The 60299-nt window shown below is 56.0% G+C and overlaps 3 protein-coding genes across 3 annotated transcripts; all 3 read left to right on the forward strand.

Moving 5' to 3' along the window:
* The first annotated feature begins 18542 nt into the window (after positions 1–18542).
* On the forward strand, positions 18543–36529 carry CSK (C-terminal Src kinase). The gene is made up of 13 exons (XM_068555720.1): positions 18543–19191; positions 31524–31603; positions 31957–32070; positions 32174–32286; positions 32636–32855; positions 33667–33760; positions 33954–34019; positions 34103–34202; positions 34292–34382; positions 34873–34946; positions 35033–35228; positions 35337–35423; positions 35673–36529. Exons 2-13 carry the CDS (start codon positions 31589–31591, stop codon positions 35853–35855), a joined length of 1353 nt encoding a protein of 450 aa, XP_068411821.1. The 5' UTR covers positions 18543–19191; positions 31524–31588; the 3' UTR covers positions 35856–36529.
* A 5136-nt stretch (positions 36530–41665) lies between these two features.
* Positions 41666–52762, forward strand: LMAN1L (lectin, mannose binding 1 like). The gene is made up of 14 exons (XM_068541952.1): positions 41666–41798; positions 44129–44283; positions 44397–44504; positions 44596–44654; positions 46118–46217; positions 46579–46699; positions 47274–47329; positions 47959–48091; positions 48397–48548; positions 49229–49287; positions 49640–49723; positions 50640–50763; positions 51422–51549; positions 52615–52762. Exons 2-14 carry the CDS (start codon positions 44170–44172, stop codon positions 52760–52762), a joined length of 1386 nt encoding a protein of 461 aa, XP_068398053.1. The 5' UTR covers positions 41666–41798; positions 44129–44169.
* A 1072-nt stretch (positions 52763–53834) lies between these two features.
* Positions 53835–57199, forward strand: CPLX3 (complexin 3). The gene is made up of 3 exons (XM_068537096.1): positions 53835–53998; positions 55169–55256; positions 56975–57199. Exons 1-3 carry the CDS (start codon positions 53835–53837, stop codon positions 57197–57199), a joined length of 477 nt encoding a protein of 158 aa, XP_068393197.1.
* Positions 57200–60299: the final 3100 nt, after the last annotated feature.

Here is a 60299-nt window from a genome sequence, read left to right on the forward strand (position 1 = left end):
GGTCATCACACCCTGAGCCAAGTTCCCCATCCCTTAATGATCCCCTCTCTCAAAATTTGCCCCCCAAGATCCTGCACTCTGGTTACCCCTGTACCACGACATAACACCAGGTTCGCAGGATGCCCCTGGAATTGGGGCCGTGATTCAAGGTTGTGCAACTGTAGCAGCAGCTCTCAGGTTGTGCAGGGGAGGGGGCATTTTTGGATAGGGAGCCTACCCAACAGCCCTCAACCTGCACTGATGAGGGAGGCAGCCTCTGGTCTCCACTGAGGCCACTTGTGCTCTCCCTGCCAGCCCTGCATGCCAGCAGATGTTTCTAGTATTAGAAGGACGACATGGTGATACTTGATATGCTTCCCCAAGCCACCCCCTCACCTGTGCACCCTCTATGCTATCCTGGGCCAGTAATTAATGATAAGAGTCTAATCCCCAGCAGGGCCTGGGAAAGGGAAAGGGGATAAGGTAGGAGGCTGGCTCGCAAAGAGAGGTCTAAATCCCAGCTCGCCCACTGATGCTGGGCCAGTTGCATAACCTTCCTGAGTCTAGATTTTCTCAGCTTGCAACTGGGGATGATAATCCTACCCTGCAGGGTTGGGGAGGGCCTAATGAGATGGAGTGTGTAAAGTGTCAGGTATTAAATCAGTGCTACACACACACACACACACACACGCACACCGGGAATGCTGGGAAAGGTGGTCTCGGGGCAGGACTGAACCCGGGACATGGGCATGGCACGTACAGCTGTGCATATACCAGGTCCATGTGTGTGAGCCGGCATTCCCGGGACCCCACACCCTCTCACTGGGGTCCTGCCAGGGCCTGGGCTCAGCCTACTTCCTTCCACTGCTCCCCCCACCCAGCAGCTGGGGAGGGCTGGGGGTGCTGGCGTGCCAGGGAACAATGGGCCCCCAACCCCTTCCGGCCCATTGCGTGAGAAGGAGCTGCCGGAAGGAAACTCACCTCCCAGTGGGACAGGCCACCGCCCCCCTGATGACTGCCCCAGGGAAGACTGGAGACCCCCCATGCTGCTCAAGGGGAGGGCTTGTGCACTCTAGGCCTCTCATTCTTGGTACATTCTGTCCTTGAACCTGGACTGGCCTCCCCCACTTCCTTTCAGAGGCATCCCTGACCCCCTCCCCAGGGGCTGGGCTGGGTCCTCCTGCAAGAGTCCAGGGCCCTGTTCTCATTCATCTCTGTGGCCCCAGAGTGGCCTGGCTAGAGCAGTCCCAATTGATGAGTATTGACCAACTGAGTAAGTAACTGAGTGCAAGAAGCCAGTCCAGGGATGGTCAGGGCCCAGGGGCTGAGCCAGGAAAGATGAGAGACAGAAGGATCCATCTCAGGGCTCAGCCAAAACTCCTACACTGCAGATAGGGATGAGGTCACAGCCCCAGAAATCCCTCCAGAGAGCACAGGGCACACTGCTGGCGGACCAAGGATGTTCTCCCCCCAGAAGTCCTTCCGGTACGCAGGGTTTCACTTAGGTAGCAGCATCTTCACCTACCCCCCCAACTTCCTCTCTCATGCACAATCACCCTCACCCCAGGTGGGTCCAGCGCCTCCACCCTCAGATGGGGAGCCCCCTGATGTGGGGGGAGGGGGCTCTTCCACTGTGCCTGTCCACACCCAGCAGGACGTCTCAGAGGGTTCACCTCTGGTGGGCTGCTGACCAGAGGCTCTGGACAAGATGCACCCTGTCTGGGCCTCAGTTTCCCCACGTGGCAGCCTGTGTGGGGAGTGGACTGGGTGGGACCATCCGCGTAGCTGGGCCCTCCTGGCCTGGCTGCCCAGCGCACAGCTCTGTCTGATCTGCATCTCTCTCCGCTACTCCTTTTCAACACCACAACCCCCCAAAGCTCTGGGCAGGGTCTCGGCTCGCCCTGTCCAGGCAGATGGCGTCACCAGATCCAGGTCTCCAGGCTCTCAGGCGTGACCATAGTCAGCGAGCGGGAGGAGCAGAAACACGCTTCGCAAACCTGACTGGTTACCCCACCGGCCGCCTCCCCACCTCCACCCCCACCTCGGAGGACGTGCTAACCTGGGGCCTGAGAGATTCCTCAATTCCCACGGCAAGAAGGACTCTCAGGCACGCGAGCAAGCAGCTCCCGTGGCCCTGAGGGCGCAGGAGACAGCAGGCACACCTGCAAACACACGCCTGGCTGCAAGCACGCACATACCTGGCTGGCATGCTGATCCACCTGAACGCACACCTGGCAGACTCACGCACAGGTATACCCCTGACCACGCCAGGCTCGTGCTTGCCCATGTGCACGCACGCACAGAGAGAGGGTGCCCCACATCTGTGGGCTTATCCACCCCCCCAGGACTAGCCTTGACATGCATGCCCACCCCCACCCCAACTCCCCACCACTGGTACTTGGCTGGGCCACCCTGCAGGAACGCCACCTTCTTTTTTTTTGTTTTATTTATTTATTTATTTATTTATTTATGGCTGCGTTTGGGTCTTCGTTGCTGCATGCGGGCTTTCTCTAGTTGCGGCGAGTGGGAGCTACTCTTCGATGCGGTGCGCGGGCTTCTCATTGCGGTGGCTTCTCTTATTGCAGAGCATGGGCTCTAGGTGCGCAGGCTTCAGTAGTTGTGGCGTGCAGTCTCAGTAGTTGTGGCGCACGGGCTCAGTTGCTCCGCAGCATGGGCTCTAGGCGCGCAGGCTTCAGTAGTTGTGGCGTGCAGGCTCAGTAGTTGTGGCGCACGGGCTCAGTTGCTCCGCAGCATGTGGGATCTTCCCAGACCAGGGCTCGAACCCGTGTCCCCTGCATTGGCCGGTGGATTCTTAACCACTGTGCCACCAGGGAAGCCCTCCACCTTCTTATGGACCCACACCATGTCCACTTTGGCAGCTCAGAGGATACTAGGGGTATGGCAGGGCTTTGGACATGAACCCCAGGCAGGGCCCAGGGGTAACCATGGGGTCTAGTGCTATGTAACAAATGATACAGCAGTGAGTTTTTGTGCCCAGAAATGCTACCGATTCATTCATTCATGCATGTAAGTTTTTACTAAAAGGTAACATTTCAAATCAATGGGGCAAAGATATGTTACTGAATAAATCATGTTGAAAATAATTGGAAAGATCGATCTTACTACATAAAAATAAATCATTTCTACATTTAAAAGAATCATAAAGTCAAAAGACATACAACAAATGTGTGCTGGATTTCTTCCATTTTGCCCCTCCAGATCCCCTCTCTACCCTTGTCTACCCTGCTCTCTGTCTTGTGAAGCTGGTCTGCAGGGGCCTCAGCCACAGGCTCCCTTGCCCTCTGGTTTCTAGTTGGTTTCCTGGAACCAAATCTCTAATGGGAGATGGGAAAGGTGACCTCTCAGGCATCCCTCCGCGTGCAGCTCTTTCCCTGAGGGTCTAGTAACAGCTCCCTCTAGTGGCATCCTTCGGGCAACTGAACTACCCCGAGAGCCCCCACTACTCCCTGCCTATATACCCTTGTAAATAATCCCTTATTAACCCTTCCCCAAATTAACCTGAATTGAGAATTCCATCTGTTTCCTGCTGGAACGCTGCATGATACACAGATAAAAGAATAATGTCCTTAATATGCAAAGAGGTCCAACCAAAAAACAACAATCCAATAAAAAACGGACAAAAAACATGATTAACAGAAGAGGAAAATACAAATAAATTTTAAACTATAAAGAGATACTTATACAATATTGTACATCAACTATATCTTAATAAAAAACAAAAGAGAGAGACGCTTGACCTCGCTTATAATAAAAGAAATATAAACGACATACAATTTTTCACCAATCAGATCAGCAAAGATGAAATGTCTGCTAACGCACTGTGCTGGAAAGGGTGTTGAAAACAGACCCTCATATTCATTTTGGTGAAGGTGCATTTAAGTTAAAAGTAAACCTCTAAAAAATAAATCTGGGGCTTCCCTGGTGGCGCAGTGGTTGAGAATCTGCCTGCCAACGCAGGGGACACGGGTTCGAGCCCTGGTCTGGGAAGATCCCACATGCCGCGGAGCGACTAGGCCCGTGAGCCACAACTACTGAGCCTGCGCGTCTGGAGCCTGTGCTCCGCAACAAGAGAGGCCGCGATAGTGAGAGGCCCGCGCACCGCGATGAAGAGTGGCCCCCGCTTGCCACAACTAGAGAAAGCCCTCGCACAGAAACGAAGACCCAACACAGCCATAAATAAATAAATAAAAATTTTAAAAAATAAATAAATAAATAAATAAATAAATCTGACAGTATTCATCAAAATTTTCGAAGTACATACTCTTTGACCCAGCAATTCCACTTCTAGAAATTGATCCTTCAGTTAAGCTTACACAAATGACAATAATATGTTCAAGGATCTTTGCTGCAGCATTCCATTATTTCCAATAATCTGGAAATGACCAAGTAAATTATGATAGATCCATACAAAATAATATGCATGATATGGACGATTCTCCAGAACAAAGTATCTAGTTTTGTTACCATTTATGTTTTTGTGGTTTTTTTTTAACATCTTTATTGGAGTATAATTGCTTTACAATGGTGTGTTAGCTTCTGCTTTATAACAAAGTGAATCAGTTATACATATACATATGTTCCCATATCTCTTCCCTCTTGCATCTCCCTCCCTCCCACCCTCCCTATCCCACCCCTCTAGGTGGTCACAAACCACCGAGCTGAACCATTTATGTTTTTAAACACACTATACTAATACATGCAGAGAAGATCCTGCAAGGATGTATAAGAAAAAGTAAGTCTCTTCTCTAAAGAGAGTAACGGATGTCCAGAGGACATGTGTTTGAGAGAGATTTTATCCTTTTGTAACTTTTGAATTTTGTATCATGTGTATAGATTTCCTATTCCAAAAAAAGGAATTTACATCATATTGATTGAATATCTACTATGTACTAGGTTCTGTGCTGGCTGGTGGAGACACAGCTGTGAACAAGATTAGCATATGGTTATTTCTGCTCTCATAGAGCTTAAAGTCTAGTGAAGAAACAGACTAAAAAAAGTAAACATACAAGTAAATACCCAATTACAAATTGTAATGAGATTTCTGAAGAAGAAGCAAAAGTGCAATAAAGATACAAACAAGGATGATGGCTTTAGATGGGTGGATCAAGGCAGGCTTCTCCCAGGAGGTAGAATTAAATAGGAAGGGAAGAGGAAAAAAGAGTTCGGGACAGAGGGAGCAATATGCACAAAGGTCCTGAGGCAGGAAGGGGCTTACTGTGTGCCCAAGGCAAATCACCACCCTTCTCAGGGAAGGCACAGCCTCACAAGTGAAATAACTCCATTGAAGAGATGGAGAGACAGAGCCTCAGACAGGGAAGACGGCTTCCCCAGGAAAGTTGGCGTGGCAGGACCGACACCTGTATCTTTTGAGTCCGTGAACTCAGTGCTATTCTCAGTTCATTTGGGGACGTTTTTTGCAGGATCACAGAGACCTGGAGCAGAGGTAAAGAGGGGAAAAGTTGGCCATTCCCCTGGCTCTTTCCACGATCTCAGGGCCTGAGGGAGGGGGAAATCAGGGACTTCGTGCACGTGCAAGCGTGTACACACACACCATGAGCACCAGCCACACCCCATACAGCTGAGCTGCTAACCTACCGTGGTCATCTCAGGCCTGAAGTCAGATACTCCCTCTACTGTGCCCCAGACTTTGAAATGTGCCTCTTTTAAAACAATTTTTTTTTTAATATTTATTTATTTATTTGGCTATGCTGGGTCTTAGTTGCAGCACATGGGATCTTTTTTAGTTGCGGCATGCAGGATCTTTAGCTGCAGCATGCAAACTCTTAGTTGCAGCATGTGGGATCTAGTTTCCTGACCAGGGATCGAACCTGGGCCCCCTGCATTGGGAGCACGGAGTCTTAGCCACTGGACCACCAGGGAAGTCTCAAAAGGTGCCTCTTTTAGAATGCTGCTTCTTTTGTGTACAAACCTCAGGGCATGCAAGTATGTGTGTCCTTGTGTATCTGCAAGCTTATGTGTGAGTATTCTCAGTGTGTTTATACTGAGCGTTCCCCAAGAACAGCATCCAGTTCCCATTTTCCTCATTGCGTAATAATAATTTAATCAACAATCCTATGGGGCACACACTACTATTCACCCCTTTTTACAGATGAGGAAACTGAGGCCCAGATCATCACATAAATTGTCCAGCAAGTAAGTGGCAAAGACTCAGACCCAGGGGTGTGGGATGGCAAAGCCCCTGCCCTTAGCTCAACACTAGATAAACATGCAATGAATAAATGAATAAGTGAGCCTCATGGCATAGATGGGGAAACTGAGATCTAGATAGGCACCTAGCAAGCTGATGTAGGCAAGGCTAAAACCCTAGCCTTCATTCTTCCCAGGCGGGCCCCCTCCCAGGAGCCACCCTCCTCAGGACTGCAAGATCCTGTCCTCCTGCCAGGCTCCCACACAGCTGGGCAGGCAGGCAGTAGATGGGAACGGGCAGGATATCCTCTTTGCCATCCTGGCATGTGGCTGAACTCTCTGGCCCCTGTCCTGTACCCCCAGCTTGCAGCCCAAGGGAGTCCTGGCCTTCTCTGCCCTGCACCCCCAGGGATGCACCAGATGATGAGTGTGACAAGGGGCTGCCTTCTCCCTAGGCTACTCCTTCACCCTATCTCCTCACCCAGAGAGGGCCCCAGGCCCCACTCTGAGGGCAGGTGGAAGTCCTTTGCTTACCCACAGCTGTGCCTGTGCTAAGCCCATGCAGAGCCCAGGGGAGCAGCTGACCTGGGAGGAGGCCAGGAGCTCTGAAATGAGCATACTCATTACACACAGGCCTGCTCCCTCCCACACCAGAGCCCCCCTTTAGCCTCCTTTCCCTGCGAGGTCTGTTTCCCTGGAGGGATGTGCAAGCCCAGGATACTGGAAAGCCTGCACCACGGTCTTCCCTCCCAGGGGATGATGAGAGGTACTCCAGGAAGGGCTATAGCCCACAGCTCACCACCCCCCATGCCTCCCACCTGGGGTCAGCACTGCCCTCCAGGCTCCTCTCCTCCTGTGCTCTAGGCCCCCTCTTCCCTCCTCCCAGCAGCCATATGCTTACATTCTCCTTGCTCCAGAGGAGGGGGAATCTGTCCCTAGAGTGCCCCACCCCTGCAGCTGTTCGATTCTGTGCCCCTCTTCCTGCCCCCAGATCTCAGATCAGGATCTGCCTCCATCCTCCTGCTTGGAGCTGGAGCAGCGATAATGCAGTCTGGGCTGCCCCCTCGTGACCACTCAGAGAAGCACATGCTTCCCAAAGCCACTGACCCATCACCTGCAGCCCTGGGAACCCCATGCCAAATAAATAGACAATCGAAGGAAAAGTGAGTTTATTTCGCAACTGCAGCTTCAAGACAACTCTCAAGTCCTTCCTTCCCAGAAACTGTGGATGGGGAAGCCACTAAGAATGGCCAGAGGACTCTCCTCCCAAGCCCTTCCCTCTCATTCCCCGGCCTGGTCTTCAGAGACACACCTAAAGTAGAAATTCCCTGTCCAGCTTCCTGATAGGCGTTCACTTCCATTCTCTTACTTCCGGAGACAGGGAACTCGCCCAAGGCTGACCCATCATCTTTTCTGTTCTGGGGCACCAGGAACACTGACAGTGTAGACCCACCCCTGATGTCCTAGGACTCACACTGCTCAGGTAAGCAAACAAGGGCCTCAGGTGCACTGACCGGCACAGAGATGGGCGTGGCCAGTGCTACAAGGACCTACACATTCACCTACCTCTTCTCGGGGGTCTTTTGGGGTTTTTTTTGGCTGCGTTGGGTCTTCTTTGCTGCGCACGGGCTTTCTCTAGTTGCAGCGAGCGGGGGCTACTCTTCGTTGTGGTGCTCGGGCTTCTCATTGCAGTGGCTTCTTTTGCAGCGTAGCACGGGCTCCAGGTGTGCAGGCTTCAGCAGTTGTGGCGCGTGGGCGCAATAGTTGTGGCGCACGGGGGCCTAGCCGCTCCGCGGCATGTGGGATCCTCCCGGACCAGGGCTCGAACCCGTGTCCCCTGCTATTGGCAGGCGGATTCTTAACCACTGCGCCACCAGGGAAGCCCTTCTCAGGGGTCTTGTAGTCAAAGGAATTTAGCCCTGGAATCTTGAAGATATCTGGAGGCTGACTGCCCCCTTAATTCTGCTTGAGAATCAGCCAGAGTCCCGTGAGCACTTGCTCTCTGCCAGGTCCCTCCTGGTACTTTGCCCCACTTAGTCCTCACAACACTGTGAGGGCAGTGCACTCGTGTCTGCTGGGCAGATGGGGATGGGGTGCAGAGCGGGAGGTCAGCCACCCAGGATGTCATGGCTAGTCATTTGCAGAGTTGGACTTGACCTCAGCCTTGCTGGTGGCTCCTGCGGCTCATGCAGAATACCCTGTCCCAACGCATGACGTCTGGGCCCAAGCCAGACCTGCTGAGAAGGTTCAAGGTGGACTCTGAAGCCAGAAGTTTGATCCCAGCCTGCCCCCTCATGCTCCTCCCTTCCAGCTCTGCCTCCACCAGTGCCCCCACCTTGAGGCCCAGGGCCATTCCAACCAGACCCTCCTGCCCTGCACCAGCAGCTCCTCTATACCTCGAGGGAGGACTGGCCGGCGGGATGTAAACATCCTCCCCACAGCTCACTGCCCCTTCACTGCCAAGCAAACCTATGGCCTGGGGACTCTGGAACTGCCATCTGAGACCAACCTCATGGGGCAGGAGAGAGAGCCCAGGCTTTGAGGTGGTTCTGCAAATCACCTTCTGTGGGTCTCCCTTGCCATACAGATAAGATCTAGACGCTACTGTTTTCCTTGAAGGATAGTGATCAAATGAAATCCAACGTACAAACAGCCAGCACACAGTAGGTGTTCAACAAAGCATGCCTTCCTTCTCGACCTTGCCTTGCTCTTGTTATTCGGAAGGATACCAGGAGCATCAGCAATGCTCAGGCCAGTCCAGGCACCTGGGACCAGTGTGGTAATGGCCTTGGAATCAGAGAACAGTCCAAGGTGGGGGACCCTGGGGAATTCTGGCAGCCAGGACAGATCTGGCTGTCCCCCACCAGCCTCCCGCGTGGAAAAGCCCTTCCAGAACCAGACAACAGCCACTGGGGGTGGTTTCTGGAACAGCTGGATTCTGCCCCTCTGTAAAGGGATGACCAACCCACCCATGCTTTCCAGAAGTGGCCTTATCTCCTCCCCTTCTAGCTGCCCTGGGTTCTCTGTCCTCATCTACCCTGGCCAGTACTGCTCAGAACCCGCCCTGCGGCACTCTCAGTTGGTGAGGGTCAGCTCTGGCTCTGGCCCTCGTTGAGCCCTGGACAGGGTCCTGCCCAGGCTTCTAGAAGCCAACTTTTTCAGAGCAGACACCTGCTCTTCAGGTGAGGCCCAGGGGCTGCTGGCCAGGACCTTGTGACTGCCTTGCCTCCAGCCCCATCACGTTCCCTTCCCCTTGGGATCTGCACTCTGGCCACCAGGAGGCGCTGTTCCCCCTCAGACCCGATGAGACCAGAGGCCTCATCGTTAAATGAGACCAAATTCTAAGAGACAGCAAAAGGCAAGTCATAGAGGAGACTGCAAGGGGAAGACAATGGCCTTTGTCTAATCGCTGCTATGAATCTGGCACTTCCCACGCAGGACCGTACCTCATCCTCCAGCCGCCACGATGGGGGCGGGGTCGGGGGCACGGGGTGGGGTTCTGAGTCACAAACAACAGAAACCGACCTCTGGCTAACAAGCAACGGAAAAGATAGTCACTCAAAGAAGACAGCCAACATCAGGCCTCCAGTGTGGTTTGAACAGGATGCTGCCCCCAGCCTCTTGGCTCCCAGCTGCAACTGAAAATAATCAAGGGTCCCTAGAGTTCGTGGCACTGCTTTCCTCTGTTACACACCCTCACCCTAGCTGACTTTGAAGCTTCATGTTCCCTTTGCACCACGAGCTCAGGGAAGCAACCAGCTCCTCCCAAGTTTTCGACCTATCACCCCAACCTTCATCCTTCACTCATATCAACATCAGGCACCTAGGACCCAGTCTCCCAGACTCAGGCAGGCCTGCCTTTCCTCTGAGGCTGCCACCCTCACTGCTGAGTGGCCACACGGTTGAGGGCCAGGGGGAGGGGGGGAAGGCTGGCTGCACTAGGTGTACCTGAAACTGGAGTTGCATGGCCCCAGGGATGGGAGGGGGGGGGGGCGGGTCTTTGGAGATAAGAGGACCACCTCTACAACCAGAACTGGCTTTGGCTGGAGAGAGATGTGACCTGGACCTCTATGTCAGGAGAGCACTCCTGGAGACCCAGTGGTTAAGAGCAGCGGTCTAAGAAGATGGGCTGGGGGGAAGGACAACAGGGAGGCAGGCAAGGCCCTTTTCCTTGGGATGGGAGCCCTGAGACCCATGGCAAGAATGGCAGCCAGAGACCCCAAGGAGAACTCGGTTGCTCACTTATTCACTCAATACACATTTACTGCTACAGGCTCTGTTTGCCCCATGGAGAGACAGTCCCTCTCCTCTCCACCCAGGCACCCACTCTTCAGAACTAAACTCTGAGGGCCTTAAAAACCAAAGGGAAGGGACATTTCCCTCCAGGTGCCCGTCCCTGTCTCAGGCAGCTTCTAAAACCTCCTCCGCTCAGGGAGGATCTCCTCCCTGCGCAGTTTCACCCCACTCTTCCAAAAGCTCCCCCGATCTCAGACACAGACACACAAGTTTATTCACAGGTACAACACCTGGGCAAGAGGATTTGCATGTGATTTGCAAAAGCTTGGCCTGAGGCTCACCAGCACCCAGCTGTTCTCCCTTTGCAGCCCAAGCCAGGCAAACTTCCTGCTCCTTCTCCTTGCCCACCCCCATCCTAGGCCAAGTTTCCAACTTTTGTACCGTGAAGAACCCAGAACCCCTTTTCGGCTTTCCCCCAAACAGTTCCCAAGAGAAAGGCAGAACAACACCAACTGGGTTTCCAATCTGTGCAGTTGAGCCTGGGGACTTCTGGGTGGAGGTTGGTCCAGCTCAAAGATGACACGTGGCAGGAGAAGGTCTCCAGGCAGCCTTGAGGGGGAAGCATCAAACTTTCAGAAGCTTTCCGAGCCCAGGACTCCAGGTACCAAGAACCAAGGAAGCTCTGGCCCTGCCTGACCCCAGGGGCTCTGGTGCCTGGGAAGTAGTACACATGCCCTCAATATTTGGGGCATGGATGGAGGAGGGTTACTGTTCACAAGCCATTGTGATACTGTAGGCTCAGGAACAGACAAAAGCCTCAGGAAGCTGGACTTAGAGGACAGCAGGGGAGAGCCAGTACTACACAGCCTGTTTCAGGAGTCAGAGAAAAAATATTCATCTTACTGCCAGTGAGTGAAAGTGTGCCTGGGGCCAAAGCACTGTGCTAAGTGATTAACTTTTCTTCTTCTCTGTTGAGCATCACAAGTGAGGTGAGCCTCTCATTTTAGAGATCAGGAAACTGAGGCTCAGAAAGGTTATATGACTTTTACTTAAGGTCACACAGCTGGGCAGGAGTGAGGCCAGGACTCTAATCCAGAAGCTGTTAAAATAAATCGGGTGAGAATGATACAATGGCATCCTGAATCCTTCCTCTCCTACGCAGGGTCTGGTGGCTGAGTTCCCTCATGGAATCCCCTTCAGTTCCTTTTCTGCAAAACGGAGAGAATAATGATACATACCTTGCAAATATATTACAAGGATTAAATGACACTTAAGACATGTAAAGTGCTTACGACAGTGTCTGGCATATGGTAAAGCCTATATCAGTGTTAACTATTGTTATTATTATTATTATTAATTAAAATTCACATCACTCAGTCATTCAACCAACCTCTGAGCACCGTGTTTCAGCCTCCAGTGGCAGACCAGGAAACTCACACAAAGCAGATAGTCAATGCTACAAAGCTGAGAAGAGGGCCCACTGAGGGGCACAGCAGAGGGGAGTGATCTAGCCTGGGGATTTGGGAAAGGCCATTGCAGCTTCCTGGAGGACAAAAAGCCAGTCAATTCTCCATCAACAGGAAGAAGTGATCTTTTAAAAATGCAAACACAGGGACTTCCCTGGTGGCGCAGTGGTTAAGAATCCGCCTGCCAACGCAAGGGACACAGGTTTGATCCCTGGTCCGGGAAAATCCCACATGCACAGAGCAACTAAGCCCATGCGCCACAACTACTGAGCCTGCGCTCTGGAGCCCGCAAGCCACAACTACTGAGCCTGTGCACCACAACTACTGATGCCCGTGCACCTTGAGCCTGTGCTCCACAGCAAGAGAAGCCACTGCAACACAAAGCCCGCGCGCCGCAACGAAGAGTAGCCCCTGCTCGCCGCAACTAGAGAAGGCCTGCATGCAGCAGCAAAGACCCAACGCAGCCAAAAAATAAATTAATTAATTTTTTAAAAATGCAAACACACAGCTGAGGCATTGGCGAAACCCTCAAAGAGCAGGGTCCCTCTGCCCTGAGGTGGACACAGGAGGCCCTGCAGGCTCTGGCCACTGACGTCTGCTCCCAAGACTGCCCCCCATGCCCTGCACCTCAGCCCATTCTGGCCTGTTTCTGCTTCTCCCAAAGCTCAACCCCTTCCAGCTCCAGGGCCTCTGCTCCTATTATCCCAGGCATCTCTCCTCCTGCAGGGTCTGAGCGCTCAGGTGAGGAGCGCTCCTCTGCTGTGCACCTGCATCACACCTGCACATCCCTCCCAGTAACTCTCATCACGCTGTTTAACATCTCTGCCCCACCAGACAGAACATTCCAAAACCAAGGACCAAGGAGGAAAGAAATATGTGCCATGAGGAAGGCACCAGATAGTTTGCAGGGATCCCAGGTTCCTTGACCAATTCATGTCATGAACTTGGCTCTGCGTCTGCCTGCTCCAGAGAGATTCTGAATTGGGAAGCCCAGACCCATGACCTTCAAGGTTAGGAGACCAGCCAATTAACCCCTGTGGTGTGGTCAAGGAAGCCCTATGTACCGGCTGCCTCAAGCCACAAGAGTGAGGTCCTCCAGCTCCCAATGGCCTCTCGGTTGGGTCACCACCACCGCTAACACCACAAAAGCCAAAAAGCCACCAAGCCATCAGCACCAAGACTTCTGCCACCATCATGGCGGAAACAAACAAACAATTTTCCTTAGAAATCCCCTTAGAGCAAACTGTTGCGGTAAAGAAAAGAGACCTTAATCTGACATTAAAAATGTTTGTGGGCTTCCCTGGTGGCGCAGTGGTTGAGAATCTGCCTGCCAATGCAGGGGACAAGGGTTCGAGCCCTTGTCCGGGAAGATCCCACATGCTGTGGAGCGACTAGGCCCGTGAGCCACAATTGCTGAGCCTGCGCGTCTGGAGCCTGTGCTCCGCAACAAGAGAGGCCGTGATAGTGAGAGGCCCGCGCACCGTGATGAAGAGTGGCCCCCACTTGCCGCAACTAGAGAAAGCCCTCGCACAGAAACGAAGACCCAACACAGCCATAAATAAGTTAATTAATTAATTAATTTAAAAAAAATGTTTGTGCATAGTAAGTGTCCAGTAAAAATCAGTATCATCATCAATAATAATAATAAAGTATCGGCACATAGCAGGTGCTCAGTAAATGGTAGTTCCCTGGTCCCAGGGGGACAGAAGTTGGAGTCCGTTGGCAGCTGCCCACCCTCCCCATGCCCAGGGCCTCCACTTGTGCACAAGGAGTCAGAGCTGCAGGAGATCACCAGATGCAACCCTTCGGTACACAGGAGGGGAAACTGAGGCCTGGATGGGGAGGACTTGCCCAAAATCAGAAGCCAGTCTGTCCCTAGAACCTGGGTCTCCCAGGCCAATGCCTTGTCCTCATGATAAACTCAGCCAGCCCAAGGAGGGAGGTTTTCAATGCGTGATGCCTCAGGATGCAGGTGGGCAATGCTTACTCCCAAGGATAGCTTTGTGAGGGTGGGGTCTCAGGCCCCTTGAGGAGAGCACAGGGCTTATCTGGAAGGTCAAGGCTTTGCCTCTGCATGAGGCAGGCGTAGCTTCTTGCCCTGACGGAGCCCACGGAAGCCAGCTCTCCTGCGGGTCGGGAAGGGAAAGAGGTCACAGGGGAGGCCCCTGGTTCCCTGAGCCTTTAGCAGCTGTGGATATCAGCTTGGCCAACCCGCCGAGCGGTCCCTGATGTTGAGATGGCCACTGTGGCCACTTGCTTTCTCCTGGTTCTGCCCTTCCCTAGGCCTCTCAGGCCCCAGCATTGGTCCAGTCTCCCTGGCTACCTTCCCTGAAGCCCCCCTTTGCATTGCTTCTACCCCTCGACCCACTCCCACAGGCAGTGAGACCCTACAGCAAGAAGTGGCATTCACACCAGGCCTGAGCGATCCCAAAGCCCATGCCCTCTCCGCCTGGTCTCACTGCCTCCTAGGTGTCCTCAGGTGCTGTTTCCTGTTGGTGCCACCACTAGGCCTCCTTCCACCTTCCACAGCCTCTTTCTGGAGGAGGCTCATTCCCCCAAGGGCCTGGCAGGAGCTTCCTGTGGGGATGGTGATGACGAGGTTGAAGAACAGCTCCTAAAGCAGGAGAGCCGGCCTCTGCAGAGCCACCCAGAGGTGCTGTCAGCAAGGGAAGCTGCTCACAGTCAGCTCAGCCTGAGCACCTGCTCTGCAGGAAGTAGAAGGGGACTTTGCTGGAAATCTGCCTTTAATCTTGGCTTCCTGTTTTCTGCCCTGAGGGACTGCCCAGACATCTGAGTTTCAAACTATTTCACACCAGTTTCTCTAAACTGTCATTTCAGAGCAAAGAGGCTCGGGGAGAGGAGGAGGCTGCTTGGCGGGAGGTCCTTCCCTTCCCAGGGGACCCTGGGATCAGAGCTCAGTCCACCCGTAAAGGTGCTTAAGCTCTGGACTTCTGGCGACCAACCCAACTTTGCATCGAGCTACTGCGGTGGCGTTGTGTCATCAAAGGCAGACAGAAGTCCTAAGCCCTGTTCCCACATCCAGGGGTCTCAAGCCTCCCCTCTTTTCTCCATTCCCCCAAGGTGGGGACAATAGCTCAGCCTGGGAAAGCTAGCACTTGAGCCTACCTGGCAGGGAGGGGCTCCTCTTAAATTTCCTCCCCTGTCCTAAAACCCGAAGACCCTTCTCTGATGAGTTCCTTTCCTAGGGTCTGCTGAGAGGGGAGGCTGTTTGGTGCCCCAGGCTTTGGAGGTCCTCAGGCTGGAACCCCAATTCTGGGAGGGGGACTCTGGGAAAGTTCTGAGTTCTTCGAGCCTCAGTGGCCTTGTCTGTAAAACGTGGCTCCAAACGCCGACTTGACATCGCCTTGTCTCACAGGTGTCTTAACTTCAGCTTGTCCAAAGTACAGCTCCTGAGCGCTACCCCCAGCCTGCCCCTCTCCCAGGTCCTCCCTACCTCAGCAAAAAGCACCAGCATTTCCCCATGTTCCAGCTGTACCGGAGGATCAGGCCCACTTTCTCCTGGGGCCTCACTCCCCCAAACAGCCCATCACCCAGAGCTGCCACGTGGCTCTCTTTTGTCCACTGGGGTCCATGCCCATCAACACTGGCCATAATATGCAAAGTCTCCTCACTGGTCTCTTGACCTCTGCTCAATCGTGTCACTCCCCTGCTTAAAAATCCTTCAGCGGCTCCCCATCGCTCATGTAATAAAATCCAAACTCATGTAATAAAACCCCCGCCCCATAACACCCTACCAGCTCCAGCCCCTTCCTCTCATACTACTCCCCCTCGCTTGCTGGTCTTGTCACCTTGGCCTTCTGGCTGTCCCTTAAGCTGCTGGGCCCTCTGTGTCTGTTTCCCCGCCCCGTGCTCTCCTCCATCAAGCATTCATTGCCCTCATGCCACAGTGTCTGATTGCCCTGCTTATTTATTTATCCCATGAGGCAACAACCATGGTGGTCTTTCTCGCCCCTTCAACTCCTGCATCCAGGATAGTGCCAGGCACTTAGTAGGTGCTCAGTAAGTATTTGAGTGAGGGAATGAATGAATAAATGAACGGTGGTGAGGTTGGAAATTCATTGGCTCTTCCACTCGAGGATAGCTCTGTGGGGCAGGACCCTTTATTGATTTGTCCCCTGTGCCTGGGGTTCAGGGAAGTTAACAAATTTATTTCATTCTTGAAGAGGTGGAACCAGGATGCAAATACAAGTCTATTTGACTCCAAAGTTCACACTTAGGCCACAGCAAACCCAGGGGAAAATGTCAAACGCGTTTGGGGGTAAAGGAAAACAGATTGGTGAAAAACTGGGGCAGGGATTAGAGCATTTTCCACATATCCCCACAGCCCTTTCCCATTTTGCCAGCTGATTCAGTCAGGGGAGGGGAGATATCAACTTGGCACTTCCAGAAGCCTTCGCAGAGCTGCTGAAGTGCTTTCCTTTAGGCTGAGAGGTGGCCCCATCCGGTCCCACTTTATCATTCCATCTTGACCTCAGAGGAAAGAAAGGGAAACCAGCTAAGCTGAGCACCCTCCCCACCTCCCCCACCCCTAGGCCATTATCTTGCTGAATCTGCACCATCTCTTGTGAGACAGTTGCATTTTGAGCTTGATCTTACAGAGGAGGAAACTGAGCTCAGACACGTTAAGTAACTAGCCCAAGATCACACAACTAGGAAGTGGCCCAGCTGAAATTTAACTTTACAGTTCGAACCCCAAATCCATGCTTTTTCCTGTTACACCATAGCTACCTCTGAGACTTACTGGATGTCTCCTCAAAGGGCAGTGGTGTGACTACCACTTCCCTCCTTGAAGGGCTGGCTCCTTTCTGGAAAACGGCCAAGGGGTGCATTGGGTCAGAGGGCCATCCTGCAGTTTGTCTGGGGAGGCACACCCAACTCCTGTTCTTTGCAATGTACAGCTACACTGTCTTCTCAACTCACTCTCCTCCAGGACCCTAGTCCCTCACTTATTTTGAATTTCAAGACTTTGCCAGGGGCTTCCCTGGTGGCGCAGTGGTTGACAGTCCACCTGCCAATGCAGGGGACACAGGTTCAAGCCCTGGTCTGGGAGGATCCCACATGCCGCGGAGCAACTAAGTCCGTGCGCCACAACTACCGAGCCTGTGCTCCAGAGCTCGCGAGCCACAACTACCGAGCCCACGTGCCACAACTACTGAAGCCCATGCGCCTAGAGCCCGTGCTCCACAAGAGAAGCCACTGCAGTGAGAAGCCTGTGCACCGCAACGAAGAGTAGCCCCCGCTCACTGCAACTAGAGAAAGCCCGCGCACCGCAACGAAGACCCAACGCAGCCAAAAATGAATAAATTAAATAAATAAATTTATTTTAAAAATAAATAAAGTGAGGCAGGCAGGGTCTTGAGACTGGCTGGGACCTACCCACAAAAATGTCCCAAATGGGGATCCTTGTTAACTGCCAAATGAAAATAAAAAGATAACATATAGAGAAAGGCCCCCTTCTTTAAAAAAAAAAAAAAAAAAAAGACTTTGCCTGTACACCTCATTTTCCCCACCACAGAATGCCCCTCCCCTCTGCCCCGCCAACCCTGACCCTTCCTTCAGGGCCCAGTCCCTAGGAAGTGCCCTGCCTCCTTGTACCCACACTGGAGTCTCTGGTCTCTCCTCCATCATTGCCCCCGCCCCCAACTCTATGCTCCCCCCTCACACACACGCGCGCACGCACACACACACACACACTGTCTGCTCCTGAGCTCAGAGCAGATCACGCCCTGCTCCTCGTTAACAGTAATATATAATAACAGGTGATACTTAGCTAAGGGCTGACCATGTGCCAGCCGCTGCACGCTAAGCACTTTAAGGGTATTAACTCATTTCCTCCCCACAAAACCTTAAGAAGTTGGTGCTATTACTTTCCCCATTTGGTAAACTAGAGCACAGAGAGGTTAAGTAACTTTCCCAAAATCACATAGCTATTGACAACTTCCTCACTGCTACCAGGCTGAAAACAAAGTCCAGGAAAGTTCCATAAGGGCCTTTGGATCTCTCTTGTCTCTGGGGCTTGCAGGGACCCCATCTCCCACTACTTTCCTGGACCCACACTGCAAACTGCAGCCGTACTGAGCTATTTACAGTTCCCAGAGCCATCAAGTGCTCTCACCTCTCCCTACCTTTGTCCATGCTGTTCCTTCTGCCTAAGGTCCCAGCTCTGTGAAGTCTCATTAGGCCTTCCCTCTTTTCTGCTTCCTGTGGACTTTGTACACCACTTCTTCACTTTTATCAGTTATTTCTTAGCGCTTGTCTGTTGGCCTGTCAGTACTGGGAACTCCTTGATGGTAACGAAGTGGTCCTACTAGTAGACTCCTGAATTGTCACATTGTCAGCGCCAGGAAATGCTCGTGAATCTATGAATGCTGCTGTGAGTGAGGCCCACTCTCCACAAACAGATCCGAGGAGAGGGGACCAGGCCTGGCCTCAATCGCTTCTACATCGAGGGAGCTGCGCCCGGGGAAGGCTTGCACGTTGCTCCAAGGCGGGCTGGTCGGCCCTCGGTGAGGGACCTTCAGGATCCTTCAGCGCCAGTGGGCAGGTGGGGGCAGGGCGTGGGCGCGGACACACCCCCCCGCAGTGCCCCCGGCGCCCGGCAGGGGGCGCCGCCCCGCCGGCCCACGCCCCGCGGCGCGCCGGGCCGGCTCCCTCGCGCAGGCGCGCTGCCGCGGGCGGAGGATCCGGGCCGCGCTTCCTCTCGCCAGGCCTGCGAGTTTCCTCCCAGCGGAGCCCAGGGCGAGCCGAGCTTGGCCGCCGCCACTGAGACCGCCGTCGCCCTCCCGCTCTCGCCCCACCCCGCACCCTGCCCGGAGGTCTTGCCGGGGTGGGGTCCGAGCGGGGCGATCGCCCGCCCGCGCCGCCGTCGGGGCCATCCCCCGGCCAGCGGTCTCTCCCGCTCCAGCCAGCCTGTGGCCGCCGGAGCCTCCGGGACGTGGAACGCGGAGACCCCCCTGCGGCCCCGATCCAGGGTCCGGGGCAGCCCCGGGCAGCCGGCGCGACGTCCCCAAATCGAACCTCTGTGGCGGCGTTCGGAAGCGGAACTCTACCGGGGCCGCGCCGGCTACATTGTTTCCTCCCCCCGACTCCCTCCCGCCCCCCTTCCCCCGCCTTTCTTCCCTCCCCGACCCGGGCCGCGAGGCCATCCCCCTGCCTCTGTCTGGCCGTCCCTCCTCCCCCTCCTTTCGCACCCAGACCTCTTTGTACCGCACAACCCGGGGACCCCTGCGCCCCTCCCCTCCCCCCTGGCCGCATGGACTGCCCCGCAGGCCGCTGATGCTGCCCGCAGCGAGGTGGACCGGACCGCAGTGCCCCGAGAGAGGTGAGTGCCTGGCAGACCTGGAGGAGGTGGGCGTCCGAGTGCTTCCCGGCGGGAGGCGGGTGGAGGTCGCTCGTCCCGCTTCTGTTGCTTCTGTTGCAGCTGCCGTGGCGTCCACACCCATCCCCCACCTCCCTTACCCCCTCCTTCCCGGGTTCGAAATCTCCCGGGAGTCACTGTCAGCCCGACTGGGAGGGGAGCGCACGAGGGAGGTACTGCCTTTCGAGCGCCACAGACTTGTCTTAGGCCACCCCGAGTCTGTCCTCCCCCTCTTGTGGGGGCTGGCTGGAGCCTAGAGGGAGGGGGTCGGTATGGGCCAGGGCCCAGGAAAATGGGCGGTTTGCCATTCCCGGCCCAGGGCCTCCCTGCAGGTTCCTTGGCCTGCCTGGTTCTGACCCCTCCCGCATTCCCCTGCGGAGGCCCTGCCGTCTCCAGGAAGCCCAGGGCCCAGCCACCTCCCTTGAGCCTGCCAGAGGTTGAGCCTGTCACCCTCGGCCTCCCAGAAGACCAGGCCTAAGCCAAGGGACCTCTGACCCTAGGGTGGGGAAACTGGGCAGGGCCTCTGTCCTGGGTGGAGGTGACACTGGGCATTAGGACCATGCCCCCACCTCCTGGCAGCCTTGTCAGCCCGTTCTCCCAGGCTCCTCAGGGCCCAGCCAGGTGTCAGGAAGGGGCGTGTCCAGCCACTAGATTCTTGGAGCTTAACTAGGGGTTTATTTTCCCTCCTATTTTGTAGACCAGGGGACTGAGGCTTAAAGGGGGAAGTTGCTATCCCAGGCCTCTGGCAGAGTTAGGCTGTCTGTCCTTTCATCGCCCCTGCTCTGCAGGGCTGGACTGATGTGGGTAGCGAGAAACCAGGCAGGTGCCTTTACCCACCAGGGACATAAGCCCCCAGCCTGGCCCATGGGTCCTTGCGGGGTGAGCACGTGCTCCCCTACAGAGAGCTAGAGAGAAGGGAGAGGGCTTCCGGCCCCGGCTCTGCCTGGGTCTGGGCTCGGGCAGCATCGGCACTGCCTGTGGGATTTCCCCCTGGTGCCTGAGGCTGGGCCCCACTGAGGGATGCGGTGAGTGTGTGGGGCACCCACGGGGTGCAGCCCTGGTGCTGAACTGAAACAGCCTGGTGGTCATTCCTGACCCCTCCCTCCTATACACCTTTGGCTCAGCTGGTGAATGGGATCTGGATGGGGAAGGCGAGAGCCCCATTTCCACAGGGAGCACCCTACAGCCTTGGCATGGGAGCATTGTCAGAGTGGGGACACCCAGGGGGTGTCTTCCAAGTTCCCTACACCCTGGTGTTCCCAGTGTCTTTCTTGGTGGGGCCCCAGCAGGAACAGGGTGAAGGCAGCAGGAAGGAGATTGGGACTGTGGCAGGATCCTTTTGCTGCTGGAAGTGTGGGAGGTTCCCTGGAGGATACTTAGCCATGTCTGGGGCCCCTTGGGGCTGCTGGCAGTTTTGTCCCGCTCAGGCCTCTGCCCTTGATTTAGAGTTGTTTCCGGTTGCCCTGACATGCACAGTGGAAGGGACACAGATGTGTTGGGCCTGTGAGGCTCCGCTCACCCAGCCCTAACTTCCTTGCCAGCCTGAGGGCCTGGGGCTGAAGCCTGACGTGGTTGGATGCCTGTGAGCTGTTGGGTGCAGGCCAGGGTCCCAAGACCCTAGTAGAAAGGGGTCTGGCCTCAAGCAAGCACGTGTGCAGGGCTTCACTTTTTGTGTGGCGAGCTTGGTGCCTTCCTCCCTGCTCTTCTCTCTGCCTTGGGTCTGAGACAGAGAAGGACCAGAAGACGGTCCCCAGCACCACTGCAGAGGGCACCAGGCCCCAAGGGGTTGAGCCATCACAGAACAGACCAGAGTACAGGCAGAGACAGAGGCCCAGGGCTCACAGTGTGACGTGGCCGCCCCAACAAGCCTGATCTGGCAGGACGGCTTGGGTCCAGTTCTGAGCTTGTTCTTTGCGAGGTTTTGAATCTCATTGTCCCCAAAGGTGTTTGATCTGGGAAAGAGAAGGTAGGGAAGGACCCTCATGTGTCTGACGGGCTGTCCCAAATCAGAAAGGCCATCCCTTGATGTCCCAGACACCAGGACCAGAGCTGGGTGGCAGGTGGGTCCCCAGGAAGCAAATCTGAGCTCATTACGAGAAAACTACGTATGTAGGTAAATAATATTAGGGTTCTTAATTAAGAAAGTAACGAAACAGCGCTACAGAAAATTTAGAACACGGAAAATTCACCCACCGTTTCTTCACCGGCACAGTGACTGTTAGTATCTTGGAGCTCCCAGCCAGTCTTTTCCTGATCTTTTTTTCCTTTGTCGCTGTTTTCATTTGGGTGTGCGTGCCATCACACCTTTTTTCATTTAATACCATATCTGGGCATTTTGTCATGTTGCTACACAATCTGTGCGACTTTGCCCCTAAAAAGCTATAAAATATTCCCGAAAGCTCTGCCACAGCAACCTCACCCCAACCCTCTTACCAAGCTTGTGCATCGTTGTTTCCCATCTGTTGCTGTTGTAATTGTTGTTACTGCAGGCCCCCAAAGCAGCTGAGGGTGTAGGAGAGAGTGGGCAGCTTGGCACCCAACCAACGTGATTCCAGGCCCAGCTGTGCCATTTAGGCCAGGGAAGAGGGACCTTGGACAGGTCATCCTTTGAGCCAGAGTTCCTTTATATACACAACAGGGACGGTGATACCTACTTCAGAGGGGAGTGTGCGGACACGGAACTAACTAACCAAGGTACTAGAAGGTGCCTGGCACACCCCCTGGCATCCACTAGGCGCTCTGTAAGAAGGGGTAGGCTTTGTTGAAGGAGTGCCCACTGCAGGCTGCCTCAGCGTGTGCAGAAGACACCCGGGCCAGGGCTGGCTGATGGCTCACCTAGCCAAGGGTGGTCTCTGCCCAGGGAGCCCTTCAGAAACCCTGTGTTCAGAGACTGCTCTGGCCAGTATCCTGTCCCCCCCTCTGCCTTCCCCCATCCCCATCACCATGTGGAAGGTGGGCTACTGGTTGGTTTCTGGGGCCTGGCCCTACCCATTCTCCCTCTGTTCTTCCAGCATCAGGGCTGAATGGACGAGGCCTTTTCTCTGAGAGCCTGGCTACCTCCTGTCCCCCAGCTTCAGCTACTTCCTAGGCCAGCCCCACATTTCCCCAGTGGAGACAGAGGCCTACTTTCCCTGGGAAAACTGAGTCTTAGCAAGGAACCCAGGCATCCTGAGCCCCAAGCCAGGGACAGCCATGCCTGCCTCATCCTCCCGCCCAGCGGCTGGGGAAGGGAAGACAGTTGGGGTCAGAAGGCAGAGATTCTAGAGCCTCCCAGCTGGGAGTTGAAGGGGAACATAGATGGTCCACAAATCACTAGGGAAGTCTTGTGTGTTAGTGTCCTTCTCTTCAGCAGGTGCTCCCCAGGTCTAATCTGAGCGTGTACTGCTGTGACATCGCTTGCTTCCTCTTGTTCCACTTCTGTGGAGATCAGAGAACTGGGAATGCCCTGCTAGGGTCAGCCCATGGACAGTAGGAGGAGACCAGTCTCAGCTTGGCACTCCCAGGGCCTAGGAGACCATAGCCCCAGATGACCCTGGTATGGCTCAGGACTAACCTAGGTAGAGGGTTCTCCCCAAGGTGGCCCATTCATTGCAGAGGGCTCCCAGGCGCATGACCTTGGACTCTGGCCGCCAGACTTTTGCCTTTGGAGTGTCCCCCTCCTCCCTGGTCTTGGCGCAGGGGAGGCGGGCATTACAACTGCCCTCCTGTCCCACAGCTCGGGCTGGGATGAGGTCACAGGGTGCGGTCCTCTCCAAGATGCTGGCCTGGCTGGGGTGAGCACTTTGGGAGTTTCTCAGTGCCCCCCCTTCTTGGTTGGGGACAGGATGGGTGGAGGAGGCAGGCCACCCTCCACACCAGGCAGGGAGCACTGCCTCCCCTCCTCCTCTCCTCTGGGTCCCTTCATCCAAGGGCTGGAAATAGAATCCGCTAAGTAATGATTAAAGTCAAATTCAGACCTAAAAATAAAGAGCTGGTGAAGAAGAGCTAGTGTGCTCCCTGCGTGGCTGAGGGGAGAAGCAAGCAGGGCGAGGCTGGCTTCGGGGGGCCAAGCCCTGCTACCCAGGAGAGGCCAGAGCCTGCTGGGGGACCAGGAGTACTCCACTAACTGGGGGGGGGTGGGGGGTCTCTTGTATCAGGCATGATGCAGCCCGTACCAATCAGGGTCACACTGGCAGGACCAGGGAGAGAATCCCATTTTTCCCATGGGGAAACTGAGGCCTGGGAGGGACAAGTGTTTGTCCAGCGACTGTCCAGGAGCTCCCCTTGGCAGGCCCCCAGGGACCTGAGGGCCCCATGCAGCCCAGCTCGCCCTTCTGCCAGCTCGGTTTCTCTTCCTGGTTTTGAGGTACTGTGATGAGGGTAGCTTCTCATCACACACCAGCTATGTACGCCTCAGTGGGGCTGGGCCTCCAACCGCAGCTTCCCTCCGCCTCCCCGTCCCCTTCCGTGGTCTAGGCCCCTAGAAGCAGGAGAGGCTGCCTGGTGCCCCCCTCCTCCCCGCGGGTCCTGCTCTCTGCACAGTTGGAAGCCTTGTGAGTGGGTGAAAACCTGGGTGTCATATGACGCCTGCACACCCTGGCTGCTGCTTCTCAGCCCTGCCCAGCCCAGCCCCTGCTCCTCACCCGGGCCGGACATCTGTGGCCCATGCTGTCAGGGAGACTGGAGGGGAGAGGAGAGAAGGACCCGTGAGGCCCCCCTGCCGACCAACAGAGGAGGCCAGAGTCAGAGAGGAGTCAGTCAGTGGGGAGAGGCCTGTGGTTCCAACTTCCTGGCGGGGCTGGGGGGGAGCTCAGAAGCTGAGGATCTGTGTAGGCTGGAGCAGCCAGGAGGGCTTCCTGGAGAGGAAGGGCCATGAAAATCAAGAAGCATTTGAGAAAGAGACAGGGTAGGGGCAGAGGTCCTTGCTTAGAGCTGCTACACTCTCTAGGGCTGCTGGCTTCTCTAGTTGCTGTGCGAGGCACGGTATGGCACAGATGTAACCCATCCTTCCCAGAGCAGGAGGGCCGATCTCTGGGTGGACCTCCCCTCAGCTGCCCACTCTCACCTCTCTGTCCAGGGTGTCATCTGTCCTGCCTAAGGAAAGGGAGGGGTTTTCTCCCGACCAAGTTCAGACAAATCTGAGCTGAAATCCTTGCTCTACCCCTTGGAAGCTGGGTGATCCTCCTCAGCCTGGTTCCTCCTCTGTCAAACAAATCAGCAGGAAAACCTCATGGGGTTTTTTGGAGGATTAAGTAACTAAGGCAGGATTGGGTCAGTAGGCTCTCCCTCTTCGTGCTTTCATTTTTACAGTCCATCCTGTGGGGCGAGGGTGTTGGTAACCCTTCTCCCTACACTGGGTAGCAAGACTGCACGTCCTTTGAGTTGGGGCCCCTCAGCTTTACCTTCTGAGCCATGTGTTCTCGGGGTCCCAGTTCTGAGATGGGGAGACCAGGAATCTGGGGGCCAGCTCACCGGCCTCCGGGCCGCAGTCTCCCCACCTATAACGTGGCTAGGGGACTTTGGGGTGAGGGACAAGGACACTCTGGTTTTTAAGGGTTCGTTGGAGGTGGTTTTTAAGGGTTCATTGGAGGTCAGTGCTGAGAGGCTGTATGTAAATGTAGGCAAATGAAGATGCAAAGACCACAGCCTGTGCTGAGGGGGGTGGCGGAACAGAGGCCTGGAGTCCCCACTGCCCAGTGCATGTAGGTAATTAGGCTCCTGAGCGGTAATTAGAAACCTTTCTGGGCCAGGAGTGTCGGCCTCAAGCTGCAGCAGTGCCTGGGGAAGGAGGCTCCCCTTCCTTATTAGCCTCCTCTAGCTCCAGCCCCCACTGAGCCATTGGAGGGCAGGAAAAAAGCCAGTGAGTTGCTGTAATTTGGTTTTTAACATTTTGCAGCCATTAAACTCACCCCTCCCCTTAGGGCAGGGGTGCTGGATGCTGAGGGAACGCTGGGGGCGAGGGTGGGGCAGCTCACACTGGAGACAAAGTGGGATCGTCCATCCTTCCAGCCCTCTCCTGACCCCCAGGGAGGTTCGGGTCTCTCCAAGGGTCTTGTGCCCAATTCTGCAGCTGCCCAGCTGAGGGCTCTGGGACCACCCATCTGGCTCAGTGGGAACCAGCCTCCAGCCCATGGCCTGGTGTGTGGCCAGGGGCATCACAGTGCCATCAGCCTGGGTGCCCTGTGCAGAACCAGAGGTGGGGCTGATTTTACTGCTGCCAAACCAGCCCAGCTGCTGTTGGTGCCCCGCCCTCCTCAGGTGTCTTTCGGAGGGGCGTGCCCAATCAGAAACGCAGAGCTGTGTGCCAGACTGCCTGGGTTCAGAGCCTCTGTGGACCCTCACCCCCCTCACCCTGAGCCTCCTCCCCCTCACCCTGAGCCTCCTCCAGCCTTAATTAACTCTCTCTGTACCACTGTTTGAAATCCTAATCCTGGCCCGATCTAGCACAGTCGCTTCTACCTGAGATCCTCCCCTCCCCTCCCCCTCTTCCTGGAAGCCTTCCCCAGTGGCCTTTGTCTCTCTCCTCTGCTGAGGCACCAAGCACACCTGGCCGTGACTGATCACCTGGTAGCCAGGAGGGCTGGAGCAGGGCTGGGGACAGAGGAGAGATGCTGGGTAGCATTCTTGGGGTCCCAAGGGCAGGACCTCCTGGGCGCTTCCCCCCTCCTGTCCCTCCTGGCCACCACACATGGAGCTGGGCTCACAGGGAGCCTCTTGAAACAGTGGCTCAAAGAATGAGAGGGCAAGGTGGACCTGCTTGTTGCCTCTGGGGGCTGCCCTGCCCCGCAGAGGCTCCAGCTGGGTCCTGTGGCAGGACCAGAGTCTCTGGGGGCTGTGGCCCCTAGAGTTCCCCCAGGTCTCTTGTGCACTTCCCTTTTCAGTGGCTATTTTTAGCTGGGTGTAAACAGTTACAGAAGGCTCCCACGCCCCATTAGGCAGTGGAGTTTTGGTGAGGGGGGCAGGGCAGGAGCCCCTTAACCTACCCTGGCCCTCAGCACGTGCTAGGCTGTGAGGGTCTACAGCTTCCGCAAGGCAGGGAAAGGGCAGTTGCTGGGCTTCCCCCCTCCCTGCCAGCCTGGGCTCCCAAGAAAGGCCTGCCTGAGGCTGTGGCCACTGACCTCAGCGCTTGGGCACAATGCCCAGCCTGTTCCCGGGACCCCAGCACAAGAACTCCTGGGAGCAGGGTTTGGGGCAGGAAGTCGGAGTGAAAGCCCCCTGTCCCCCAGCCCTGTGGGGGTGGGGTGGCAACTGCTGTCCCTTTGGGGTTAAATATAGTCCTGTCAGTTATGGGACCACAGTGTGGTGCAGCCAGCCTAGCTTCCCCCTGTTGTTTGTTGGTTCATTCATTCATTCAGCACTCACGCGCTGAGCAGCCGCCCTGGGCCCGGCTCTCCTCCTGCAGGGGCTCCCAGGCCAGGGTCAGTGAGCTTCTCACTGGAGCGTCGGGCGTGAGAGGCTCTGGAGGCCCGGAGCAGCCGCCACAGCTGGGGAGCCACGGAAGGCTCCTGGCACAAGTGGTTTTCAAAAAGTTATTGATTTTCTTACTAATCTTATTTTTAGGGGGAACGTAATAGATGCATGTGGTTAAAAAAACAAAAGTTAAAAGAACAAAATAGCAAATATACAACGAACAGTAAGTTTCCCTTGAACTTGATACTCACTACTCCTTCCCATTCCCAGAGACAACCTCTGTTATCAGTTTCTTCTATCTTTCAGAGATAATCCGTGCATATCTAAGGTTAGGGGTGAATGGTATGTCCTTTTAAAAAACAATAATTTGTAATATACCATGGGGGATGTCTTGCACCCTGCTTTTTTTTTCGGTCTTTGAGTATTTCAGACCTACCAAGAAGCTGAAATAATGGTATAATGAATACCCATGTATACTTTACCCAGATTCACCAGTTCTTAACATTTTGCCACATTCGCTTTACCTCTTCTTTTATATACATGGAGATATGTGTATACGTATTTTTTTTTTGCTGATTTATTTGAGTGTTAGTTGCAGGCATCGTACCTTTCTCTCCTAAGTACTTTATCATGTATCTCTTACATAATCACAGTACCATGATCACAGCTAAGAAAATTAACATTAATTCCATAACATTATCTAACATTTCATTTTCCCAGTTGTCCCCAAATGATCTTTATAGCTATTTTTTCCCTCTGATCCAGAATCTGATTCAGAATCACTCATTGAATCTTGCTATCATGTGTCTTTTCTTTTCTTTTTTTCTTTTCCAGCTTTGTTGAGATGTAATTGCGATTTAATGTTGTGTAAGTTTAAGGTATACAGTGTGATGATTTGATATATGTGCATATTGTGAAACGATTACCACGATAAGGTTACTTAACACATCATTCATCTCACGAAATTATCATTTTGTTGTTCTGTCATGTTTCTTTTGTGTCTTGTTTAATCCAGAACATTCCCCAGCCTTTCTTTGTTTGTTTTGTCTTTTATGACATTGACTGTAAGAGTCCAGGCCAGTTATTTGGTCTCTGTCTGCCTACGTCTTCCTGACTGGAGTCAGGTTAAGCAGCTCTGCGGGCCCATCGCACAGAGGATGCTGTGCCCTCCTTAGTGCAGGAGGCACTCAGTATGCTCCTCTCATTATTGGAGATGCTTAATTTGATCACTCGGTTAACGAGGCATCTGCCACATCTCCCTGTGGTGGAGGTGCTTTTTCCTCTCTGTGATTAATCTGGAGGGTGGTACTCAGATGCCATGTCACTGTCCTATTCCCCCAGCAACGTTTCCTTCGTGACTTGAGCTGGCTTTTTGCCATTTCTACTTACTCTATCATGGGGAGGTTTCTGTATCAGCACCTAGAGATCCGTCCTGGCCCCATAACAGCTGGAGTTGTGTTGTTGCCTTTTAGGGCTATCTGGTCATTTATTTACTTGGTTCTTTATTAACGGACATAAAGGTTGTCTCCCAATCTCTTGCTACAACAAACAGTACTGCAGGGACTGTCCTACTACATTTTGTTAGGCACACGTGCAACCCTGAAGGTTGAGTGGAAGTTCCTTGGGTAGAGAAGGGGGGAGGGAGTGGAGAGGGAATGCCAAGGCGGGGAGGTGGGTGGGGCACCGGGGTCCTAGGAGCAGCAGGTGAGAAAGGGATCTGGTTCAGGTGCTGGAGAGCCAGTGAGCCCCAGAAGGGTCAAGGGACTTTCCCAAGGTCACACAACAAGTTGGTGGCAGAGCCAGGAACAGGACTCAGAGCCCTTGACTCCCAGGATGATGTTCCTGCACTTCTTCCACAAAGTGGCCTGAAACAAGGTTCACATAACCCTGGAAGGGCCCCTCTGTGCCTGATCAAGGCCTGACTAGAGGCCTAGGTTTGCAGTAGCCCCTCCCAGCCACTCTGACTCTTGGCCTCTGACCTGGAGGGGGATAGCCCAGCTGGACCCTCAGAGCCCTAAGGACGGGACTGTCCTGGCCTCATGACTTCACCAGGGAGGAGCCGTCAGAGAGGGTCTGCAGCTCCTGCTGGCAGGATTTCTGTGGGAAGAAAGCAGGCTTCAGAACAGCCCTGGGAGCTGTAGGGTTGTCACCAGCCCATTGTACAGATGGGGAAACTGAGTCCTGAAGTCATAGCCAGTAGAGCAAAGGGGAAAGGCTAGCTCCTTCCTCTCGTTTCCATATCTGTCATCGTCAAAACCCAGACCCTCAAGGAAGGCCACCCTGACCCTCCTGGCCTTGCCCCTTCCTCTGAGCACCGCTTGCTTCTCCCTCTTCCCTTGCACTCTGTTTTCTAGGCCAGTGTGGTCCCAGCCTGCTGGCAGCCCCCGCGTGGTGCGTGCATATAAGGCAGGGATGCACCAGGGGTGGGGGTCGATGCTCAGGCATATGACACCTGCGTGGGGCAGGATGCTCACTGGAGGTGTAGCCTCAGGTAAGGCCTCTTGCCTCTCGGCCTGGCTCAGCATGCTCATCTGTAAAATGGGGATAATAATGGCCTCTCTCTCTCTCAGTTGTTAGAGGATTTGATGAGCCATAATGTGCCAAGGACAGGGCCCGGCACAGAATAAGTGCTCAGCAAACAGGACCTATTATTATTTTTGTTATTATCATCTAGTCAGTGGGGAGGCGGCAGCAGCAGCTGCAGGCCTGCAGGGGAGGGAGTGTTTGCAAACTGACAGCTGGGAGGGTGACTAATGGTGCCTCAGCCTCCTCGCCCTCTCGCCCTCGGTGGTGGTGAATCTTGCGAGGGAGGGGGAGGCATGGGGATGTGGAGAGCTGGCAGAGCCCCTATTCAGAAGGTCTTGAAGGCTGGGGACCCAGCCAGCCACAGAGGGACCCCAGTTCAAGTTCCGGACCATCACCCCTAACTAGCTGTGTGACGTAGGGCAAGTTGTTCAAACCTCGCGAGCCTCAGTTTCCATTTCTATAAAATGGGGGCAAGAGGAGCTCACGGCTCCCACATGTGGTTCTTGGGAGCCTGGAGGTGCTTCCTATACTCATGGTGGCTCAGTCATGTCAATGTATGTGTGTGTAAGGGAGTCCAGGCTCATCCTTCTTGTGCCCCAGGCTCCCTGCCCAGATGGCAGAGGTTGACGGGCTGGCTTTGGGACAGGAAGCACTATGTATTCCGGGAGGAAGGGAAGCCTGGAAGTGGGGCCTGGACGCCGTGGTGCTTCTCCCCAGCTCTGTTCTCCCCGGCTCCTTCTGGTCTCCAAGACCACACACTCCCCTGCTGAGGCCCCCAGACCCCATGGCCCTCAGAAGCAAACCCTATTTCTTCACATCAGCATGTGAAGCCCCCGCCATCCCTGCAAGTTTTGTGCCAGGCGGACCCAGTACACACGGTCCCCTGCGGCAGACTGACAGGGTGCTCAGACCGTCAGGGTCTGTTTCCTGCCCTCCTCACCATGGGCTTCCAGCCTGGGGTGCCCCTGCCTTTTTTAGCCCTCCAGCCTTCAGGGCTCAGCTCCAGCGCTCCCTCCTCCAGGAAGCCCACCTAAGCTCTGCAGTCCTCACTCACCTCACACCCCTAGGCACTTGCACTCAAATGTCTTCTTCCACCGCCTGGCCTGGGGTAGGTGGTAAAGTTTGTGAGTGTCAACCAGGCCCCAGGCCTTGTGTGTCCTGCAAATGAGCCTGGGAACAAGGCACATGGAGGAGTTTTTCTTCTAACATACTGTGAGCACGGAGTAGTCACTGGCCCTGTCTAAGCCTCAGTTTCCCCATCTGTCAGAAGAGAACAGTAGCCCCATCCCTCTGCTTCCTGGGACAGGTACACGGGCGCTCTGGGCTGTGTTTGGGAAGATGCTGGTCATAGAGGGAGTGCTGAGCTGGGGCCACAAAGAGTGTGTGTGCAAGACGGGGTTGACTTGCTGCTCTTGGGGTGTGGGGTTGGCTGGGGTAACTTTCTTGGAGTAGTCAACTTTATTGAAGAAAACACATACACCAAAACGTATACCAGCCACAAGGGTACAGCTCAGTGAAGTGCTACAGAGTTGAACTTGCCCCCTTCCAGTCACTGCCTCCTCCAAGGGGAGTCGCCATCGTGCCCTGGAAAATCCCGATTGTGAAGTTTATACAAATGGAATCACACGGCATGTGTGCTTTCTGTCTGGCGTCTTGCTTAGCGTGTTTAGATGCATCAGTGTTGTTTCATAGCTGTAGTTTATTCATGTTTACTGCTGTCCAGTACTCTGTGAATGTACACAGTTTATCCATCTCACTCCTGATGGGCATCTGGGCAGTTCCCAGCGTGAGGTTTGTTACAGATCGTGCTACTGTGTGTGCTCCTGTGCCTGTCTCAGCAGTGCCTGCCCTGTTTTCTCTTGGGCGTGTGCTGGGAAGTGGGGCGTCCAGGCCATGGGGTTGGCATACATTTGGCTTCAGAGATACGGCCTGGGCGAGTTTTTATAGGGGACAGAACTAAGAGGCCCACAGAGGACAAGGGACTTTCCCAAGGTCCCAAGCACCTTCCCCAGGTTCACAGCTGCCCTGTGGTCCCCCACAGACCACTTAGCTGATATCCAGCCATGGGGCTGGTGGGGCAGGCACTACTCACCCCCTACGCTTTGTAGCCTCTGTTGGTCATTCCGAGGGCTGTAAGGCCACAATGGGCTCAGGGTTGACGGCCCTCTGTCCTTGGGGGTCCTCAGCCCTCATCCCCTGCCTCCTCCCCTGCCCAGTGCCCTCAGCCTGCTGAAACTGGAAAGGACAGCCCTTGCCCCAAGTCCCAGCCCTGGAAGCCTCTGACATCTCTTCGCATTGCTATGGGGAAGGAGCAGGGTGTCAGTGACGGAGGGAACTATCTCCTCTCACAGCCTTCCCTCAATCTTCCCCTCTCCCCACAGCTCTCATGGTACCAAGTGACAGGTTGGCCTTCCTGTGACACGGGGACACCAGATCTTCTGAGAAGATGTCGGCAATTCAGGTACTGCAGGGGCAGGGGTCTAGGGCAGTGGAGTATCCCCACCACCACCACGGGGGTGCTGAGAAGAGAGAGAATGAGGATTCAGGTCGATTCACTCCCCTTTTCCCCAGTCCTGGCTTTCAACAAAATGGAATTCCAGGGCCCACTGTCAGATGGGGGGCCCTCAAGATGGGAGCACAGGTCTGGGGGCAGTGGGGAAGTCTCAGCTAGAAGACACCCAGAGCTCTCCGGCGGAAGGGCACCTTACCCAGACTCAGGGAGGCCAGCCAAGAGGCTGTGACCTTGAGGGCTTGCAGGCAGGTGGGTGGGGGCTGCCCCAGGCTGCACCCGCCCACGTGTCGCCTGCCCTGCAGGCTGCCTGGCCATCCGGTACAGAATGTATTGCCAAGTACAACTTTCACGGCACTGCTGAGCAGGACCTTCCCTTCTGCAAAGGAGACGTGCTCACCATTGTGGCTGTTACCAAGGTAACCAGGGACTTCACACCCCTACCCGCTTCCTACCTCTGGGTTTTGTCTCCCCTGCACGGGAGGGTGAGCCTGAGAGCTGTCTGGGCTCCCCTCTCCCCAGGACCCCAACTGGTACAAAGCCAAGAACAAGGTGGGCCGTGAGGGCATCATCCCAGCCAACTACGTCCAGAAGCGGGAGGGCGTGAAGGCAGGCACCAAGCTCAGCCTCATGCCGTGAGTACCTCTGAGGAGCGGTTGGGAATTCCCAGTCTGGGAGGAAGGAGGACGGGGAGCCCTGTTACCCCTAGAAGAGAGTCAGGAAAGCAGGGAGGCGAGAGTAAGGGGCTGGGATGTCCGTGAGGGCCTTTCGAGACGAGGGGAAGGGCCTGGGTGCTGGACCTCAAAGGGGAGGACGGAGCTAGGAGGGCTGAAGAAAGAAGGGCAGGAGGCAGAGGATGAGGGCCTCCAGAGCCTGTCTGAGCTCTGAACTGTGGAGAGGTGCCAGCCAGAGGGAGGGCCTTCGGGAAGTGGAGCCTGGCAGTGCCCTTGGGCCACCATGACCCCAGGCCCGGCCTCCCCGCAGCTGGTTCCATGGTAAGATCACGCGGGAGCAGGCAGAGCGGCTCCTGTGCCCACCAGAGACAGGCCTGTTCCTGGTGCGGGAAAGCACCAACTACCCCGGGGACTACACGCTGTGCGTGAGCTGCGACGGCAAGGTGGAGCATTACCGCATCATATACCACGCCAGCAAGCTCAGCATCGACGAGGAGGTGTACTTCGAGAACCTCATGCAGCTGGTGGAGGTGAGCGGAGCGTGCCGGCCCTGATTCCGGCTACAGTCCCACCGCTCTAGCTGGGTGACCTTGGGCATGTCCTGCAGCCTCTGCAAGCCCACATTTCCTCACACCTCGATAGAGCCCATGCTGTGTGCCAGGGTTGATCTCTGACCCCACAATGCCTGCACAGGGAGGTGGTACCCCAGTTCATAGGCCAGGAAACAGAGGTTCAGAGCAGTTAAGGGACCTGCCTCTGGTCACACAGCTGTGAATTGGAGGTGCCAGGACTAGAATCTGAGTATTCTGATCCCAGAACTAGCTTCCTTCCAGCCGCTCATAGAACTGTATGTCCAGCTGTGTGTATGTAAACATGTCCTCATGAGCTTTACCTTGATGGCCCACATGTCCCTGCAGCTCCCAAGGCCATCTCTGCCCCAGGCAGCCTCCAGATGCCTCCTGTACTCACTCTCAGCACATTCCCCCTGTTGGCCTGGCTTGGCCTATGGCAGGGGAGGGTCCTGTGCACACCTGGCTAGAGGCTGGTATTAGACTGAGCCAGGACTTGTCCTCTGCTTTGGGATGCTGGTGAGGCCCAGAGTGATCACAACATCCCGGTATCCGTCCAGCACCTGGGTGTGGGGTGGCATGGGAGATGGGCCATGTGTCTGGGGCCTCCCTAACCCCTGCTAGAAATGGAGAGCCCTCCTGACCCAAACCAACTCTGGGCTGGGTGGGACAAGCCTCTGCTGCCGTCTGGTGGTCAGACCGGGGCAGTGCATGGGAGCCGCTGGGTGGTGCACAGGGGGCTGGCCCTGATCGCCTGCCCTGCCCACTACAGCACTACACCTCAGACGCAGATGGACTCTGTACTCGCCTCATCAAGCCAAAGGTCATGGAGGGCACCGTGGCGGCCCAGGATGAGTTCTTCCGCAGTGAGTGCCACCCCCCACGCCCACTCCTCACTTGCCCACTCGCCTCCTCCCACCCGGGCTTCCTGGCACCACCCCATCCTGGAGGCTCTGGAGACGCCCAGGGAACCCCACATAAGTCACAGTCCAGTCTGCCTCTGCTGTGACCCCTGCTCTGACTTCAGCACCCCTCACTCACCACCCACTCCCCCCGCAGGCGGCTGGGCGCTGAACATGAAGGACCTGAAGCTGCTGCAGACCATTGGGAAGGGGGAGTTTGGAGGTGAGCCAGAGAGGGTGGGAGCCCTAGGAGAGGCTGGTGACTGGGGGGAGTCCAGGAAACGACCCCCAACTCTCTTGCCCCAGACGTGATGCTGGGCGACTACCGAGGGAACAAAGTCGCCGTCAAGTGCATTAAGAACGACGCCACTGCCCAGGCCTTCCTGGCTGAAGCCTCGGTCATGACGTGAGTTGGGGCAGGGGGTGGGGAGGTCACCCGGGGCCAAGAGGTGATGGGGAGGCTTGGCAGGCTCTGACCACCCCGTCCTGCCCCAGGCAACTTCGGCATAGCAACCTGGTACAGCTTCTGGGCGTGATCGTAGAGGAGAAAGGTGGGCTCTACATCGTCACCGAGTACATGGCCAAGGTGTGTGCCTGCCCCGCGATCCAACTGCCATCCTGGAGCTGAACACTGGGGCTCGAGCCTTCCAGCCTCCCCAAGCCCCCCACCATACCCTTGGGCCCCTGCTCCCTCAGTCCCTTCTCTCCAACTGGTCTTTGAAGTCACCAGGGCTTGGCTTTTGTCTTGGCTCACCATTTATTCACTACGACCTTGGAAAAGTTGTGTCACCCCTCCAAACCTCAGGTCCTCATCTGTGAATGGAGATAGTAACAAAGTTTACCTCAGAGATTTATGAAGATTAAGAGATAATGCATGAAAATTGCTGAGCACAGCGTCTGGCGTCTAGACTCTGATATTTCTTCAGTAGCGATGTCCTGACCTCTCCCCTGCCCCTCCCCTCTCCTCACACCTCCCTTGAGTGTCGCCATTTACCCAGCCCCAGACCCACTGTTCCCAGGGTCTAGAGGGCAAGTCTGACCTATAGGGCCTGTTGGTCTGTCTGTCCTGCCCCCAGGGGAGTCTGGTGGACTACCTGCGGTCTCGGGGCCGGTCGGTGCTGGGCGGAGACTGTCTCCTCAAGTTCTCACTGTGAGTGAAGCAGTGCCTGATTTGGGGGTGGGGGGGGCGGCTATGGGATCCCTGTCTGAGGGGACATGTGTCTGCCTCGCCCCCAGAGATGTCTGCGAGGCCATGGAATACCTGGAGGGCAACAACTTCGTGCACCGGGACCTGGCTGCCCGCAACGTGCTGGTGTCCGAGGACAACGTGGCCAAGGTCAGCGACTTCGGCCTCACCAAGGAGGCTTCCAGCACCCAGGACACGGGCAAGCTGCCAGTCAAGTGGACAGCCCCCGAGGCCCTGAGAGAGAAGGTGGGCGCGCCTCTCCTCAGGGCCTGAGCAGTGGTGGATGGGGTTCCCGGGTCACCCGCACCCCCCAGTTCCCAGGACCTGACACTGCCTCTCCCATCCACGTGGCAGAAATTCTCCACCAAGTCTGACGTGTGGAGTTTCGGGATCCTCCTCTGGGAAATCTACTCTTTCGGGCGAGTGCCTTATCCGAGAATTGTGAGTGTGGGCGCTGGGGCTGGGTGGGGCTTGGAGCAAGGGAGGGGGTGACGGGGAGGGGGACCGGCTGGGCCCCGCCTCCCCGGCCTGAGGCCTAGAAGCTGCAGACCTGCCTTCGGGACCTTCCAGGCTGCTCCCCGGGCCGGGGCTGAGGCGGAACTAGGGGGTCCTTGGAGAGCAACGCTGAGTGGGGGGTCCCCTCGGGGTCAGGCCTTACACCGATTCATACCACCACCCACCTGCCCGCAGCCCCTGAAGGACGTTGTCCCGCGGGTGGAGAAGGGCTACAAGATGGACGCCCCCGATGGCTGCCCACCTGCGGTCTACGAGGTCATGAAGAACTGCTGGCACCTGGACGCCGCCCTGCGGCCCTCCTTCCTGCAGCTCCGTGAGCAGCTGGAGCACATCAAAACCCACGAGCTGCACCTGTGACTGCCGGCCTCCGCCCAGGTCGTGGGCCTGTGGGGACTGAACCCGGAGAGGGTGCGGACCTGGCGCCCCACTCGCTGGGCCCAAACCCGAACTGAGCCCAGCAGGACCGTGGGCCTCTTTTCTCTGTCGCAGCCTGCGCCCCTTCTGGCCCCCGGAGACCCCGCCTAGGCCTGGCACCTTCTCTCATGGACCCACCTGTGGGGCTTTGGGAACCCCGCCCAAGGGCCAGGAAGGGAGGAGGCTGAGGAGACCTACTGGGGCCAGGCTCCCCCTGGCCTCCCGTATCTCGCCTTCTTAGAGTTTTATCCCTTTCCTTTTTTGAGATTTTTTTCCGTGTGTTTATTTTTTATTATTTTTCAAGATAAGGAGAAAGAAAGTACCCAGCAAATGGGCATTTTACAAGAAGTACGAATCTTATTTTTCCTGTCCTGCCCACAAGGGTTGGGGAGACCAGGCCCCTCTCTAGGGACCCATCGCCCCAGCCTCGTTCCCCACCCCGTGTTCCTTGTCCGTGTTGCCTCGGTCGCCCCGTGTCTGCGCTTGACCATGTTGCACTGTTTGCATGCGCCCGAGGCAGACGTCTGTCAGGGGCTTGGAGTCCGTGTGCCGCTGCCGCCCGCCCACCCACCTGCCTTGTGAGATGGAATCGTAATAAACCACTCCATGAGGACCCCGCTGCCCGGTCTCGGCGCTTCCTCCGCCGAGCCTGCCCGTCCCACCCGGCCTCCCATCCCCGTGCCATCTTGTCCATCCCCCTGTCTCTGTGAGTGAGGCTGTGCTTGCCCTGTGAGTGGGGCGGGGTGGGGAGCACCGCGGGGAGATGTAGCCACCGCCTTATGTCAGCTGCACGAGCGAGTGTCCTGTGTCTGCCATGGGAGAGCTCTCACTACCCGCCTCTCCCAGTGTCCTGCTGCCGGGCAGTCTTGGCCCTGAGGCCGTCCCGGGCTTGGGTCCCGTCCACAGGGTGATGCCTGGGCATCCCGGCCGCCTCTCCTGCCGTGTTGTTCAGGCCCTCAGCATGAGGGGGGCTGGAGCCACGGACGGGGGAGAAAGGCAGGCCTGACCAGCTGGAGATGGGCTCCCCTTGGTAGGAGGCAGGATAAATGTCTCGTGCTTCAGAGGAGATGGTGACCTGGAGCGGGATGGGGAAGGGGAGACTCTGATACACTGGTGGTTCTCACAGTCCACCTAAGATGTAGCACTGCCGCCCCGTCCCCAGCCCTATGTGTGCCCAGCCCCGTGCCTGAGGACGCAAAGGTCGGGGGGGGGCGGTCTTCCCCACCCCACCTTGTGGGGCACAGATGGAGAATGTGGACCAGCCATGGGATTTTCTCCTCTCGGGTTCCCCAGGGCCAGTGGTCAGTGCAGAACCTCTGAGGGCTGTGGGGAGGCTCACCGCATTCACTGAGACAGGCAGCAGGGGTGGGGTTCCCCTTGTTGTTGGCACTCTGCGCCCCCCTTTCCTAGCCAGCAAGCCCTGAAATCCAGGCAGTTCTGACTTGGCAGTAGGCCTCGCATCTGCAGCTCCTCGGCCCGCTGTGGTCCAGCACCATCACCTCCCACAGCCCAGTGCTGCCACCCCTCACCTCCCCGAATCCGTTCTCTCTGCACACAGCCAGACTCATTTTTCTAAAACTACACTGTTCATTCAACAACAAATATTTGGATACCTGCTGTGTGTAGGACTGGGGTTCAGCAGTGAGCAAAACAGACCCCGTGGAGTTTACAGTTGGGAAGACAATCACATAGACAATTACAGACTGATAAGTGCTGTGAAAGAAACGTATATCATGGGAATCGGGCCATGACTGTAGATCAGGGAGGGCTTCTCAGAAGAGGCAGCATGTAAGCTGAGGTCAGAAGGATGAACGGGAGGGTAAGGGAGTGGGTAGCAGCACACCAAGAGGGAGGAGCCAGCTGGTCCCTGCTTCCCAGAAATCATGGGAGAGGGGAACTGAGCCTGCCATAGGTGTTAGCCACAAGGAGGTTGCTGGTGACTTTAGCAAGACCTGAGTTTGCTGGGGGTGGATTCCAGATCACAATGGCTAGAGGAGGTGCGAGGAATGCGGGAAGGTAGACAATCTTTGGAGGAACTTAGCTGTAATGAAGAGGAGAGGGGGTGAGAAGATATTTAAGGCAGCAGAGGCTTGAGCAAATCTGACTGCCAAAGGGAAGGACATTTACCTTGGGATAGTGTCCACATACTGAGAGGGAGGCGGAAAATATAGAGGGGAGGTCATGGTAGTGATTGAAGGTGGAACCTTCCCTAGAGCAATGTCGGGCAGCTGGAATCCAGACCGTGAGGGGCAGTGGGTCTGCGATGGGAGAGGGACTGTCCTGGTGAGACAGCCGAGGAGAGGGAATCACGCAGTGGCACACTGGTAAATGTCTGACACTCAGGTCTAGGGCAGGTGTGGGGGAAGGGAGCTCTGATGTATAGTGTGCCGATGTCCATGGTGTACCCTCTGCCAGGGTAGATTTCATGCTACCAACCTGACTTCATTGAAAGCAGGAATCAGGGTGGATTTTGACAATTGGCTCTCACTAGCTGGTCCGGAAGCCAGTTCAGGTTCAGAAACATGCAAAGATGCCTGTGGCCATGAGGTCACAAGAGGGGCCAGGCAGGCGTCATAATGGAGAATTGCACCAAGTGTGACAAGCAAGAATAAAGGGGCAAGGTCCGGCTGATGGGGCGCTGTGGGAATGCAGGCGCAGGTAACGGGATGTTCCTTCTACCTGGTGGCACGTGAGCCCCCCTCCTGCCCCCATTCCTTCATTACTTCTCCCCTCTCTCCCTTGGTTTATGGTTTTTTATTTTCCCCCTCTTTCTTCTCTCTCATCCTCCCCTTGTGCTCTACTGGCAACTACTGGCAACTGGCATGTCATAGATGAGCGAGACAGAGTTCTCACCCAAGGAGCTTACAGACCTGGGGGAATCCGCTCAGGACTCAGCTCAGTGCCCAGACATCTGGTGGGTGTTGCCCACTGCCAGCAGCGAGCCAGTGAGGCAGAGGACGGAGGCGTGGGGCGGCTTCTCAGACGTGCGGAGAACAGTCAGGGACAGGGTGCGGTGATCCTGGCAAAGGAAGGGCACTGACTGGGCAAAGGCGGTGAGGTGCTTAAGTGTGGCCAGGCTAAGGTGCCAAGGGGTGTAGTTTGGGAGCAAGTGAGGCTGAAGAGAAAGCAGGGCCCAGACCCCACCTGGTTTTGCAGGCCCCTGAAGGAGTTTAACTTTATGCAAAGATGACCAAGAGCAATTGAAGGATTTAGGGCAGAGTGACATAGATCTGCATTTTAGAAAGATCATTCTGGCTGCAGTCTGGCTAGAGGAGGTTGTTGCCAAGATCTTGGCTCTTTGTGCACCGCTGCCGAACGGAAATACGGAGACAGAGTTATAGAGGAGAAAGAAAGAGTGGCTTTATTTCTTTGCCAGGCAAAGAGGGAACACAGTAGTCTAGCGCCTCAAGAACTCTGAGCCACTCTTTCTTTCTCCTCCATAACTCTGTCTCCGTATTTCTGTTCGGCAGCAGTGCACAGAGAGCCAAGATTTTGGCAACAGGGTGGTGGTGTCCGGAGTGGAGACAGGGAGATGGTGGGGAAGCTGAGAGGCCAGACAGGAGGTGACTGATGGTGGCCTGGACTGGGGAAGCTGGTAGGAGGTGGAGAGGAAGATGAACACAGTTGGTGTTTTACTGAGCTGAGTTCTGTCATGCCTTGTTCTAATGGGCGTGTTACCTCACGTAACCCTCCAAACAACTCTTGGAGATATACGCTATTATTATCTCCGTTTTACAGATAAGAAAAGTAAGGCTTGGAGAGATTAAAGCATCAGGTAACAGTATGAGAGTGGCAGGAGCAAATTGAAGAGCTTGCTGATGGCTGATGCGAGGATGAGGCAGAGGAAGGGATCTGGGGGGATTCCAGTCTCCAGCTTGATAAGGTGGGTGGTGCCACCCATTTCCCCCCAGCCCTGGAGGAGGATGTGCTGGGGGTTGGAGAAGAGGAGTTTGGTTTGGACATGTTGTCTGGTTTGGACATGTTGTCTGGGGGCCTTTGAGACATCCAAGCAGAGAGGTCTACTCCAGGGTTAGACATTCGTTCGGGGCTGTGGCTCCAGGAGAAGCCAGGCTGAAAGTAGAGATTTGGGATCATGGGCACAGCAATGGTGGTTGAAGCCATGGACGTGGACGAGCTTGGCCAGGTAGCACGTGGAGCCTGAGGAGAGACGTGACCCGTAAGGGGCCAGGGAGGGAGAACAGTGACCAAGAAGCAGGTCCTGGGATGGCCCAGGGCAGCAGAGAGGCAGGTGAGCCCTGGGGCAGGGGTTCTCAGAGCAGGGGGAAGAGAGGGGGTGTCCACAGCATTTCACGTTGCAGAGACCGTGTTGAGAATTGTCCACTAGGCACAGAGAACGGGCATCGTCAGGCCTTGCTGGAGCAGTTTTCCTGGGAGGCGGAGGTGGGGAGGGCAGGAGCTGGAAGGACTTAGGGGGAGGCGAGGAAGCAGGGCTGGAGGGGAGCCCACCTTTCCACAGCTTGGCTGTGAAGGTGAAGGGGGAGAGCAGGTGGAGGTAGCTGAGGGCTTAGTGTAGAGAAATGAAGTTCTTCTTTTAGCGTGTCCTAAAATTTTCCATTTACAGCCTTGGTTTTAATTACCTTGTGGAGCTTCAGAATCTTAATCCTACTGGGGGTTTACAAAGTACAGTAAAACTTCAGCTACCCAGAAATCTTGGCAAGCGAGCTACTCTGGAAAACCAAAATGTACTTGGATGAAAATATTTGAAATACAGGATTTCTTACTTTTTAAAAACTTTTTTGATTATGGAAATTATCAAACAGATAAAAGTAGAGAGAAGAATATAAGGAAGCCCCACTACCCAACTTCATCGCTTATCAGCTCAAGGTCAATCCTGTGCCATCCACACCCTGTTCCCCTCAAGCTCTGGGATATTTGGAAGCAAATCCTAGATGTTACATCAGTTCATCCGTAAAGCTTTAGTATGTTTCTCCGGAAGACATAAAAAAAAAAAAAGCAACACTACCACAATACCATTATTACTCCTAAAAATTCTAACAAGAATTCCTTAATTTAATCAAATATCCATTGTTCAAATTTCCCCAGTTGTCTCATTTTTTCCCCCATTTAGTTGGTTAAAATTAGGCTCCAAACAAGGTCTATGCATTGCATTTATTTACTCTGTCTCTTAAGACTCCCTTTCTATTTTCATATACTTTATTTGTTGAGGAAACCAGGTTGCTTGGGGGCATGAGCGTTTGGGAATATGGCAGAGAGCCGGAGTATCGCAGCAGGGAGAGCAGGATAGGGAAGGATGGGGTGGGTAGGTAATGACCAGACAGTGGGGACATCCATCTGTGGGAAGGAGGCAGGATGTAGGGGCCCATCCCAGGCAGGGAGGAAAGTCAGAGCTGCGGAGGGTGGCCCGTCCCAGTGACCCCTGAGGCCCTGCAGCCGCTGGGGCAGAAGGGAGGTAGAAGGATGGCCTGAGCCAAGGAGCAGGGGCAGAGCTCAGGTTGGCAAGAGGTCGGGCTGCCCGTCAGGCTGGAGGTGAAGTGACGGGCGGGGCCTGAGGTCAGGCCTGGAAGGAACAAGATGTCTGTGCTGGGCAGGTGGGGAGAGGACAGTGCCAAAACCCAGCTCCTGGCCCATCCCAGCTCCTCCCCACCTGGCCCCATCCCAGGAGGCCCTCCCTAGCCTCCCAGCTGCAAATCCACCCTTGGGCCCGGATACCAGATCCTTTCACAATGCTGGTGGTCGGTGGCCTGGATCCCTTGCTCAGCCTTCTCCTCCTCCTCTTACTCCTGGACCCTCACAGCCCTGAGTGGGGCCACCCTCCTCAGCGAAGGTTTGAGTACAAGCTCAGCTTCAAAGGACCAAGGCTGGCATTGCCTGGGGCTGGAATACCCTTCTGGAGCCATCACGAAGGTAAGGGGACCAGCCATGCCCAGGGTGGAACACTGGAGGGGCTGACCAGCTCTGGGTGGCTGTGACTTGGTGGGGAGCAGGCCTGCCAGTACCAGCCACTGCCCAAGATGGGGCCAGGCCTGGGCAGCCAGTGCCAGGGGCCCAGGACCCCTCCCAGACCTGTCTCCTGCTCCACGACAACCCCACCCCCACCCAGCAGCCTCAGTTTCTCCTCTCTGCTTCTCCTCTTCTTTGCCCTGGGACTTCTCTCTTCTCCTCTTTTTACCCCTCCTTGGAGGACCCCTCACCCTGCCTCTTGGACCTGTGAACACACACACACACACACACACACACACACACACGTTCATATGCTGAGTCCCAGACACACAGACACCAGGCAACTTGGACCAGCACCAACCTACACTTCGGCTCCACGCTGTTGGGTCTGTGGCTGTCCAAGAGAACTAGGGGGCTGCCTGGAGGGAGGCATCCCCATGGCCAGCTGTTTTGCCAGAGAGGGCCCCAGCCCTGCCCTGTATGTTTGTTGGGTGGAAGCAAGCATGAGAGCATCTTAGCCCATACTTTGTATCCAGGGCCTTCCAAATCCAGACCTACGAAGAATCTGTCTTCTGCTTGGTCTTGTTCTAAAAAGATTCTGGAGGACTTATAAGGACCTATGCAATAGAGAGAAGTTTAAATTAGGTGTGAGCAAGAAGAATAAGACTTAGGGTTGAGGTCTGAAATGAGTCCAAGAATGTGGCTTGTTGCCAAAACATATGCTGTGAAGTCTGCCCACCCTTCAGAGTTGGGCCATGGATCTGGTTCAGAGCCTCCTAGCAGACAAACCAAAGAGAGAAAGCAGATCCATTGTGTATTTCCATGTCTGTGAGATGAAATTTCTGAAAAACAGCATGATTCCTAACTGAGACCAGAACAAATATCCCTTTAAGAAGACGGGCCCTCTCAGCAGGGTTTTAGGCCCAGTCCTCCCTCACAGAGACACAGGAGGTAAGCAAAGGAGGGGGCTGTCCCTCATAGCCCGGAGCCAGGCCCTGCCTCAGGGCCAGGATGCCTGAGGGCCAGGATGGCCAGGCCCGTACCACGCTCGCTGCTCTGGGCCACGCCAAGTCTGGGGTGTTCCAGGCCATATAGGGGAGCAGAGGTATATTCCTCAAGGTCACCCAGTGATATGCTCATTGTCCATTCATTCATTCCTCCTTTTATCAGACTCACCCCATGCCCTGTGTGCCCAGCCCAGAGACACAGGGCTGAGTCTGGTTCAAGGAGCCCACAGTCTAGGGGGAGGTCCCATGAACAATCCACATGAGGCAGAGCACAGAAGGGTGGCAGGTGTGGGCAATCTCTGCCTCCTGCCTGCCACTCCAGAGGCAGTGGTGGCTCCCAAGGGCTCCAGCACTCCTGGCCTTGCAGCCTCTGAGCCTCCCTGCCCCCAGCTCTGGCCTTTGCCAAGCAAACAGGCTGGATTATCAGTCTCTAGAACGGCCGGCAGAGACTGGGCCCTGGGCCAGGTTCCAGGCTGGCAGGCCGCAGAGGAGGGGAGCCAGCAGGGACGGGGCCTCTGATCGCCCTTCTCCTTTTCCTGCCAAGCCTGCCTCAGTTTCTCACCCCTTTCTTCCCTCCTCCCCCACCCCACCCGCACCAGTGGTAATTCTCACACTCTCTCCATCCCTCACCCTTTCCTCAGTCCTGCAGACCAGTTCCCACCTTCGCTTTCATACTTTCCCCACCTTGAGATGTCCCCTAGGTGCCCCCATCAGGAAGGCCCAGCCGCGCATGGACACACCCAAGTGTCTGTTCAGGGTCTAGAGTCCTGACCCTCCACGTGGTTATTCTCTCCAGGTGATCCCCAGTGTTCTGTGGTCTCAGGCATGTCCTTTCCCTCATAGGGCCTCTGTTTCCTCATCTGAGAAACACAAAGGGTTGGACACAAATCTCTCTCATGGCAGAAAAAGCTTGTACTTTGGAGTCAGACGGAGCTGAGTTCCAATTCACTCAGTCCCTTAACTTTTCTGAGCCTCAGCTTCCTCATCTATAAAAGGGGGTCTTATAAAAGCAGGCCACACAGACCTGTGGTGAGGCTTACATGAGAATGCGGGGAAAGTGCTCTGTGTGGGTTTGGCCTCCGTTGCCCTCCCTTGGCAAAGGCCCATCCAGCCATGCTGGGGTCCCACTTCTTCAGTGGATTCCTGTGTTGGACTAGCCAGCCTGTTATCTAATGGCTGTGATGTTACCTCCTTCCTCCTCCTGGAGCCCAGCCTTGACCAATGAGAGAGAATGATGGGGGAGCAGGGGCTGGCGGGGCCCAGGCCCTGAGCTGCCTTGGTCCGCAGATGCCATCCCAGGCCTGGAGGAGGTACGGCTGGCCCCAGCCATGCAGAACCGGAGTGACGCCGTGTGGAGCAGGACCCCTGTCCTCTTCTCTGCCTGGGAGGTGGAAATGCAGATGAGGGTGACGGGGCCAGGGCGCCGGGGAGCCCAGGGCATGGTGAGCGGCCCCACCAAGGTCCAGCAGAGGGGGTGAGTCAGGGGGGCTGGTGGTGAGCCCAGGGTTCCTGTGTCCTGCAGGGACCCTTGAGCTGAGCAGCTGGGGACCCGCAGGCCGTGTGGTACACCCAGGGCAGGGGCCAAGTAGGCTCTGTCCTGGGGGTGCTGGACTCGGGGGACGGCATTGGGATCCTCTTCGACTCCTTGGCTGAGGATACCCAGGTGAGTCATGGTCTCCTGCCCGCCGTCCCGCCCACACCCTCACCCTCCTCCCTGTGCCCGTGGCTCAGGCTGCTTGTCACCTCCCACACAGAACAGCCCTGCCATCCGTGTGCTGGCCAGTGATGAGCACACCCCCTACGAGGTGCTTGGGTAAGGCCCCGCCTGGCCTGCCCTGCACCCCATTCCTGCGCTGCGAAGGGCTTGGCGGTTACCCGCTCTGCCCACCATGCCCCTGCCCTGGCCTCTGGCGGGGAGCCCCGCTCCTAGGGCGGTGCCCTCCTTTCTGGTCTCTCATCTAAGCTGATGGCACTGCCCTGGGACTCCCTCCCACTCGGTCCCAGCAGTGCCTCCTCCTCCGGGGCCTGGGACCAGAGTTTGCTTGCTGTTCCTGGGAACCGCCCACTGAGTCCTCAACTCCTTCAACCCAACAGCCCCAGGCAGTGCGAGCAGAGAAATGATGCGGGGTGGGGCCCATGCTCAGTGTTTTCACTCACATCATCTCATGTTGACACTCTTGGGAAGTGGGGATTATTAGTGCCCAGTTACAGGTGAGGACACTGAGGCCCAGAGAGGGGAAGTGATTTGCCCCAGGTCACACAGCTGTGCACAGAGCTGAGATATGAGGGCAGACTTGCCCATGAGTGTCCACGCCTTTCCCGCACCAGCTGCCTGCCTGCCTGCCTGCCTGCCTGCACCGTTTTTTCTCTCAGATGACGTGGCTGCCCATCCCTCCTCAGCCAGGCTGCCTCCTCAGTAGCTGGGCCAGTTCGTCAGTGTCTCTCGGCAGACATCCCTTAGCTCGTAACAATTAGAATAATTGCTAACGTTTATGACCTGAGCTTACTGTACGCCAGGCACAGCGCCAAGTGCTTCACATTCATTACTTGGTTGACCCTCATAACAATGTTATGAGGGAATCTCAATTATTATCTTCATTTTAAAGGTGGGGAAACTCGCGTTTGGAAAGGTGAGGTAACTTGCCCCAGGTCACACGGCTCAGAATGCAGATACGGCGGCAGCTCTGGAGCTGGCTCTTCCCCTGCCCTGCGCCGCCTCCCTCTTGGCTGAAGGCAGTGGTGACAGGCTCTCTGGTGTGAGAGCTTCTGCGTGTCCATGAGCCCAGAAAGACTCAGGACGGCTCGGGCTCAACACTCCTAACGCCCAGAGCAAGCGGCACCGCCCCTGGGGGGAGGCAGGCTGGTCATACTGTCCTTGGCTGCTAGGGTGAGTCTCGTGTTGTCTGTCCTGCTGCAGGCCAAGCTTGGCAGAGGGAGAGGCAAGAGAAGCCGTACCCAGAGGGAAGCCCGTGGGACGAGGCCAGGGGGACTGGGGGTGGAAACCCCACTGTTGATCCAGGCTCTGCCCCCTAAGGAGGAGTCCCAGGGAGGGTCAAGTCCCAGCATTCCGCCAGGCAAGGCCTGCTTTCCCGCGCCCCTCTCTTCTGCTACAGGAGCAGAAGACAGCAAGGGTGGCTCGAGCTAGACAGCAAGGACAGGTCCTGCACCAGTGGGGGCGGGTGGCACTGCAGGCCTGGGCAGAACGGCCTCTGGGACCACCCCTGCTGGTTAGGCCTTGGGTCCTGTGCGGCCTGGCTGGATTCCAAGTGCCCACAGGGATGGAGCCAGCCGGGTGCTGGGCTCCTGCCACCGGGACTTCCGGAACCAACCTTACCCCTTCAGAGCACGGATCACCTACTGGGGGCAGAGGCTGCGTGTGAGTCGCCCCTCCTGCTTTTGTGGGCCCACCGAGCAGGGAGTGCAGATGACAGGGCTCGGAGCTTTAGGAAGGCCCATGATCCCAACCTGTGACACCACACAGGGTCCCTGGCACATGCGAGCAACACCCCAGGGATCCTCCTCCCTACACGGACTCCTAACTGGCCCTGAGCACATGCTTGGGAGGGCTGGCGTGAGACCGGGTGTGCCAGCCCCTCCGCACCACTCTGACACCAAACTGCTGCCTGCCTTCCGGGCCAGGGGAGCCAGTGAGTAAGGCGGGGACGATCCCCTTGCCGGGGTCAGGGGAGAGGAGGGGGCTCCCTCTGCAAGGGCCTCACGCCCTCTGTGCCCCTCAGGTGTCCTTGAACAGTGACCTCACTCCCAGCGACCCGGATGAGGTCTGTGTCGATGTGGGGCCCCTGCTTTTGGCCCCCGGAGGTTTCTTTGGGGTCTCGGCAGCCACCAGCACCCTGGCAGGTGAGGGCCCCTGGCTGGGAGCTGCGTGGCAAGAGGAAGAGGGACAGCCGCAAGGGACATTTAGAGAAATGGAGTAAAGTGATGTGATATAACAGAGAACCCATGGAGGAACTCAGCTGGAAAGCAGGGAGCAACCAGAGGTGGGAGTCCTGGAATGCCAGGGCTTTGGTCTTTAGACTCTGGGTGCTGGGGAGCCATGGAAGGTTTCTGAGGAGAACAGTGACATGGTCAGAGCCATGCGCAGGAGGCGGCCTCCCTGTGGTGGCTCCTGCCGGCAGGGCCTGGGCCTGAGGGTGCTGCTCGGCCTGTGGTCACGGCTCTAGGTCAGGACCGTCCAGTTTTCTCACTCACTGGGGGTCCCCCTCTGGCTCTGTGTGTGGGTCAACCCTCACAGCCCGCCCATCTGCTAGTCTGATCCTCACGCCTCTCCCATGCAGTGAACAAGACAAGGGTCAGAGCTGCCCAAAGTCACAGATCTCTTGCCTGCCAGGAACGTAATGGAGGCTGGGGAGAGAGGGCTGAGTGAGTGAGTTGCCGGGTGGAAGCTACCTTCCCTCTCTACCCCCTTTTCCAGATGACCATGATGTCCTGTCCTTCCTGACCTTCAGTCTGCGTGAGCCGGGTGCAGAGGTAGTGCTGGCTCTGGGCCTTCCCTGGGGGTAGGGCTGGGGGAGAGGCAGCCCAGGGTTCCCTCCCCTCTCCGGATGCTCTGCTCATGTCCAGCTACCAGACCTGTCATTCCAACCCTTATCTCTACCTGTTCATGGAGCTCTGCTCAGGCCAAGCCTTGTGCTAGGCAGTGCTGGGGACCAGAGGTGACCCAGAGCCAGGCCAAGTCTGTCCTCAGGGACCTCCCAGCCTGACTAGGAGCTATGGGAGCACAGAGGGGTCCTAACCAGCCAGGAGAGCAGGGAAGACTGCATGGCAAAGATGAGCTTGAAAGAACACAGGGAGTGGCATGGACAAAGGCCTGAGGCCTGAGAGAGCTGCTGGGGTCTGGGCTGCAGCAGGAGAGAAGGGTGTGAGGGTCGGCGGCAGTGCAGTGGGGCTGGGAGGACTGGAAAGTTCTGGGCCTGGTGGCGGAAGGAGAACCAGCTGTATGGGGAGGAGAACCAGCGGGGCGAGGGTGTCTTCCCATGCTGGGGTGAATGTTTGGTCAGGGAGGGGGGACTGGGCTTGTGGGAGGCCCTGTGAGGAGACTCCCCGGCCCCCAGATCTCCCATGGGTTTGGGGCCTAAGTTTTCATCTTCTTCCTCCAGCCTCCCCCGCAGCCCTTCCTGGAGACAGAGCAGCTTCGCCTGGCGAGGCAGCTGGAAGGGCTGCGGGCAAGGCTGGCCCTGGGCACCAAGGAGGACATGATTCCAAAGCCGAACTGTGAAGTCCAGGAAGAGGGTAGGGACCCAGGGAACGGGCAGGTGGGGCATGGCCCCGATTGATGGTCACAGGATCCTCTTCCCTTCGAACCAGGAGTCCTTTAACCAGTGAGGACATGGAGGCCTGAGGATGCCATATGTAAGCAGGCTCTGGGGCCCAGGTGATGTGTCCTGTCCCTGCCCCACCACCCAGACACCTCTTTCCAGGGGGTCTTGGAGGCAGAAGTCACACCTTTCTGGCCCTCCAAGAAGCCTTCGAAAGATAGGATCTGTTGCCCCACCCCAGCTGCCGGCTGACTGTCCCAGCTCTGCCCCAATCCCCAGGGGAAAGAAGCTTTGACCTGGAGGAGACACTGCACAGACACAGCCAGATTCTGCAGGCTCTCCAGGGTCTCTCCAAGCACTTGGCACAGGCTGAGAGGCAATGGAAGAAGCAGCTGGTGTCCCCAGGCCAGGCCAGGCCGGAGGGAGCCTGGGTGAGTGGCCCCTCAGGCATCCAAGGGTCTGCCTGCAGGCCTGGAGAAGCCGAGCCCCATAGGCACTGGGTCTGATGGCACCAGTGGGCTCCCTCTGTCCAGAAAGAGGAGCAAGCACCGTACTTGGGAACTAGTCTCCCCCAAGGTCTGGAGGGAAAGGAGGGCAGGGGTGAAATGCTGCAGGTCGCAGGATGGGGTGGACCTGCCAGGCAGGGGAATGGGCAGGAGGGCGGCTCTGCACAAGAGAAGGCTCACAGAGCCCCACGGCTGGGGCTGGGGAAATGAGTTGCCACGTATTTAGATGTGGGTCTCCAGACAAGTGACAGAAATAGACCGGGTGTTTATCTGCATGTAGCTCCACGTGTGATTTGATTCACATACGCTTGCTTAATGCTCAGAGGCACCAGAATCCTCGTTTCCCCTCCACTGCCATCCTGGCTTCTCCCCTGGGGAGTCATGTCCCATGGCAGACCCAGCCTGGGGCCTGACAGCTGAGCTCAGTCAAGATGTTAGATGCTGGGCAGAAGGGGCCAGCGGCTCCTGTGAGCTTTGCTGGGCTCTGGCAGCTCGAGGTTTGAATCATGTCCTCAGGACAGAGCAGCTGAGGCTGGCCTGCTGGAGTGGGGCAGAGGGGAGGGAGGCCACACTCCAAGGCCAGGTCTCCCTGATCCTACTGCCAGACCCAGGACTCCCCCTGCCACGTTCTACCCACCCCTGAGAGAGGTGGCCAACTCTCCAGGTCACTCATCAAGACAACGGCCCAAGCACCGGGAGTTGACTGTGCCCTGGGGGAAGTGGGGAGGAGAGGACTGGCCTCCTTTGGGGGCAGCACCACTTCTGGAAAGGGGAGGGACTTTGAGAAAGCTCCCAATTGGCCACTGTCAAGGGGGAAACCACCATCCTCAAGGAGAGGCTTTGAGAGGAGGGGGGAGTCAGAAGCCCAGGTGGAGAGGGTCAGATAAACCTAACGTATCCCAAATGAGGAGGGTCCAGGTAATGGGGTAAGACCTCTAGAAGGAAGAGGGCTGCAAACCCCTGGGGAAGGTGAACTCTGAGAAGAGAGGGGCTGTGCCCTGGGCCATAGAGAAGAGGCTGGCACTCCTGCAGGACTCAGCTAAGGTCAGTGCCCTACTCCGTGGACAGCGGACTCTGCTCCAAGGCCTGCAAGAGATGAGGTAAGGGCACAGGGAGATGAGGATCCTGGGGGAGAGGGAGGAGAAGTCCCCATCCACCAACTTGGCTTCTCTGCCTGAAGACCCCCCCCCATTAGTCCTTTATTCCTTTCATCATTTCCTGAGCACCCAGCACAAAGTCTGGAGCATAGCGAGGGGCTAGGGGCCGAGTTAGGTTTGTTGAACTGACCTGAAATTAACTGAATCAAGTTAAAATTTTGAAACTCCTAGTTTAAGCACAATTCCCTGAGACATTCTCACCCCAGGGAGCGTTAGTAAATTTGAGCCTTCCTTCAGTGATAGCTTCTGGAAGGAGGGAACTTTTTTTTTGGCTGCTCCACGCGGCATGCGGGATCGAACCTGCACCCCTTGCACTGGCAGCGCGGAGTCTTAACCGCTGGACTTCCAGGGAAGTCCCAGCAGGCCCAGTTTTGGGGTGGGCAGTCCATGACTTCATTTTACCCTCCTCTGGCCTCCCAGCATCCCTCTCTAGGCCAGGCCTCTGGAGTTACCCATGGAGCCCTGGGCGCGGGGGGTCACCTTGATGCCATGGGAGGAGGATGGCTTCAGGTTGTATGCTGTGGCTGCACCCAACCCCAGCCCTCCTCCCTACATCTAGATGCCTGGAGGAGGGAAGATGGGATGAGGAAGAGGATCTAAATCCCTGGGGGCCAGAGACTGAAGGCAGAGCCCAGGGAGCCTGGGGTTGAGACAGACAGCTTTAGGGAGATGCTTCTCTGAGCTAAAGCTGTCTTGAGGAGAAGCTCTGGGGTAAAAAGACCAGTCCCCAAAAGGAGCCGTATGGATGGTGCCTGTTCCTCACCCAGGTGCTGCCTTTGGGGATTATGAGAAATGGTTAGGCAGTTTGGGTGCAATCAGAGGGGATAATGAGCTCTTTCCCTTGGTTTCCACCCTGCAGGGATGCAGCTGCTCACATGGCCTCAAGAGCCCAGGTCTTCTATCTGCCTGTGGGCACCAAGCATCATTTCTTAGAGCTGGCCCAGATCCTGAGCCTTCTGCAGAAGGACCTGCGGGGTCCAGTGGTGAGGGGCAAGGAAGGGGGGACCGTGGGGCTCAGCCCCCTCCTTCCAGCACTTCTGCAGCCCCTGGCCCCTCCTGCTTTTGCCCTCCCCTCCTAGGACTCCTGTCAGGCACACCTGTGTCTGTGTCTGTGTGTGCATGCACACAGGCATGCAGGCACGCGGATCTCATCTTCTCTCTGCCTTCTCTGCTCTCTGGAGAGTCCCACAGACCTCAGAACCAGCAGAGCCCTGGAGACCACTTGGCCCAACTCCCACAATGACCAGAAGATAAATGGGAATGGGCTGTGCCCAAGATCATTCAAAGCTTCGTGGTGAAGTCCACTCTTCCTTGTGCCCCGCCCCATCTTGCTCTTTTCCTTGCCCTCTCCATCACGCTGTCTTTTGCTCTCTACTTCTCTCTCTTGCTTATCTCTAGAGACTTCGGCCCCCTGGAGATCCCAGGCCCCAGGCCCTCCCAGCTGTTCCCACAGATGGAGCCATGGGACCTGGGGTGGGGAGGCAGCTTTGTACTCTGCCCTCTCTCCAAGTTCCCTGGATGAGAGTCAGGGTACCCCAACACTGGGAGAGGGAAACAAAGCCAACAGTGGCCCAGATTCTAGATCCCCTCCCTCCTTCTGGGTAAGAAGCTGATCCAGGATCTTAGAACATCTCCTTTCAGAAAGCGGCAGCCAAGGACTCCTGCCCACCTGGTCGGCCCCCAGGTGTTTCCTCGTGCCTGCAGCCTGGCATCTTCCTGTTCTTCCTCCTCATCCAGACTGCAGGCTTCTTCTGCTATGTACACTTCAGGTGGGCCTTCCCATGGCAGGACTCCCCACACCTACCTAGCATCTCTTGGGTCTGGGCCATAGCCATTCAATTTGAGAGAGGGGATACTGAGGCCCAGCGGGGGACCTGCATGGTCCACCAGCTGGCAAGGAGCAGCGCCCAAATTAGGACCCATTTTTTCAATAGAGACTACTGACTATCTGCTCATCTGCTGGTCCCATCTAGGTCCTACCCTCACAGAACTCACTCTCTAATGTGAGAAACTGACAAGTAACTGACAGTCACATCCTTTGTGGTCAATGCCATGATGGCAGGAAGCTCAGGGGCGTTAAGAGCGCAGGAAAAAGTACTTGAGCCAGCTTGGGGAGATCAGGGAATCACCTGGAAGGGACATTTGATATGGGTCATCAAGGCCACCAGGAGTTTTCCAGCCTGACAAGATAAGTAAAGGCATTGATATAGAGGAAACAGCATGAGAAAAGGCATGGAAGCATGAAAAAATATATATTTTGGAGAAAAAGTGGCAAGTTCAATACTGTAGAGCAAAGGGTGGGACCAGTTTGTGAAACTGGGCAAAGAGAATTTAAAAGGTTGGGGGTAGGTCACTGCTTCTGCTTAATGAGTGTTTGTAAATGAATGAAACACTTAGAGATGTAAGGTGTGCTAAGGAGCTTAGAAACGAGACAGTCCTTGTTGGTGGTATTTCAAGACAAGAAGAATCAGTGTGCGCTGGGATGGTCCTGGAGGAGGAGTGAAGTGTGCTGAGTTTTAAAAGCACAGTGGGAGAGGGGATGGCCTGCAGATGTGGAGAACGGCAAAGGTATGAGGTGGAAATGATGACAGGCTTATGTGTTATATATGAGTGCAATGGTGGCCATAAGGCTGGAACCACCTGGACAGACCTTGAATGCCAGGAGGAAAGTGTGGTACTGATGGAGCAGGCCAAGGGAGCCATAGAAGGTCCCAGAGCAGGGGGTGCTATGGTGCAGTGAGTGTAGGGAGGTGGGTGTAGTAAATATAAGGAGCCTGGTCTCAAGAGCCCAGAAGGGAGAAGACCAAGTAGACTTCTTCTCTCCCTGGCAACAGGCAGGAGCTGGACAAGAAACTTCAGGACGATTTGTCCACAGGCAGCCTTCCTTTGAGTCCTGCACCACAAGTCCCTAGGACCCTGGGGGCTCTGAGGAGGCAGCCCCTCTCCCCCAGCATACATGGGCGACCTACCTCAACGCCCTGAAGAAATGTCCACTTCTCATCACTAGGAAGTCACTCTATGTCTGGGAGGTGGAGAGCTTGGCCAGTGTCCTCTGCCTCTGGGTACCCAGCTCTTACCCACACCTTAGCTTTTGGGGAGCTCCAACCTTATTAAAGGTGATTTCCCTCTCCTCACGCTTTGATATGCTCATTTACCGTCCAGCTTCACCTTAATCTCTCTGAAGGCAGCCTCTTCTAGATGGTAGCTGAGAGTGGGCTCCAAGCAGGCAAGGAGGCCAAGGACTGGCTTGACTGACAAAAGACCAGATACCCCACAGGCCTTGAACCCTGGGCTATGGTGGGAGATGGAGTCACAGCTGTGTATAATTCTGTCCCCACATTCAGCCAGAACAAGGAGTGGTGCCTCCAGGTGCCCTTCCTGGTCCAGCCCAGGCAGCATCACCATGAACAACTCTCTCTCGCTGCTCCCTGTAGCTCCAGGGGTCAGCAGGGCAGGCGCGTGACCCAGAACTCTGAGAGGCAACCCATGGAGCCATAATTGGGATTCCCTGCTCTCTGATCTCCCTCCCTTTCCCAGTGTCAAGCTCTCTGGGCAGCTGCTGGGGCAGCAGGTTGGAAAGAAGGTTGGGGAGGGCCCAGGGCTACTCGCATTCCCAGCTGAAATCCTGGCTACCCGGCAGAGGAGGAAGTGGGGGGGGCGGAGAATAGGGAGCAGTGTACTGGGCGCATAACAGCACAGCTCGTTCCCCTGGGGAGCGACCCCCCTCCCCGAACCCCTCGCGGCCGGCCCCAATCCGTTGGCAGCAGTGCCCAGATGAGCTTGGCATTGAAGGAGGCACGTGGGGGAGGTGGGAGTGAGGAGCGGGCACGTGGTCCAGCCTCCTCAGCCCCGTGCATGCCCCCCGCCCCCTGTGAGGAGGGGTTTGGGGAGGTGGAGGCGGGCCCGGACAGGGGCGGGCGGTGGGCGGTGCAGAGCGCGGGGCTCCTGCCGCAGGCAGGAGCTGTCCGTAAGACCTAGTGCTGAAGTAGGCGCGGACGTGCCTGGGTGCCCGCCGCGTGGTACCCGGCGCCCGGTGCCCGGGCCAGCGAAGACCATGGCGTTCATGGTGAAGACTATGGTGGGCGGCCAGCTGAAGAACCTCACTGGGAGCCTGGGGGGCGGCGAGGACAAGGGGGACGGGGACAAGTCGGCCGCCGAAGCGCAGGGCATGAGCCGAGAGGAGTATGAGGAGTACCAGAAGCAACTGGTGGAAGAGAAGTGAGTGGGATCCCTTCCTGGCTCCAACAGCCCTCCCCACCCCCCAAGGGCAGCCCGGCCCACCCTTAGGGCAGTCTCAGACCCCGAGCCCCTCCCCTACTTTTCTAGACGAGGTGAGAGGCAGGGATGCGCCCTCTAGGCTGCCCCCAGAGCCATCCCATCTCAAACCCAGAACCCCGCTCCACATTCGGGCCCAGAGGGAGTGGGGGAAGGGGAGATAGGGGCCTGGGACAAGGTGAGGGCACGTGCATTTCTGACGAAACAAGTAATCCCTTAATCCGATCTGGTCCCAGCCGTCTGTGTCTTCCAACTGGAGCTCTTCTGAGCCTGAGGCTCTGAGAAAAGCGGTGCAGCTGAGGCGGAATCAGTCATGGAGACAGATCCTGAGATGGGATCACTCATAGATAATTGAGGCTACTTGTGTGAGGACGACGCTGGGACAGAGAGGGAGCTGGAGTGGCGTTAGGGGCTGAACTCCACAGCTAGGCTGTTTGGGTCAGATCCTGGCTTCGCTTCTTTTTATCTGGGTGACCCTAGGCAAGTTACTTAACCTTTCTGTGCCTCGGTCTCTTCTTCTGTAAAATGGCAATGGTAATAAGACATGCCTTATATACTTATGAGGGTTAAATTACTTAATGCACATAAACTGCTTAGCGGAGCGCCTGGAACATGGCAAATCATTAAATGTTAGCTATTATTTCACTTAATCGTGATAACAGTTTTGTGAGTTGCAAAGTCTTATCCCCATTTTACAAAAGAGGAAGGTAAGTGACTTAAAGACATAAAGTGGTAGTGGATCCAGGACGCGAACCCATGTCTGTCCCGAATACTTTGCCCCACACGACACAACCTGTCAGGAAAGGAAAAGACCAAGTCGGAGACTGCGAGGGACATATGTTAGGGTCCGCAGAGACAGACAGCCAGACACCCCCGCCCCGCTAGCTCCCGTCCAGCGACGGGCACGGAGGCGATAAAGGGCTCTGTGATAGCTGGCAGAGGCAGTAAAGATTAATCCCGGCTGGTCAGAGCGCCGAGCACCCAACATACAGGCCCGCGGGCAGGAGGGATGCAAACTGCGCCCAGGACCCAGAGACCCTTCCCGCCCCTTCCTCGCAGACCCCGCCCATTTTCTCAGCCCGGGCAGTGATTCCGTCCCCGGTGCCCCCACAGGATGGAGCGGGACGCGCAGTTCACGCAGAGGAAGGCAGAGCGGGCCACGCTGCGGAGCCACTTCCGAGACAAATACCGGCTGCCCAAGGTAAGCTTAGGAGCCCGGGCTGTAAGACACCACCGGGACCCCTGAGCTCTGGGCTCCGGACTCCTTTGCCCCGCTCCCGGCGCCGCAGCTCTCAGGGAGTGTTTGATTAAATCATGGGTTCTCTCACTCGTTCATTCATTCACCGTTAACTGGAGCCCACCAAGGGCCAGGGCTTGGCGCTGAGGGGTAGTCCAGTCCTCGGGAGACTGATAGGTTTGTGTTTCTGGAGCCAGTCCAGGCCCCTTCTCTCCTCCAACGCCCACTCACCCAACCCAGAGTCGGGCCTAGGCAGATGGAGAGTTGGAAGGCAGTAGATTTTACCACAGGTAAAATCTCTTGGGGCTTCTGAAAACCCAGGGAGGGAGGTGGGTGGAAAGAAGGCAGCACCTTCTGTGGGCCAGGCACTTGACATTCACACCCTTACCTAACCCCTCAGTAACTCTGCCAGTTAGCTACTACCCACATCTACAAATAAGGAAACTGAGGCTCAGAGAGATTAAGGGACTTGGCTAAGGCCGTACAGCCAGCGAGCGATGGAACTAGGATCAGAGATCAAGCCTCTGCCTGCTGAGCCTGCACTTGCTCCCGGACCCCTGGCTGCCTTCCGGAGTATGAAGTCTGTCTGCAGAGAGCAAAGAAACCCTTTTGGTTGGCCAAGCAGCCAGGAGGATGTCTCCCCTAGGTATTGCAGCATCAGATGACCATGTAAGTGTTCTACTCCTGTTGCCTAAGGAGGGAACTGAGGCACAAGCCACTCCCAGTGCCCAGAATTGTGCTAGACTCTGAAGAGAAACAGAAGCACAGGCTACGGTACACCTGACCTTGATCTTGCACTTGAATTGGAAGATCAGATATGTGAATGTCACATTCACTCACTCAACAAATGTTTACTGAGCCCCTGGCTGCCTCTGACTCCCCACAGCACACTAGTCTTTTGAACATCTCTCTAAGGGAGAGTTAAACTCAGCTAGGAATGGAGTCATTCCTCCAATGCTCGCACTAAGCATATAAGAGACACAACTCTGCCATCGGGGAACACTGAGTCCAGTAGGAGAGAGAAGACTTGGCTGTAACTGAGTAGGACATAAAGTGGAAAGCCCCAGGGCCCCCAAAGGGACAGCGAAGTGCAATGACAATCAGTAGGCAGGTGCTGTGCAAGGAAAGCACAGATGTTGGAATCAGGGACATAGGTTTAAATCTAGCTCCCTCACTTCCTAGTGGTGTGACCTTGGGCAAGTTACTTAAGTTATCTGAGCCTCAATTTCCTTTTTTGTAAAATGGAGCAAACAATACCTACCTCACAGGGTTGTTGTGAGAATTAAAAGCACTCAGCTCAGTGTCAGCCACAGGATAGGTGTTTGGTGAATGGAACCCATCACTGTGATTGGTAACATCCTTCAGTGTAGTTAATGATAGTCAACACATGACTTAGCTGACTCAGTCTGACTCTGAAGGATTTTCATGTTGTCATTACTCACTATGCTAGTGTCTTACCTTCAGCATCTCAGAGTGAAGTAAGGTGGTGTAAAAGTGCAAGGTCTCCATATCCAAGCGTCAAAAGCTTGATCCTGGGATGGGGGAGGGGGACTGAGCTCACTGGAACATGAAGCGCCAGAATCTTGGGGCCTGGAACCCAGTCCAGGCCTCCTCCCTGCCACTCAACTCTGGGTTCTCACAGACCTCCAACCCCACCCCACCCCTTCTCCTCTTCCCTTCAGAACGAGACAGATGAGAGCCAGATCCAGATGGCAGGTGGAGACGTGGAGCTGCCCCGGGAGCTGGCCAAGATGATTGAGGAGGACACAGAGGAGGAGGAGGAAAGGGCCTCGGTCCTTGGGCAGCTGGCCAGTCTCCCTGGCTTGGACCTTGGCTCACTTAAGGACAAGGCCCAGACCACATTGGGGGACCTCAAGCAATCAGCTGAGAAGTGCCACATCATGTGACTACTTCCTCTGGGGTTGCCCACTGGGGTGACCAGAGGGCTGGCCCCACATAAGTGCTAACAGCATGCCTCAAATTCCAGGGACCCATATCCCATCTTGGCTTTGTTTCCCTGCCCCAGGCCAGCCGCAGGACCCTTCTCATCCATGGCTCCAGTCTGCCTTCTGCTTTCTCCCTCTCCACTGGGAGCAAAGTCTCCATTCCTCACCCTACCCCTCAGGACCCACCCTCCCTATTCAGCCTGGGAAGGCCTCCCAAGATTGTAAGAATAGGCCCGACCCTCTCTGGCCATGGCCCCAAGTTCCTGAACATAGAAGCACACATAGAGGGACACACAGAGGGACACAGAGACCCTGGCATGTGCAGAGGGATATGCCACAGATGCATCCTGGCACACGCAAACACAAACACAGGCCAGCTCCCCTGGGTGCCTAGCTCCTCTAGACACCGACATTCAGATGCGCTTAGAGAGGGGCTTGAGGCAGACACCCTCAGCAGTCAGGAGGCCTGAGTTCAAGTCTCCACATTTACTCTCCTTAAAACCCAGTGTCCTTTCTGGGCCTTATTTCATCATCTATAAAATGGGAATGGACTGGGTGATTTCTAAGACTTTCTAGCTTGGCCTCCCTGGCCCCTGAGAGTCAACCCCACACGCCTCGTTGGGTAGGGCAGCAGCTGCAGCCATAGTCTCAAGCGGCTGCCACTGTGGGCTCTGGCTCTTGGAAGCTGAGTGATGCTGTGTGAGGGGCCGAGTGCCAAGGATGAAGCTGGCACTGAACAGCAGCCCAGGTGGCTCCGGGCCTTCTCTGGGCCCAGGGCCCAGCCAATTTCTGTTCTGTTCCTGTAGAACTCTCTCTGGATTCCATAGCTGGATTTCCTCTCTCAACTCAGTGAAAAATAAAAATTCCAGATGACCTGCCTATTCTCCCACTTCTTACTGCCCTCCAGGAATCTTGGGTTTCACAGGCCCCTAACCCTGCCCTTGGAGGGGTGTCCTCTGCCTCCTCACCCACAGCTTCACAGGAGTGCCAGCTCCTATAAGATAAGATATTCAAGCTCTGCCCTCTCAGGGCCCTGGGCTGGGGCGGGGTCCCCGAACTGACGGAGCACCAGGTTCAGCCTGTGGCCAGATGAAATAGATCTGGGCTTTGAGGAGGCTGTGGCAGCCATCTGGATGGGCGGCACCTCAGGAAGGCAGGGCCTCTGGGTCACTACCTGAGACTGTAGGAGGGGCTGAGGCTCAACCACAGCTGTCTCTGGCACCTGTGCCTATATCCCCCTCCACACCTTGGAAATGGAAGGTGTAACAAAAAGAAGGCAGGGCAACTGTGTTCCAGCCCAGACACTGCTGTGTGACTTTGAGCAGGTCCCTTTCCCTCTTTGAACCTGTTTCCCCCCCCTGTGAAATTAAGAGCCCCCACCCCTGCGCAATAATAATACCTGTTTCAAAAGGTGACCATTTGTAAAGCCCTTGGCACATGATGGACCATATCAATAAATGGTAACCCATTCTTTAAAAAAAAGTGAAGAGTCCAAATCTCAGCCTCTCATCCTGCTCACTGGTGTGTGTGTGTGTGGGGGGGGTTGTCCAGGAGACCAACCAGGAGGGTCCACAAGCAGGCCATCCCAGGGGCCGGAGAGGAACAAGGTGCTACAGGCTGACCCTGGTGCCCCCACTTGACACCAGCCTGTGGAGAAGCCAGCCAAGATTTACAGGTGGAAGAGCCATCCGAGGGTTTGGTTTCAAGGGCAAAGCTTCTGTTAGGGCTCCTTTCTAAAATAAGAACAAGGAACATAAAACCTGTGCGATAGGTAACGTGCGGAGGGACAGGTGGAGGAGAGAGGACGAGGAGTTAGGAGGGTGGAGGCAGGGAAGGACGCAGGCCCAGGAGCTGGGCAGTGCTGCTCAGGCTGTCACGCTGGGCCTTCTCTCTTTAGCATCCCAGGGGAAGGGGTCTGGTCCTCTGAGCTGCTCCTAGGCTGCCCCCCGGGGTAGTCACTGGACGAAAACCCCTCCTGATCTTCCTGGAGCTGGAGGAGACCAAGTCCCGGCCCCAGGCTGTGTGTGGGGGGCGGGCATGAGCCTCCTTGGCAGCGTCAGCAGCAAGGCTCACATCAGCGCTCCACCCTCCGGGGCCTTCTGCCTAATGGGATTGGACAGACCCCTTTCCCCTCAGTGGTTTGCAGGACCAAGAGCAAAAGAGGCAGGAATGCGGGCCGTGGGGAGGCTGGGGGGTGAGCACTCACTGAACCCTCACAAAATGGGCTGGTTGGGGCCTGGGGTTAGGGAGCAGGAGGTTCCTTCCTCACAGCCTGAGAACCCTAAGCAGCTCTGGCCTGTCTGCACGTCCCTGGAATCGGGGTGGGGGTGGTGGGTAGCGGAGGCTCTGGGGCAGGAGCTGGCTCTGGGGCTCAGGCAGAGATGGGCACGGAGGGCAGGCTGAGGGGTCCCCAGGCTCTGCTGGCCTCCCTGCCTCCCGCTTCCTTCCCCTGCTCTTCTCCCACGGTTGGTCCCTTGGGAGAAGGGCCCAATGCTGGCTGGGCTTGGGGGACTTAGTGGAGGTAGGAGGACAGGGCAGAGTGAGCGCCCAGATGCTGGCGGGGTGGTGGGCAGCAGCGGGTGGAGGGGGCCTGCCCCCCTGCCTTAGGCACTTTCTTTCTTTTTGTTTTTTTACAGACCTAGTTCTAACTGGTAGTCGAGAACCATAGATACATCACAAACATTACTTGGGCACTTTCAAAGTTTTAAAGGTGAGAGACAGAAACAACTCTCGCTCCTAGGAGAAAAAACATATTATTAAAAAAGCAGATTAGCATATTTCCCATAGGCCTCTGTCATTCAAAGAAAGCCCTAGGGAGCCCCACCTCCTCTGGCTGGGCTGCCTCCCTCCTTGGCAGGTGGCTTAGACACATCTAAATGTCTTGCCCGGGAAGGGCCCTTCCCCAGGGCCTCCTCCACCGGCCTCAGCCTCCCAGGCCTTTCCTGTACCCAGTGCCCCCATGGGGGCCCACTCCTCTCCACATCCACATGTATCATAATACCAGGCCCCTGTTCCCAGCCAGCCAATGCAGACATCACAAACAAACAACTGGGGTCTGAGG

The sequence above is a fragment of the Eschrichtius robustus genome, chromosome 1 (assembly GCF_028021215.1).
Source record: "Eschrichtius robustus isolate mEscRob2 chromosome 1, mEscRob2.pri, whole genome shotgun sequence".
In the NCBI taxonomy this organism is placed as follows: domain Eukaryota; kingdom Metazoa; phylum Chordata; class Mammalia; order Artiodactyla; family Eschrichtiidae; genus Eschrichtius; species Eschrichtius robustus.

Coding starts and splice junctions, on each gene's coding strand:
- CSK (XM_068555720.1), top strand. Junction 34,020..34,102: donor TGGGAAGGGGGAGTTTGGAG/GTGAGCCAGAGA, acceptor CTCTTGCCCCAG/ACGTGATGCTGGGCGACTAC. Junction 34,203..34,291: donor GCTGAAGCCTCGGTCATGAC/GTGAGTTGGGGC, acceptor GTCCTGCCCCAG/GCAACTTCGGCATAGCAACC.
- CPLX3 (XM_068537096.1), top strand. CDS start 53,835: ATGGCGTTCATGGTGAAGACTATGGTGGGCGGCCAGCTGAAGAACCTC. Junction 53,999..55,168: donor AAGCAACTGGTGGAAGAGAA/GTGAGTGGGATC, acceptor GTGCCCCCACAG/GATGGAGCGGGACGCGCAGT. Junction 55,257..56,974: donor ACAAATACCGGCTGCCCAAG/GTAAGCTTAGGA, acceptor TCTTCCCTTCAG/AACGAGACAGATGAGAGCCA.
- LMAN1L (XM_068541952.1), top strand. CDS start 44,170: ATGCAGAACCGGAGTGACGCCGTGTGGAGCAGGACCCCTGTCCTCTTC. Junction 44,505..44,595: donor CCTTGGCTGAGGATACCCAG/GTGAGTCATGGT, acceptor CCTCCCACACAG/AACAGCCCTGCCATCCGTGT. Junction 47,330..47,958: donor TGCGTGAGCCGGGTGCAGAG/GTAGTGCTGGCT, acceptor TTCTTCCTCCAG/CCTCCCCCGCAGCCCTTCCT.